General features: G+C 41.1%; 1 protein-coding gene across 1 annotated transcript; it reads left to right on the plus strand.

Moving 5' to 3' along the window:
• The first annotated feature begins 5,642 nt into the window (after positions 1 to 5,642).
• ELOVL4 (ELOVL fatty acid elongase 4) lies at positions 5,643 to 43,037 on the plus strand. Its single transcript, XM_066547389.1, has 6 exons — positions 5,643 to 5,970; positions 25,286 to 25,473; positions 28,610 to 28,690; positions 35,243 to 35,414; positions 37,610 to 37,737; positions 38,242 to 43,037. Exons 1-6 carry the CDS (start codon positions 5,871 to 5,873, stop codon positions 38,515 to 38,517), a joined length of 945 nt encoding a protein of 314 aa, XP_066403486.1. The 5' UTR covers positions 5,643 to 5,870; the 3' UTR covers positions 38,518 to 43,037.
• The last annotated feature ends 29,052 nt before the right edge of the window (positions 43,038 to 72,089 follow it).

Genomic DNA, 72,089 nt, shown 5'->3' on the forward strand with positions numbered 1-72,089 from the left:
TTAAAATGAAATTAATCATCCCAGATTACCTCAGTAGGGCTATATGGCTGACCTATTGTTTATAAAATGTGTAAGCCTGTGGCAAATACTTTCACATGATTTTCTGAGGATAAGACAACACACCTATAATGAGAACTGGCACTCAGGCTTGTCCATCCAGAGCGTGCAGATACACAGCGTATCCCCCTGGCAGGACGAAAGGTGGAGCAGGAGCCAGGCCACACCAGTTCAGGAGCCCAGAGGCTGACACAGCCTTTATATATAAACTCCTTTGCCACAGTTTTGTCCTCCACACAGCACACAGATAAAGGGTATGGGCAGCACCGTGGTTACCACCCATGCTCACACAGCTACAGCTGGAGACAGCACGATGGCACCCAGCTTGCATAACCAACGCCCTTCCACCTGCCTGCATTGCTATAAGCAGCTTCTGCAGGGGACTATGCCCTACATTTCAGGCCATTACTAGCGCAGAAGCAAAGGTGCAAGATCATCCCTACAAACAGCTCCACGCCTTCACGAGGCTGACACACCCAGTGAAGTGGGTGCAGTAGCAGTGACACACACCTATGGAAAAGGCTGGATTTGGGAGTTAGTGACTTGCTGCAGATCTGACTATACATGTTGCTGTCATTTCAACACAGTGCCCTCAAAACATCAGCCCATAGTTTAGCATCGTCCTTCTCCAGCATGTACACATATGAAGCCCTCATTGCAAAAGCGTGCTTGCCACACCTCACAAATGATAGATGCTGTGACAGATATCACTGCAGATAAAAATCTTAGCTGTGTAAAAGTATGAGAAACCATGTAAGAAAAGTATCGTCAAAGCACAGGGAGACAGTATATATACAGGTTTCTGTCATCCTTATGTCTGTTGAACACTCAGTTTTGAAAAGAAGCTGAAACACAGGTAAAGCTATGAATGTATGTGTACCTGCTGGGTACACAACACATCTCCTATGCTGGATATCCACATTAGCTTCATGGTTAGTGACATTTCCCACACAGGAATCAATTACAAATGAATCGCTCAGAATGGTGCTGGGAAACACTGGACTAAAGACTCCTCTTCTGAACAAGTACCAAAGAGCAGCAGTTTAAGCTAAATGCAGCCCAGCACTGCAGGCCAACACTTCTAGTCTCTGCCTAGACTGCAGTAAATGAGGTTTGTTCTACAGTTTAGAAAAAAACCCTAAATATAATGATCCTGAGTCAAATCACAGATATTTTTACTTGAGAGTCAAGCCTGTTATGGCTTGGGAGAAAGCTGCCCACTACTTCCCTCATCTTCTTCTCGGCACCAATTTTTTATGCAGAAAGATGAAGAAGAAATGTCAATATGTATAGAGAGCCCTTTGGAAGCAGAACTTGCATTGACTTCACTGGGAATGTTCAGTCTGACCCTTGACTATTTAAACCAGGATATTAAACATACTTTAATTCTCATATTGCTGTTAGAGCCACAGTAAAAATAGTTGATGTTCAAAACATGAAGTTGACACATATGAGAGATCCAATCCAGTGCTGGTGACAACAGCAAGGTGGAACCTTGTGGGAACTTACATCAAGGGTAAGTTTTGGCCAAAGCCTGCACTGAGCATTAGCATCTCTGGACACTTTCTGATGCATCATTCCAATATATTTGGTTTGGAAAAAATTCTTTTGATGCAGTTAAATGTATGAAAGGACAGATGGCATCTAGCAGATGGTTTAGAAAACAAAAAGCCAGATCTGTTTCAGATCCCATGGAAGACTCTCTGTGGTGTGGAATACCTGTGTGCAGAGTTACCCCACCTCAAATTATGGAATTAACAGTATGTTACGTAATAAACAAATTAATTAGTGCTGAAAGACACATAGTTGGTTTTAATGTTATTATTTTAAAATATTATGGTTGTATGAAAGCAGCTTCTTTTAAGCTTTTAAAGTATGCATAGGAATACACTTGAGCCTGTACTTGTTGATTCAAAGATCAAATGAGCTTTTTTGGCTCAGCTAGCAGTCTTTATAAGGCATATCAACTTGAAAGCTTTAATGCAAGGAGCATATCAATTGGATAAGCTGTGCAAGAAAATCCCATTCACTGCAAATTAATGTGCTAATTTATTTAATCATTTTCCCTCCCAAGACACTGATGGAATCAAATGAAAAGACATCAGAATTCGATAATTCAAGTAATTAAAACACATTTCTAAAGTTAAATGTGTTTTCAACACTTAAATTTGGTCATGCTTCAACATATACAATATTTTATGTGCCTTCTTTACTGATAAGTGAATAGGCTGTCCCTTACCACATCATGTAACATTTTGATCTGTCAAATGTGTTGATTCAAGCAATTTTATGCTTTCCCACCAAGTAAGTTCCTGGTTGTGGTCATTCTCTTTGTAGCAAGGCAGAGTTCTTTTACTGCTATTTTTGTCTTTCATTGAGCTGCCTGGAGGGATCACTGGTGGCAACATACAAAGCTCTGACTGCTTTCTTCCTACTACACTTCATAAGTATTACCAAATATACCTGCATTACATTTTCCCCTCACAGCAATTTCATTGCTAAGCTGAAGCAAAACCTGAGTGGGAATACTTTCAACTAGTGCAGAAGCATCTGCTGATTCATCAATCATTATGATAGCATATGCTTCACTGAAATTAATGAATAAATGCATTTTTACAGGCACAACTAAAGGCACTGATCATCAGGAGCTTGTAACATTTCTATCACTATTTGTTTGTTTCATTAAAAAGCAGAAAATGGCTTGAAACAGCTCTGAAATATCATTGGGGGTTTTTTACACAAGTATCTGGAAGAAATACACACAGCTTGTATCTGGAATGGGAACTGGGAGGAGAGCTTCCTAGAGCCACCTATCCCACGACTTCCTGTTACCTTCTGCACCCTTCCCAAAGCACACAGTTGCCTGCTGCCAGCACAAGCACCCTGCAGCACTGGGCAAATGGCCGGAGCACAGCTGGGAATTCATGTGTGTATTCCTCTGGAATCAGCTGCCACAGACCTGCCTTTTCCTAGCAGAAATTTGCCCATCTGAAAGGTCCAGGTTGTAGGAACGAGTTGATTATCAAGTAGAAAATGACAACACTGGCCAACTAATGATATTGAAAAATCATAATTTTCTGACAACCATGCTGGAGATTACTTTGGAGGATATCTTGATACTATGCCTTTGGATGCCTTCTTCCTTCTGCTCTCTTTGAGTAGAAGACATGGTCTCAGCATTCTTAAAGTAGTAGACCCTGGGTGCACAAATGTAGAAAACTAGCTGGGATGTGTTTGGAAGCCCAGACACAGACCTAATCTTAAAAGCACGTCCACATAATTGCAGGCTGAAAGTTAAACTAATGAAAATAGTTAGCCATAAATTTCAGCATGTTTTTTAGGGCAATCTTAAAGCACAGAGGAAGTTACTCTGGTTAGATAGTTCATCTTCTCCCTGTTGTCCAAACTCTGCAACTCAGTTGTGGCTCCTCTCCAGCCTTAATGGCTCTGTGAAATTATCTATGAATAACCTTATTGCTAATATAAAGGATTTAATCGCCATCAAGAAAAGTTACCTAATTGGAAATAGATTAAACAGTAAATTGGATGATATAAACATTTTATAAACAATAACTATTGGTGTTAGTTGTGCAAAAAAGACTTCCACAGAATAAACAGGCATTCTAATAAATAAATATATGTAAGCTATAATATAAATAATTATTAACAGAAATATGTATTCATATTCCTAATATGTCTTGTTCTTTGGTAGACTGTGGATCTTCACTCCTTGTGCTGGTGGCACTCTCCTAAGTCCACATCTTGCTCAAGAGGGCAGGGAAGTGCAAACCTCTGTCACATTGATTCACTCAGTAGCCGTTCTGTATCAAGCATGCGGCCAACACAAGTGGCCACATACCAATTTGAGGATTATGACTCAATCTCCTGGTTTCCTTTTGATTGAAATGACAATGTTACAAAAAGTTCTGAAGCTGTGCTTTAGACAATGCTAACCACATATCAAGATACTAAATGTCCAAGAATACACTCCAGTGGTTTCTCCTATTGGGAGGCACAGGAAGCACAGCTAACACTACACTGTCTGCCTGCAACTTGAGAAGCAGGTTGGTGTTCACCTTGCCCTACCCAGTGACAGATCCATTTCAGAGCTCTCACCAGACCTTCTGCCACTATCAGCACCATCAAAATAAGGCATAATTCAAGTCACTGTAATTCATGAAGAATTTTGATTGACTGTTCTCATGTGAGAGAAGTAGCACCTGTCCATCCATCCGCATGTGACATCCTTGATTCGCTCCAGCTTTCAGCCAGCATTGGGGTAAGTTGGACTTCCCTGTCCATCGAGGCTTCCAGGTGTTGACATGGTTCCTTTTCCTTTTCCCAGTGTAGGTGATCCCTACTGCCAGCCCCTTGGTTTTGGTGCAGTGACTCTGCTTGCAGTGGAGTAACTAGTGATGGCCGTGTGTCTCTCCTGTCCATAGGGCTGGGATCACAGCACCAGAGCAGTGCAGGAGCTAAGCCGGGGGTGACTCACCCAGGAGGAGGAGTGTGAGCTGTGCTCACCAAGACCAGGTGACACCCACCAAGTGACAGAGATGCCGCTGAACTGGAGGAGGGAGAGGCAGACACCATCTGATCTGCTGCCTGCTAGGAGGAAAGCTTGCAGCTTGGGTGGAGCAGGTCCCCTCCTGCCCCTCACTCCCGAGGGTGTCATGCAGCCATCTGCACTAAGCAAGATCATGGCACAGACATGCTGCCAAGAAGGAGATAAGGAGCAAAGGGTGTGAGGAGCAGGTGGTGCCTTTACACCAGACAGAGGGTTTGCTGGGACTGAAACACAGGGTGCAGAATGGATGCTTCTCCTGCAGCACCCAGCAACACTCCAGGCAGCTGAATCTCTCTGCTCCATGAAGCGACCACAGGGGCCTTGGTCCAGGAGATAAGGGGGGGTGTGCGAAGGGCAGCTGGGTGGCACCTGGAGAAGGCTGGTCAGGGAAGTGCCACCAGGTGGTGGGGCAGGGAGGTAGCGAGGTCCCGTTGCGGTTGCTGGTGTTATCCGTACTGGGAGGAGAAGGGATCCTAGCGAAGGCTCCTGGAAGCAGCAGAAGAGCCTTGATACGCACAGACGGAGGTAAAACCAGCATCGCTCACGGAGGACCCTCGGCGTGTCTGTCAAGGGGTAGCAAGAGGGGAAGAGAGAAGAAAAATCCAAACTTATACAAGGAGAAAAGAAAGAAAGGGAATGGGAGTTGGCTGAAAGACTCATTCCCCCCCTTTCTGGTAAAATAAAAATTCAAACCCCCTATTTGAACATAAAAAGCCAGGCTGAGATAACCAAGCGCCTCCTCGCCACCCCGCACGCCCTCCGCGGGAGGAGGAGCGGTCCCCGCCGCCCGCACCTGCTCCGGGGGGGCCGCCGGGCGCCTGCGCGGCCGGGCCGGGCCGGGCCGTGGGGCCGCGCTCCGCGGGCGCCGCCGGGGGCAGCGGGACGGCGGCCACGTGACGCCCCCGCCCGCACCGCGCCGGGCGCTGCGCACCGAGCCGGGAGCGCCGAGCCGGGAGCGCCGAGCCGGGAGCGCCGAGCCGGGAGCGCCGGGCCGGGAGCACCGAGCTGCGGAGCCGCGGCCGCCGCCGCGCCGCCCCCCGCCTCCGCGCCCTCCGCCCTGCCCGCGGGGCACGGGAGCCGGTGACGGGAGCGAGGCGGAGTCTGGAGGGAAGATACGGAGAGATAGAGATTTAAATCACATCCCCGGCTGTAGAAGGGGCAGCAGCAGCAGCAGCCCCGGCGCAGAGGCACGGACGCACGCGCCGAGACAGGTCTGCCGGCTCCGCCGCTGCTGCTGCTGCTCACCATGGGTGCCGCCGCCGCCGAGCCCCCCAGCGCCATGGGCCTGGTGTCCAGCGTGGTGAACGACACCCTCGAGTTCTACCGCTGGACCTGGAGCATCCGAGGTAACGCGCCAGGGCGGCCGCGGCCCCGCCATCGCCGTGCCCGGCGCCCCCCGCCCGCCGCCACTGATGCGCAGCGGCTCAAAATGGCTCCATCTCCCGGGAGACGCGGAGCGCGCTCCGGCTCCCCGGGATGGGGCCGCGGCGGGGGCAGACCCCCCCACCCCCGCCTGCCCTCCTCGCCCCTCCGGGTGCGCTCGGTGCGGTGTTTGTTTATCTGCCGTAATCCCGCGTAGCGGCCCGGGCTGCGCGGGGCATCGATCCGCGGCAAGGTGAGCGCGTCCCCCGGGCGCCCGCGGGTGGACGTAGCGAAATCCGCTTCCCAGGGCCGTGGTTCCTCCGGTTCTCTGCCGCCGCGGCGTGCCTTGGGCTTGTCATACGGGGATCTGATGTCGGAGGTAAGCGAGGCCCTCCGGTAAGTGGTGCCGGAGCTCAGGCGGTCTTTGGCATCTGCGGCAGGTGGGACCCCCGCGTCGGCATCGCGTGGAGTTCAGCAAAAGAAATGAGGAAATGGTTGTTACCGCCGCTGCAGCAGCTTGTCATTTTATATTAAGTGTGTTTGGGTCAGTCCTGCTGTTTTCCGTTTTCAATGTGCTCCACTCCTGTGTTGGCACTCCACGACTGCAATGTGGCAGATGCTGAAGGAAGAGCAAATGTCTTGGAATACGGAGAAATGTGCAAAAGCAGCTTGCAGTGCTGGGACAGCAAATGAGGTGGTGCCTTGCTGCAGTGACCGGTAGCTCTGGGAGTGTTATTGGTCAGCGTGAATGGTTCTGTCTCGTGTGTCAAATGAAAGGAGTCGCTTTCACAGCTGCTATTGTGAGTAGCCACAGGCAGCTGGCAGAAGGATCATTTACTCCTCTGGATGTTTTCTTCATTTTTTCGTTGTCCACGCAGCAATGAGGTTTAGCTATTTTGAAACCCAGGGCAAAACTGGTGTGCATGTAAGTGTGGATGTATTTGGTGGCAGTGTGATAGGTGGGAATGTGGGGCCTTCGTTACAGACGGGAAGCTCACTGCATCAGCAGTCTTTGCTTTTCCACCCCCCTTCCCTTCTGCCATCTGTCAGATAATAAATTAATCTTATGTTATAGATGGAAAGAGCTCACTTTTTTCACAATTTGCCTTTCCATACCTTCTGTATTTTGCTATATTTTAAAAATTGAGCCTGCATGCGTATTTTTCTCGTCTGTTTTTAAAAACTGCCAGAATATGAGAGCAAATAAAAATGCTTGCAGCAGCACTGCATTGTAATCTACCAGTGTTTGCTCTCTGACTCTTGCAACATACAATTGTTCATAGGCTGCCAGGTAAAGAATGAAAGAGATGCTATTCTGGTCAATCAATAGCATTTTCAGATGGATATAAAAATAGATGTGGGTACAAAATTGATAACCTTATAGATTACTTGATTTATTTGAAAAAATACTTCAAATTCTGATATATTTCCTGAACTTCAAAAATGTTATTTAAGTCTGTCAATAGACCATGTCTATTGTAAGCAAAAATGATCAGAGGGGAAAAAAAAGAAGAAGAAAAAGCAAGTAAATGTAAAGAATGTAACAATAAGTAACTAACTATGATACTATACGTAGAGCAAACTTTTTTCTTCTGCTTCTTTGGAGGATGTTAAGCAGTACTAGGATGACATTGTTATTGCCCCTAAAACATATGTAAGTCTTACTGATTTACTAAAGTAAAATTTTTAATTTTTGCTTTAAGTTTGGTAGCACTGCTGTTAAAGCAGGATTCCATTGTAATGAAGTAATCAGTCCTATCTCGTGGAAAGTTTCTTGTTCCGATTTTGGATAACAGCAGATCCCTGCAAGGCTAGTTTTGAGTAGAGCCTAAGTCACATGAAAAACACAGTACAGTTCTGATTTATACCCAGTAGTATGTGGAACAAGATTCTCCTGTAGTTTTTACAGTCAGGTAGGGATAGGTGTCACATTGTAGTTACAAGGTAGCTCAGGATAAGAAAGTGTTACTCATGAGGCAATGCTGTGTGGCTGTTCAGTGAAATAATCTTTAATGCCCTAAATTCTGCAAAAATACCTGCTCAGTTTGCTGCTTTTCTGCATGTTTCTTTGTTCTGACAAAAATAATTGTCTCCATTTGCCATCTCTGAGTGAACACACAGCATCCTTCCAGTACCTAAGAGGGATGCAGGAGGGCATGTAGGGGTAGGACAAGGTAATGGCTTCAGACTGAAAGAGAGTAGGTTTAGATAATAGGAAAATAACTCTCCTGCAAGGGTGGTGAGGCACAGGAACAGGTTGCCCAGAGAATCTGTGAGTGCCCCATCCCTGGTATTGTTCAAGGCCAGGTTGGATGAGGCTCTGAAATTGTAGTGAAAGGTGTGTCTGCCCACGGAAGGGTGGCTGGAAGTAGATGATCTTTAAGGTCCCTTCCAACCCAAGCCATTCTATGATATGTTAAAATTGTGAATTCAGCACTGTTCTGAATTCATGCAATTCACCTTTGTGTTAAGAGCTATGACAGTAATGTTGCTCAACAGAAAACACAAATTATGGCATGCAAGACCATTGCCTAATGTTCAATATCATTAAATAAAAAACTATACCACGCAGCAAAGTTGCTCAACAAATGATGCTATGCAATAGCATTACACAATAAATCATACTGAAACACTACTACACAGCAAAATTACACAACAAAATGTGAAGAAATTTTATTCCCACTACTACTCCTACACTTATTCTCTCAATTTCCCACTTCCATTTTTTTTATTGAACACCTGTGTGTCTTTAGCCCTGTTCTCTGTATTCAGCAAGATTGTCTTGCCAGCAGGTGTTTCCTCCTGCTGCCTCAGACCCCTGTGATGACACTTCTGTAGAACTGTGCCAGAACATCCCACTGAGTCTTGTGCTGCTTTATTTTTGCACATTAAAGATTTGATCATTTTCCTTCCCCTGCTTTGTGCTATTTAAAAAGCAACTGACCTTTTCTGAGACCAAAAAAAACCCCAAAAGACCAAGTATATAATGAGCCTAAATGGTTTTGAGTTGATGTTACAATTTCTTTTAGCATTAAGCATGCTGTCTAAATCTGATTTGTTTGTGGTTTTGGTTTTTTAAGTCTTGCATTTGGGAATAATAGCAGTGTTCTGTGACTTTTTCCCCAAGTATATTATCAAACACATTTTCAGCATTAGCTTGATGCTTTTGCTTGTTCATTTGTTGAAAAGCTACTTTGTTTCTCTCCACCCGTGACTACTTTTCAGACCCCTTCCATGAAAGCCCAAAGTCCATTGTAACTATATATTCACCTAGGAGGCTGAAGGACATAATTTAGGAAGCCATAATCTTCAAAAAGAGATAGAAGGGTCAAAAACATGTTCTTAGCGGTCATCAACAGCAAAAAAAAGGTGGTCAGAGGAACAGTTACTATCAGGAAATATGATCTAGGAATTCCATGCCCTTATTTCTGTAAGGGCATGGGACCAGCTCCATGTAATTGCTAGGGCAGGGCTTCCTTCTTTCTCTCAGCTCGAGTAGCTGGTTGGGGTTGGATTTGCCAGGAAGGATTAAGGGTATGATTAGATGACTGAGCAAGTGACTTAAAGGGAGGTTCCAGGCTGAGTCCAGGGGAACTATTAAGATTAATAACTCAGGACACAATCAGAAAAGAAGAGTGTGGAAATCTCAAAATGTGGGCAAAGAGACCATTGTCAGTTGGGGAGGGGGAGTAGGGGATTGTGGCTTGAAAAGAAGACTCATGAAACACTGGACAAAAATATTTATTTAGAAGAGCTACTTAATTTGAATGTACTGAGCTAAGGAACAGAAGGCTTTACTGACTTTGGGTGAGAATGATTGTTCTTGGAGCTCAAGAGTTTAAAGGAGGCAGGGCCATCCCAGGCCACGTGGGACTGCTTTGGAACAGCAACTATTTACAGCTGTTGCAGTTAATAAGATTACAGACTTTTTCCATCAGTAGGAAAGGAGAGAGATGCAAACTTTCACTTTAGTGGTAGGGTAGTGTTCTACCTAGCATCTTGTTCAGGAGCAACATTAATTGTAGGTTTTATCAGTTGGGTCAGAAGTGTAAGGCAGTGAGGGTGGAGAAGATGGGAAACTTACAGCTGCTTGCCTAAAAGGTGAAGCAGTGGAGCAGCTTCCTTGAGAACACTGATTGCCATGACCACTTTTGCTAGGGGATCTTGGGACTAATTTAAAAATTGCCCAGGAAGTTCAGGTTAATTTTCTTTTTCAGGCCAGGGAACAGAAACAGAGTAAAACATGTTTCTTCTTCCCTTGTACCTTCCCCCATGGAGAACCCAAGTATGACCAAAGGATCCTGAGTGTTTATGCTTGAGAAGTCCACTGGGTGCTTAGCAGAACGCTCTGAGTGCAAGTAGTCCCTTGTAGCTGAGGATTTGTGCTAAAGCTGGAGGCAAGTAGAATCCCAGTGAAAGTGCTTCAGAGGGAGAGGATGGGGAAAGAGAATGAAGGGTGAGATTAAGGTTCATGAAGTCTGTTTCACAGAAACAAAGCAGAATGTGTTCCTGAACTTTCAGAGGGCTGGCTGAGCATCAGATTTGGTGATTTGGCATGATATTTGTCTTGCAGATACGATATTCTTCTCAAGGGAACAGCTTTTTCAGTCTGTGGCCATGGCTGGGTAAAACACAAGGATTAGACAGGGAGAAACATACTGGAAATGGAAAAGCTGTCTAACTGGGCTGGCTGTCTTGTGGCAGAAACACAAAGAAAAAACCTGTGGCAGAAGCAGCACTTGGAGAAATTGATTGTGGAAGCAAAGAATGCTAATGCCTAGATCATATGAAACTGCTGTCAACTAAACTGAGCAATAGGAGCATCCAGTTTATTTGATTCATTTGACATTTAATTGCCAGTTAGTGAAGGGAGGGAATTTATTAGTGAAGAAAAAATATAATGCTTGGTATTGAAGGCAATTTGCTGATTGTTTGAGGGAAATTCTACCCCCCATTTCATCATCAGGAGATTTTATCAGATTGTACTACTCAAAAGACATAGTCAGAACTAAACAGATGCCAAGCATTTTTGGAAATGGAAACATCATTCAGAAAAGTACCTTAGTGAAGGGGAAATGTCTACTTAGACACCTTGGGTCATCAAGCTTCAAGACCTTGGTCATGAGAGAGTAGGATCAAGCAAAATAAACTCTATGGATGAGAAGCTGAGTTATGAGTGGAAGACTTCTCTTTCCTAAAATGAAAGAGGAGAAGTTGTAGGGATGATATCCAAATCTCAGCTCCAGTAAAGAAATGAAACAGAAAAAACCTTCAAAGAGCACCAGCAAGAATGCAATACAAACTTCTGTTTGAACACTCATCAGCATATTCCAGAAGGAAAAGGAAATGTGTAGACAAAATGACAAGAACATAACTGAATATTTGAAAATTCATTCTAAAACTGTGTAGGTAGCATGTCTTGAAATCTTTGAAGGAAATAAGTTGTTATGAATACTCTTAAAGGAGAATCCATGGGAAAAGATCTGGAAATGGCTGTTTACAGAATTTAACCAAGCTGATTGCATGACCTTAGTACCTACTGCAGAAGGTCAAATGGCTAGATGTTAAGAATTCAGCACATGGCAAATTGCTGTTGCAGAGTTCTAAGCAAATCATGTTTCTCAGCTGAGGCATCATAAGGTATAAATCAGTGTGTGGTCCTGGAGCCCCATACTGCAACCAGAGGTGAAGAATTCTTGGCAAGTTGAAATATCCTTGCCATGAAGCAGATGCAGTCATCCTGGAGGCTCCACTGGTTACACAGATTGATCAGGGATAGTGGCTGAACTCTAGCTCATAGGTGGCTGTCTCTGGTTGGAGTGCCTTGACAGGAGTGTTTGTAGTTGTCACCCTGCACTCATGCTGTGCTCAGGGTGAGGAGGGCTGTGGCAGGGCTGTGGTTATAGATGTGAACCACCAGAGGAGGTTGTATTCAAGGCAGCTGTGCTGCTGTCCTTGTGCAGCCAGGGAAGAGTGTCAAAGGCTGCACAAGGACAGGGAGTAGAAGAAGCTTAGGGAACATAGGATGTAGTTCCTTTTAAGGTCCTGTAGATCAGGAGTCATGAAGAGTGGGTGAGGCAAGACTCCACTTTTTCCTCTGCCGGTCCAGACAGGTTTTTGGAATTACTTGATTGATTAGGGGATTTAGATAAAAGGTGAATGAATGAAAATACTCCAAACAGATATGGAGAAGACTTTGAGAGGAAGAATTTGCTAGGATGCAGGGCTAAGTGGGGAGAAGAGGCTGTTGTGTGTACTGAAGAGTTTTTTCAGGTAAGGCAAGTGGGGTTGAATGAATGCCAGAATGGCCTGAAAAAACAGAGCTAAAGGAGAGCTCATTTACCTAAAAAGAATTGACCATTAAAAGAATGACAGCTTTGGCTTTTAAAGAGTGTTGATGTGACTGGGGTGTTTCCAGAGCACAGAAGTTTGACAGTGTGTTTTTAAGGACACATCTCATCCATAAGGTAGGACTTCTCTGACTAGTAAATATATGACAAGGCTTCGCTTTCTCAAGCTCTATTTGGAAACCAAGTTGGAGCTACCACTGCACTTCATAAGGAACACTTTGAGTGGGTCTGTCTGACTGACACTTCACTTAGGAGGATGTAGATGCTGAATACAGTTCCTGGATCTAGTGTGGTGACAAGTGGGTACAACTATGCTCAGTGTTGTCAAACTGAGTGTATGAACAGAAGCAGTGTATGAACTGCTTCTGAGTGTATGAACTTCAAAGTCTTGTGGAATTTTAAGGATGCAAATGAAGGCAGCTCTGAAATTCAGGCTTGGCAATGCTTAGGTGTTAGCCCTGTTGGGGTTTTGAGTACTGCACCCTAGCTAGTAGGCAAAGCAATAAGTAGCTGCAAGGCAAGCCTGGAGATAAATGGAGTGCAATGTGGTTTGTATTAACTCATTTTGTGTGTGCTTGGATCTCTAGATAAGCATGAACTAGATTACCTTTCTCTCATGGAAGGTGAGGGAGAGTAAGCTACCTCAGTTTGGCTTGCTTTTGATGCAAGATAGTGATGCCTGTGGGCATCAGTAGCTCTTGGTTTTGTGTTGCTTGTGTGCCTGCAACTCAACTTCTTTCTTTAGGTACTTGAATAATTTCAGTGGTTTGATCCTTAACTCCTGTCCTGGAGTGTTCACTCTCTCTGTGGCATTGTGTCTGCTTTTACCATGAGATTTTTCCCTTGTATTGTGTTTGCATGGGAAGGTTTTGGTACTGGGAGGGCTATGCTAGAAGCTTCCCCCATGTCCAACAGAGCCAATGCCAGCCCATTCCAAGATGGGCCCGCTGCTGGCCAAGGCTGAGCCAGTCAGTGATGGTAATAAAATCTCTGTGACAACAATCACACCATCAAAAGCAGCATGGCCAGCAGATTGAGGCAGTTGAGTCTGTCCCTCTACTCCACTCTTGTCTCTCTACTCCACTCTTCCACCTCTGGGGTCCCCAGCACAAAAAGGACAATGACCTAAGGGAGAAAATCTAAAGCAGGGCCACCAAGTTGTTCAGAGGGATGGAGCACCTCTCCTATGAGGAAAGACTAGGAGAATTGGAATTGTTCAGCCTGGAAAAGAGAAGGCTTTGGGGTGACCTAATTGTGTCCTTCCAGTATCTGAAAGGAGCCCACAAGAAAAATGGAAAGAAACTTTTTACAAAGGAATCTAGTGAAAAGATAAGGGGGAATGGCTTCCAACTGAAAGAGTGGAGGTTTGGGTTAGAAATGTTAGGAAAAAATTCTTTATTCTGAGGATGGTGAGATGCTGGAACAGGATGTCCAGAAAAGCTGTGGAAGCCCCATCTCTGGGAATGTTTAAAGCCATTTTGGATGGGGCTCTAAACAAACCAGTCTAGTGGAAGATGTCCCTGTTCATGATAAAGTTGTTTGAAGTGGCTGATCTTTAATATCCCTTCCAAACCAGGCCATTCTATGATTCTACAATAATATATTTAAGAAGAGAGGAAAAAAATAGCACAGAAGTAATTGCAGTCAGAGAAAGGAGTGAGAATATGTGATACAAACCACTCTGCAGACATGGAGGTCAGGGAAGGAAGGCAAGGGAAGAGGTGCTCCAGGCGCTGGAGCAGAGATTCCCCTGCAGCCCATGGGAAAGACCCTGGTGAGGTACCTGTGCCCCTGATGCCTGTGGAGGTCCATAGGGCTGCAGAGATCCATCTGCAGCCTGTGGAGGAGCCTCACACCAGAGCAGGTGGATGCTGTAGGAAGGCTGTGACCCTATGGGAAGCCTGTGCTGGAGCAGGCTCCTGGCAGGAGGGATGCCACACTGGATCAGTTTGTGAAGAGCTGCACCCTGTGAGAAGGACTCAGGCTGGAGAATTTCATGGAGGACTGTCTCCTGTGGGAGCAATCTGATGCTGGAGCAGGGGAAAGACTCCTCCTCCTAAGGAAGAAGCAGAATCAGAAACAGTATGTGATGAACTGACTGTAATCCCTATTCCCTGTCTCCCATTGCCACTGGCAGAGCAATGACAGGTAGAGAATCAGGAGTGAAGTTAAGCCTGGGAAGGAGGGAGGGTTTGGGAGAAAGGTGCTTTTTGGGTTTGTTCTACTTCTCATTATAGAACTCAGATTGTGATTGGTAATAAATTCAAGTAATTTCCCCAAGTCACATATGTTTTGTCTGTGACAGTAATCAGTTTGTGACCTCCTTATTGCTCTCTACAACTCCCTGAAAGGTGGCTCTAGTCAGGTAGGGGTCTCTTTCTCCAGGCAACCACTGACAGAACAAGAGGACACAGTCTCAAGCAGCACCAAGGGAAATATAGGTTGGATATTAGGAAAAAGTTTTTTATGGAAGGAGTGATAAAGTACTGGAATGGTCTGCCCAGGGAGGTGGTGGAGTCACCATCCCTGGATGGGTTTAAAAAAAGATTGGATGTGGGACTCGGTGCCATGATTTAGTTGAGGTGTTAGGGCATGGGTTGGACTCAATGATCTTGAAGGTCTCTTGCAACCTAGTGATTCTGTGATTCTGATTAACTCATGAGCCTTTTCTTTGATCTTCTGTAACCTATCCAGCTGAGAGGGGAATGACAGAGCAGCTTTGGTGGGTACCTAGCCTCCAGACAGGGTCAAACCAGTGCATCCCTGGTTTCACTTTCTGTCTCAGCATAATCAGGAACTCTTGACTGTTTGGTTTGTTTGCATCATATTTTCCTATTCCTCTTATCTATTTCTGCTATATCTAAAAAGTGTCTTCTTTCAGCTCTTGCATATGTTGTGCTTAGTTTACATGCTTGACTACGGTGTTCTATTTTCTTTTTTTATCTGCTTATAGATATTATCTCCTTGATTGTTTCTCCCAGTTATGACCAATAAGAAAAATTGTTTTATTGCTTTCTAAATGTTCTTAGAATATTGCTGAAAGAAGTGAATTTATAACCCATGTCTTTCACTTTTTCTGTTGAGCCAGCAAATCTCTCTGACTTGATTTTATGTCCTTTTCTTAGAACATCATTGTAACACCTTGGTTTTAAATGGTTTGAGTTAACATTATAAAAAAAAAAAAGTAGTTAGTAGTTAAATTGACTAGTTGGGCTGTAAATAGGAGACTTCATAATCATATTTTCTACACAGTTTAATATTTAGTGGTTTACCAGGAATAGATGAGCCCAGTGGAAAGACTCACAGAGTACTCTCAAATGCTTTGATAATTAGGTCAGGTTTTTTTCTACTCTGTCCAATCTCCATTTCAGTGATCCCTGAATTTTTTACCATGAGGAAGAAACTTTATTGCTGAAACCATTAGAGAAGCTTGGGGCCCATGTGTTAGCATGGAAGGCAGCGCAACTGTGGAAGTGAAAAGACTCAGTTGTAACAGTTGTTTGGACATGGACATTATGTAGCTTCCAAACTGATGATTTTGCTACTGTGTACTTAGTGAATGACAGATTCAGACACTCATAATTCTTTTCATCACTTTTGGGTCAAAATCATTTTGTCATTCAGTTCCTATTTTGAAAATCCGCATTTCAAAATTAGTCTTTTTTTTTTTTGGTGCTTTGTTCCTCACTCCTCCAATTCATCATTTTTGCTGATGTTAAAGGGATGTTGAGGAATTAAGTTCTAAATGTTTTAGAGTTTTGTTTTTCCTTGGAGGCTTTGACTGATGTATTTGTGTTAAGCTAACAGAAAACCTAACGCATCTCACAACTGTAAATTTACTTCTGCCTCTGAACTTTGAAGCGCTAATGCATTTCAGTAAGTCTTTTTGTAGTTTTTAATCAAAACAAAATTCTCATCTCATTCATCCTTCTGTAAAACCATAGTGATGAGGAGCATCCTTGTGATAATGCAAACAGGAAAAACAGGTAGTTTATCAGAGAGCTTCCTGTGCTGCTTCTTGCAAATTTTCTCCAGTGGCTTTCTGGTATTATTCTTAGTTAGATTTCACTTGCCACTGCTGGTTTTCCTACATGCTCAAACACTGCATTTAAAAGTCTCTAAATGTTTATCTACAACCCCAAACTCTGCGTTGCAAGAGCATCAACATAAGTTGTTTGTATTTGCTGTGTAGTTCAACATCACTATGCTTCCGGGGTGTTAGCACATTAGACATGTGTCAGTGCTGAATTTACTGTCAGGGCTGAATTTACTGTCCCGTGTATGCTGAGTATGTAACACTTGACTCCACAGTGGATAAGACCTTGCAGAGTTATTATTGAACTGATTTTAATAATCTTTCACATTTTTCAATGAACTTATGTTTAAACTGAAGGAATCCAGTATCTATCTTTGGAGAAGATCATCATACCCTATGCTCATTCCCTTCAGCATTATAAAGCTCTGGGTGGGCCAATAGACTAATCTGTTATTGCAACATTGAATGTGCATAAATCCTGTGTTTGCATTACTGCTTACTGATACTTCTATAACTATTTTCATAGTGCCAAACCCCAGTGCTTTTGTATGAAGCAGTGACGTGAGAAATAGTTTTGGCAAAAAGTGCAAAGTTTGAATAAAAGTTTCAGTAGAAGAAAAGCTTTATGAAGTGTGTTTTGTGCAGTACTTCTATTGCTTTAGAAATACAGAGACATATGCTGGATCATAAAGTCTGCAAGTAGTTTAAAAAATTACATTGTATGGTAGGGTAGGGGGTTTTGTGTGCTTTTGTCTGTTTACTCCATAACTTATAGTATTTAAGAAAAAGCACGCAGGCATCACTGCACTGGGAATGCATCTTGCATTTGTGATGTCTGGAAAAGAAGATTTGGCAACCTGAAGAGTACTTCATGCCTCAAGGGCTTGTATCTTGCATATCTTGTGTAAGCTTCAATGAGGATTATATTTTTATTATTACTTGAAGCAGAGCATTTGTACTGTCCCCACAAGTAATCATAATCAATGGAGGAGATAAATATAATGTGAGCAAGATAATCTCTTTGGACTTGAAAATCCTGAGACTTGATGGTAAATTGTCACGTGTCCTGAACTTCATAGTACTTCCATAACTATCCTTGTCTTGAAACACGTGTATAATGTAATTGCTGTATATAGGCACAAAGACAATATGGTATTAATGACTGAGTGATAGGAGTCCTGAGAAGATTACAATGATGGGAAGGCTAGTTAAAATACACCTGGCCTTTTAACAGCAAACTGGGATTTGGCCTTCCTGTTACTTTAATGGGAGTTTACGAAACACATGCACATTACACAAGTGTTCATTAGCTGCAGGAGATGTTGCTCTTAGCTGTGTGGTATTTTGATTTTATGTTGCTGTTTACAGCTTTAAAGAAGACTAAGCAGTCAATTACAAAGCCCTGAAATTCAAAACAAAGCCACAACTGGTTATGGGTGGTACCTGTTAGTCTTGCCTCATAGTCCTCTTGGTTTTGCGGCAGGCATCTCTCATTTCTGACCACAACAGGTTTTTGTACAGCAAACTTAGAATATGTGGGTTTCATTGTTTTGATTTTTGGGGTATGTGCTCTCATTATTCATTGTGCTTGAGGCTGAATACTCTTATTCTTGCACCTTAGTTTTATGTTTTATGGCTTGTTAAAATGACAAGCTTTGCCAAAACATTTTGATGTCCCTTGTTCTTGACCTGAACTAATTAGTTTGTTCCTGACTAGTTAAATCTTAAGGATAGACAAAGTAGTTAGATTTTTAGACTTATTATCAAAGATTAAGAAAAACTTGCTTTCTCTCTACTGATCTACTAAATAATTTTTAAAAAAATATTACTTAGGTCAGCTGTTATGCTTTTTCCCCCGGTTTTGGGAACCTTTGTCCCTATAGCATCCTGTGCATGTCATCCTTAGCTTTACCAATACCATACATGGGAAGAAATTCTTAACTGTGTGGATGGTGAGGTACTGGAACAGGTTGCCCAGAGAAGCTGTGGATGCTCCATCCCTGAAAGTGTTCAAGATCAGGTTGGATGGGACTCTGAGCAAACTCTAGTGGGAGGTGTCCCTGCTCATGACAGGGTGGTTTGAAATGGATGACCTTTGAGGTCCCTTCCAGCCCAAGCCATTCTATGATTCTCTGATACTCACATATTTGTTTTCTTGCCAGTTATTACCACCACTGATACTGTGACATTATGACAATACAGAAGTTTCTGTGACATAAAGCAGCAGGGACTTGACTGATTCCTGAGAAACCAGTGCAAGGCCAATTTAAATGTTTGTTGAGCATACAGAGACGAGCCATGAAGATGATTCTATGATAGGAAAATATGCCTGCAAGTGAATGAAATGAAGTGTTTCTTTAAGGAAAATTAAAAAAAAAAGGCAAGTAGTGACTGACCTGATAATTGTTCAGAACTACCCAAATGAAGAAGGAAAAAAAATGATAGGTCTAAGAAAGAAAATTATAGTGAACTAGTTAAAGTTTAATCCTAATTTCTTTGGCTGTAGAGAGCAACTTTATGCTAGTTAACATTTTACAGCAAGCTGCTATATGTTCTACCGGGCTTGCTGCCTCTGAAAAGACATATCCTGTACTAAAATGGGAAATTCTTCTAAGAAAGATCTCTTGGCTTATACATGTGTTAATGGAAGTTTCATTGTAGATGATATTAGATTCTTTCTGAGTTAGGTACAGGTCCTGTCAAACTCCTTAGAAATACCTATAGTGCCAGAAGACTGCAGACATTGCCAAGTATGATAGATAAGAAAGAAGCATAAACTGGCCATTCTTTTTGTCCCAGTCATTTTGCTTTCCTGCAGCAATATGTCTGCACAATCTCTCCTAAGAAGAGATGGACTTTTCTTTTGCCTGAAACATGGATGAGACTATGGGGATATAGTTTTAATTCATGCAGTAGATTCAATCTGCTATTACAGGATTTCTCCTGTAAAGTTTAAAGAAACTTTATAAACTGAGATTATTAGCAACAGGACAAGAGGAAATGGCCTGAAGCTGTGCGGGGGTGGGGGGGGATCAGGTTGGACATCAGGAAAAATTTCTTCACTGGGCAGGGTGGTTAGACGTTGGAATGGGCTGCCCCAGGAAGTGTGGAGTCACCCTCCCTGGAGATGTTCAAGAAATGACTGAACATGGCATTTAGGTGCTATGGTTTAATTCACATGGTGGTGTTCAGTCATAGGATGGACTAGATGATCCTGGAGGTCTTTTCCAACTGTAATGATTCTGTAATTCCACTAATTGAGGAATAGAGTGCAATCTGTGCAATGAATAATCAATAGCAAAGCAGGTAAGTTAGTTCAAGCAATGACAACCTAAGAAAAAAAATTAATTTGGGGCCATATGAACAGCTCTATTAAAATAATAGTAAGTGAATAGAAAATTTTTAATTCTATAGATTTTCCATCCAAAAATATATGGCCTCTCAATTTTCACTCTGCAATGCTACTTCATTATCAGTCTTCAGTCTCAAACTGTGCAGCCCACGTAGTCATGTACTGTTTTAAAGGCTAATTTTATAGCTTTAGCTGTTGTTTTTCTGAGGTGTTAGTTAGTCAGAGACTGAGCTTTTTCCTTGGAATTTCTACAAACTGCTAACAGTAAATCTACTTTCAAATTATTCTGATGTATTACGTGGTTTAGTTTAAAAGCATAGGGTCTAATCAGGTAGATGCTTATTCAAGTTTACTTTCAACAGATCCAGTCTGCAGTGGTTGTGTAGCCAGAGTGAATCTTGTATTCACTTGTAAATATTAACATGACTGAATCAGTGAGGGAAGGGGGTCACTAAAGCACTAAAATCACTGAAGGGATCTAGTGTGAAAACTTGGTAAACATTTTAAGGTGTGTGAAGTTATATTTCTCATCTTTTTTTAATGATATGCACTCTTGTTTTGTAATTATTTCAATTATAGAGGTAGTGGAACAAGATATGGGAAATCCTTAGATAATTAAAACACTGTGGTTCATGGAACAGTACTCCAATTAGGTAATACTGCTGTGCCTTCCTTCTATTGTGGAGTCAAAATTTGACTTGTTTAAGAAAATCTTTCCTAAACCTGAGGTTGGCTTTGAGAGTACTTTTGTTAAAATAGAGGTCATCTGCAGAGGGCTCTCCCAGAACCACTTTTAAATGCTCACTGTCATTTCTGCAGTGTCTTTAGAAATGTAATCGGCCAGATGGATGTGCTGGATTGGCACTGTAAGTGTCTTTGCGCTGAGAATAGTATCAATAGCTATTAATAACTTTGAAAGTCTCTCCAGATAAATTAGTGAGCACCAACCTGATAGCTAAGGAATGCATCTGTTGTTAAACTGAAGGTTTTTTTAAGTATTTCTTTTGAACCTAACATGAACACAGGGAATTGCAATAATCATGTATTTTAGTGATGTAATATTTTCTCTAAAACTGATTTTAAAAGCAAAGATAATCGCCATTGTACTGTTTCAGTATTTCTCTAGGTGAATGTCAAAGTGACTGTGCTATGGATTTGTTTGCTTATTTTTCAAGGGGAAAGCAAAAATTTTATTATAGGCTAAGAAAAATGCAGGAAATTTAACCATCTAAAATCTTTTCTATCAGAAAGGAAATGCTGAACCATGTTTAACAGAAATGCTTACATATTAAAACAATTACGGTACGTTTCTCAAAAATTTATTGTGATTTTTAATGCTAGAATACCATCACTGCAACCTTACTTACTGAAATTCATCTTCACTTTCCACCTATATTTCAGTATAGGTTAATTATGTCCTCTTTGGACATTGCCAGGCAGGATATTCAGTTCTTTTCACTGGTCCTGCTCTTCTTGCTTTGAATGAAGAAATTGAAGGGGCTTATTTGTGTGTTTCTTGTTAATTTCCCCACAAAAAGAATTACATCCTGCAAAAGTAGGTACCTAAGGGCAATTTCAATTATTTTTATATATATATAAATAATAATAAATATACTTACATATAAATATATAAATGTAGGTTCTTCTGGTATTGTCTTTGCAAGGTGTAACTTCAGAACGTATATACACAAAATGACAGGAAAGCCTTGTGTATATGCATATTTCCTTACATAACAGTTATTTTCTACCAAGAACATGTTAGTAGATGCCTTAGTCTAGGCTGGATTTATTTTTGCTAGAAAGTGCAACCCTAAGTATTTGTTGTAAAACTTTTCCCACCCTACCAGAAGAGCACTGTACTACAGGCTGTGCCACCACAGCAGACATTTTATTTGTGATCAAATTAGAATCTGGGTCTTGGGATTTGAAAGACAAACGCATTAATCCCCTGAAAGATTCAGTCAATCTCTGTCAATTCTAATCAGGTAAAGGCATTGGTCTTTTTGCTTCACAGCAGTCGGAGGGATTTTTTTTTAATTCAGGGAGCTGGCCTTTTTATTTCAAGCATATTTCATCTTTGAGGTAAAAATGTCCCTATTCCATGTGAAATACTGCAGGATTTAATGCACTTGTATATCTCCTTAAGCTATCACAGTTCTCTGTAATTTGCAGAAATCTTTGTGGTCATCAGCAGCAGCTAGTAAGTAGGACACAAAATTATGCTGGTTTTGCTAAAACAGATTGGGGGCTGGGAAGGAGGAAGGTGTTGGAGTAGCTTGGAATGACTAAAGATAGTGAATTTATCTTTGAAAGAGAAGTATGGAGCAAGGGTCTGAATTTTTCTGAGTTTTTTGTGTAGAACATGAATGAGCAGGCCTGCCAGGTAAACTGAAATGAAATTGGTTTTGTATAACCTTCTGTGCAATAAGAATGGAGTTGACTTATGAGGCAAGTTACTTTGCATTATCCGGAGGAGATGCTGTGATGAAAAAGTTCAGGGAGTAATAGCATCATGTTTCCTGATGCCACAGTACTAGTTAAAAATAATCATATGCAGAAGCTCCTAGATGCCCTCAAAATAAACATAAGGTGGTGTTTGTAGTTAGCCCAGTAGAATAGACTGCTCTGCTGTTTTGGCCAGGATGCACTCCAGAACTGAATTGCCTGCCGTGTTCCCTCTCATAGAAGCATTTTGTCTTTGTAATTACTTGTCCTAGGAGAGGTCAGGCCCCCAAAATGGCAATGTTGGATACCCTGGGCAGTGTGTTACAAGATTTGTATCAATAATAATATATGTTTTTCCTGTAAATACTTCAATACTTCTCTGAGATGTGTGGCTCACTGTCCAAAAACTCTTTGGAGAGGGAAAGTAACGTGCTGAGACCATGGCATGGAAGAGTAATGGCAACTTCTCAGGTGCTCTTATGTAGTTGCCAGAGTTAATGAAATATATCTCTTGGTTTTCTCCAGTGAAGTTCTTCAATTTATAGTATTTGTGGAAAGGAGGTGGAAGAATTGTTTACTGTATTGATGAGGTGTAAGGCAAAGCCTGCTTGCAGCTGGGTTTTAGTACAAGTTGTCCCTTTGTCTTTCCTTTCACCCTCTGGTGAATCCTCATTCTTCCATCCAGAAATCCAGAAATCTTTGTCTCCTCACACAAAAAGAAATCTGGAACAGTCATAGTTTCCTGTTTTCAGCAGTGGGTGATAGCATTCACATCCTGGCTAAAATTCAAATCCTCCTCTTTCACATTTCTTTGCATTGCCACTTTAGTGTGTAAGATTACCATGAAACACTGTGTTAGAAAACAGAAGACAGATTCTCTAATATATCTTTTTCTCTTTATCCTCTTTATATTCCTTATTGCAAGAAACCTGGGAAAGCACCTGTGTCTCTTGCCTCACCTGTTCTTAACTCATTGTACACTACAGTGAAGGGAGATCTGGATTTGATAAAGCATGGCACTCATTGGCTATTCCCAGAGCTGTCTCTTAACTGACACCTTTCTTCTTGTTTCATGATGAATCCTTGCCTATTACTTGGTACCAGGTAGATGATGAGGTGTTTTTGTAGTTTTTGGGGGGGGGGCTTTTTTGGGGGGGTTGGTTTGGGGTTTTTTTGGGTTTTTTGAGAGTTTTTGTGTGTGTGTATGTGTGTGTGTGTTATCTTTGGGTTTTAAATTCAGATTAGTAGAACAATCACTAAAGAAGGAATGAAATTGTAAAGGATATAAGAGTGTAATAATTGCAATGCAGTAGTGCTTTCAGCTTTGGTAGGTGATACTCTCTGTGGTTTCAGGAGCTTGATGAAAAGTTGAGTGGTAACTGACTTCTCTCACTCGGTTCAGGTCTTCTTTCATTGCCTGTGTTTCTACAGCTGATTTATCTGATTTTTTGACACTCCTCCCTGTAGTCCTTGCCCTATCTTGCCCTTGACTTCTTTTGGTGGCTGTGGCTACACAGCTGAATCCCATCATTCTAGCAGCAGCAGTGTCCTTTCTTGAAGTTTCCATGCATTAGGATGAATTTTCTCTTCTGGTATTAACAGCCAGAATGAAAGCAGTTAGGCTTCTCTTTCTGCTTTTCCATTTCTTTTTAGGCCTCCTAGCATCTTGGAATATGCAGCTTAATTATTATTAAATCATCTGGAAGTAAGAATAATCTGTGTTCTGCATGCCCTCTTTCCCTAGATCACAGTACTTGTTGTTTATTAGAAATAGAGGGCCTCATGAAATTTGCTCCTAAAATTAGGTTCTAATTTATGGCCTTAAGTACAACAAAGGAAACAAGAAAGAAGTGTAGGAGAAGTAATGACAGCAGTGTTCTGTACTTTCCTCATTTTCTTGATAAGATGGGTTTTCTAACTTGCTGGTTGTATGCCTGGGATCAGGAATTAATTTATGGTATAGGGATTTTTCATGGTCTTTGACTTACAGTCCTCTAAAAGAAACTTGTCCTCTAGGTAAATCTCTGGCAGCTGCATTTGTGAGTTTGCCCACACTTGACTGAAGGCAGGTGTTTCAGATGTTTGAGCTTCCTAAGGAGCCCTGTGATGTGATTTCCATGGGAACTGTAACTGGCCTTAAGCATCTGGAAAAAATCCAGTTAGTATAATAGAGCTGTGCAGTATCTGAAGTTCTGATTGTTATGAAGCAGTTACCTTTTATCCCTTGCTACAGCTTGATGTTAGCCTTCAGGGCAGGGGGAGACATGTGACACATGGGGCAACACAGGCACTAAGTAAGGAGGTGTCACTGCAGTCTTGCTTCCCTCCTCTAGCAGAGCTATCTTCTAATCCTAGGTGTCACTGGTTCATCAAGCTAACACTGCTTTTTTCATACTGATCTAGAACTTAATATAGCATATTCTCAGCTCTGAAATATGTGTAATGTGACTGGATCCTGTGAGTGACTGAAGGAGACTGTAAATAAAACCTTTGTTTCTGTGCTCCCATATGGCAGCAGAGATTGACTAGAACCATCCCTTTAGAACTCTTTTATTTGGTTGTTTTCTGGTAACACTGTTAGTATTCTGTCTGAAACTGAGACTGACCTACATCAAGTAGCAAAAGTTATCATCATACAACCTGTATAAACTCTATAGGAGACTTTTTAGTGCCTAATTTTAAACTAATAAAAGCTACTGGTTTTATCAGTATTTTGCCAAATCTGTGTATCTTTCATTTGCCGTGGTGATGAAAGTTTGATTATTTTGCCACTGCCGCCAGTATCCATCATAAGCAAAATTTGTTTGGGGGATTAGTGGGTTGATTTGTGTTTGGGTTCATGTGATTCTGTTTGCTTTATTGTTTTGGATTGTAGAACTGGACAAGAGAGCTTGAATGACATAATGAATCTCTCTGTGAGGTAATGTGATATAGAGGGTTTTTTTCTAAAAAACTATTTTCTTTAACCTTCCTAGAAAGAATGAGTGCATTGTGTTTCCACTATCTGATGCAGCTATTCCAGGAGAAAATAATACTTAACAAATTCAATGCTTAAAGTGATGATGGAATATATTTTACTCAGACCTTGCTGACTCCTGTTTGCTTGGCTCCCCCAGACAAACGTGTTGATGACTGGCCCTTGATGCAGTCTCCATTCCCAACACTGACTATCAGCACTATTTATCTCCTCACTGTCTGGCTGGGCCCCAAGTGGATGAAGACGAGAGAGCCCTTCCAGCTACGCTTCCTGTTGGTTGTTTACAACTTTGGGATGGTCCTGCTCAACTTCTTCATTTTCAAAGAGGTGTGTATGCCCTCTTGCAAGAGGGAATTCTTACTGAGGTTTCAGGCTGTCAAAATGAAAATGATGTTGCATATTCTTGATGTCTATTAAGAGTCAATGTTTTGCACAGACTTTTAAAGATGAGTTTGCCTTTGAGGTGAGTATTTCTATAAATAGGTAGTTTCTGTTTGAGAATAAGTACACTAAATGAATCTATAGAGAGAATTTGTGTTTGAGGTATTCCAAGTTCTTCTTAGATTTTTGTTAGTCTGAATACTGGACAGACTAAAATCTGTAAATTTAACACCTGTAACCGATACATTTTTTTTCATCTTAATAATCCTAAAGGGTATCAGAATGTATCTTGTTAGAAATTGAGCTGTTTACTCTTTCAATGTGTTTATAATATTTAGAAATTCAGATATCCATTGTCTGTATCTTGTCTAGAAATTATTATTAAGAATAAAAATTAAGTGAACTATACCTTTAAATAAAAAGGATACAGACTTCTAATATTTGGTTTGCAATATTCTGAGTGTGTTACATGTAATAAATTTCAGTGTTGCTGCATTTTTCCTTTGTTGGATTTTCTGGACAGAGGGAATGAATAGTAGCACTGCAGTGGAACAGCTGTGTAGCAGTAGCTAGCTGGGATTACTTAACAATTTGATAATAATAATGTTCAAGGATCGCTGTACAGAATAAGGCTGATGCTGAGTTTATGCTGCTGTGGCTGCTCATGTGGATCAGGAGTTGTCTTCCTGGAACACCTCTGATCGCAGATTTTCAAAATCTGTTTCCAGAAGTAAGCAAATGAACAGAGCAGTTAAAATTACAGCATTGCAGAACTGTCTGGTCTGTTCCATACTTTTGCCAGGAAAAAATGGCATATCTGATGATGATCTGCATTTTCACCCTTTCCCAGAGCTCCTAGCATAAAATCATTAATCATGAAATTATTTCAGCCTCTCTTTAAGACATGGTTTAGTAAAATTTAACCATCACACCTTAATCATCATTTTGTCTAAACTATTTTCTTGGATTATTCAACTAAGTAGTGTGACAGGTACAAAAGAATTTAATGCTGACATGAAAGCATAGTTGAAGGAAGAGATTAAATCCAATCATCTTGGCAGGTTAAAACTGAAACTGCTGAAACTAGTTCTGCAGTGTTACTGCAATGCCTTTTTCACATATTCTTTTAAACTTGTTGTTTCATCCATAAGCTGAATGATCCCAAACTTGCAGTCAAATAATTTTCAGACCTATGTTTCTTAGAGGATATGTGTTTGTAGCATTTCCATGTCACTGAATTAATATAAAACTGAGTGGGACTGCAAATACATATTTGTTGTTGATATGCTGAAAGCTCATAACTTTATACACAGAGGTTCTAGTTTCCTCTTCTGTTCTAGTGGTAGGTTGTTATTCAATGGATGTTAAGACAATGGATACAGCCCTTCCAGCAAGAGTCTTTTCTTGATTGTAGAGACTGATAGCAGGAAGGTGTTCAAGTTTCAGTGGTTCCCTGTAACAAGGCAATTTCTGCTTCCAAAGTTTACAATACCACTGTGCCACTATTGTAATTCACACGAGTTTTAATGTAATTGTTATGAGTAAAATGATTCTGCTTGTATTTTGTGAGTGATTGTAAAATTTCCAGACATTGCTAAGAACAGAATTTGAATGTGAAACGCCTTTAAAAGTTATTTAAAGAACCATCCTGATGGCAAGCTCTTTTGTTCATCTGTGGGAGCTTATGTTAAATAGTAAAGTCATAAAGCACTCAGCACATGAGTCTAGTGCAAGACTCATACTCTGAATTTAAATTTAGGTCCAAATTTGGAGCAAATTTTGCTTAGAACATGCAGAAGTCACAATGGAATAGACCCTATTTTGCCACAGAGTCATGAATTTCTTATTCTACTTCAGGGCAGTCTGGTGAAGTCAATTTACTGCCTTTTGCTGAGGGAACCTTGGTTGAGTTATCCAGTAGGTCACAGTAGAGATGGGTTGGTTTCTGTAACAGTGCAAATTAAACTTTCCCTGCTCCTCTCTATTAGTACTGGATGTGCTTGTGCCCAAGTGGAATCACACTGGAGTTCCAGTTAGTAACAGTAGTTTTTAGATGGAATTAGATGATGCAGAAGTAGTTCAGTTTCTTTTCTAGGATAATTTCTGTGGACAGTTCTTTCCTTTCCCTCCTTTAACACACGTGCAGCAAGCAAGTCCAGAGGTTCACAAGGTTTTGTATGTTGTAAATAAGATGGAAGTCAGGTTAGTGGTAAGAGCAGTCAGTGCCTGTCCATGACAGGTTTTTTGAAATCTTTTTCTATCATCCCAATTTATGTCTGCTCCACTTCTGTCTCTCTTGGATCCTTAATAGAGGGATTACTTGCCTTTAAAATGATTGGATCATAACATTTATGAATGTCAAGATCAGTGTTACTTGAACTTTGTACAACTCTAGACAAGTGTACTTCTTTCCAATGGGGACTTGTTCAAATGTCAATTTTGTCTTCTCCTGTCCAGGTTTTTGCAATGTGCTTAACTAAGCACGGAGAGGCTCTACAGAAGCACTTCAATTGCTTTTTTGTCGGCCAAAATGCTGAACGTTTCTCCATCATTTTTCCCTCACTGTGTTTAGTGGGTATTCAGCTTTGGCTGTTCAAAGTGAGGGGGGAGATTCTGGATTTTGGTTGTTTTACTGTGCTAAGAATTGTAGATCCAAATTATCCAATTCCTGTCTCTTGAATAGTGTTCTCTTGAATCCATACTGGGAAGAGCATTTCTGTCAATTGTGATGAAAGCAATTAGGTATTTTCTGTTTCTGAAGCTAGAGCCATCAGAAAGAATATTAGTGTCCAAATAGCTTAAGGTCATACTGGAATTTGTTGTAGAAGGCTCTCATTATCTGGGCAGATACATGCAGGGAAAAATTAGTACTTTCTTTTTAATTTACAAGAAAAAAATAAATAATCTGTAACAATAGGTTGTTAGTACTAAATATTGGCTTTCTTCAATAATTTTCTTAGGACTAATAATATTTTAAGTGTTTCTGTTCTGGTAAGTTTGATGTAGCAAGAAATTTGCTGATAATTGTTATAAATGTGCTTTATGTATTATATTTCCCCTCATCTATGACTTTAATTTTCAGTTGTTCTTGTCATCAAGAGCTCGAGGGTACAGCTATGTCTGCCAGAGTGTGGATTATTCAGATAATGTTTATGAAGTTAGGGTGAGTATTTCTTTTTTGTGTTTGTATATGAATGTGTGTAATATATAGCATTACATGATGGTTTAAGCCTTTTCTGAAAACAGTGTTTCCACAGCTGCTGTCAGCAATGGCTGTGTCCCGTTACATCCTCCCAGGCCACTTCAGGTTTGACTGCATCCTACGTGGCAGGTTTAGTCAAAATGCATCAGCATATTTGTGCTAACTTGCATCTGACTGCTGCAAGTAAGGGGAGTCTTAAAGATACCATCCTTGGCTTCATCCACAGTTGTACCATCCAGAGTAAACTTTGTGCACATCCTTTGCTTCCCAGATTTGCTGAAGTTTGGATACCAGGGTAACCACAGTAAAGGAGGTGTGTCCTAGCTAGATCAAAGCAAGAGAGATTTGTCATCTTATCTTGTGGTTGCACTTCACCCATACTGGTGTGGCAACTCTTTGTCTCCTTTACCCATGTTTGGCTTTATGAGGCCTTGCTGGCATTTGGCAAATGTATTATCAGTAGATTTCATTGTATAATCTTAGATTTCGAATATCTGGGTTTTGGAAAACACCCAAATTAAAAGCAAAGTGCAGTTCCTTGTTCATTTTCGTAATGCTGTTGATTAGCTCACGTACTAAACTTTATCTTCCAGCAGAGCTGACACCTGAGAATCTCTCAGCTGTTCTTGCAAGTTCCATGTACAGATTAGGACATGTTCCTGAAAATGCAGTGAAAATGTGTTGTGTTTATGGTACTTTGAAAAATGTTTGTCTGTGAGTGGCTGTTCATGGACAGTGTTAGTAAAAGCTTGTGCACATGGCAGGGGTGATAGTGAGAGCAAAAGGTTTGAGTCTTACACCTTGTTTATAATGGCTGATACTGCAGAACAGCTCTGTGTGTAGATTTTTATTGGCCTTATTGCAGCTGCCAATCTTTCACCTTTGTCAATACAGTGCTGTCACTGTGGCAGTCACTAGAATGATTCTGTCAAAAATTTTGTGGGAAAACAAGATCTAGCTGAGTATAGCAAGTGCTTGACATGTTTGGAGCTTTTAACAGATTAGCAAAATAGATTGCCCTTGCACTTAGCTGAATGACATTGAGGACTGGTGCGGTATATATTGAAAGAATTTTTATACTAGCTAAATACGAGCATTAGTCTGTTTCACAGCCTTACTTTTAGGTGCACTTATTTGTGGGAGGCAGTGGAGAGGTCAGACCTGCTCAGAAGAATTATCATCCATTTTGTTTGTTATGACAAACACAGCATTATTATACAATGAATTAAAGGCAAAATGACCTGAAGAATGTATTTATGCTATATAATATGTCCAGATAGGAAGGATTGCTCTAGCAATATTTACGCTTTTGACTTCCTGACTTTTTTCTTTTTTTTTTTTAATTTTATAAAATTATTTGCCATTTTTGTGGATTTGCATAAACTTTATCCCTGAAGTTTTAAGTTGTAGCATGTTCAGTTTGCACCTGAGGGAGTTGAGGAAGGAGGGAAAATGGAGTTGTCTCAGGTTGCTGCAGCAAGTGTATAGTATGCTATCAGTCAAGACTCTTTATCTTGATCATTCTCTGGTAGTTCTTTTGAATGAATTCTCAGTTTAGGTAAATAAGTTGCAAGTAGAAAGTGATACTTTCCACAAGTGTGCTTTGTTGAACTGAGGATTCTGGGATACATTTCTGTCCTGCTTTACACTATGTCATGCTCTGGATTTAGAAAGTATGCTGGTTTTTGACACTGTCAGACCAGAAAAAAAAAAAAAAAAAAAAAACCAAAAAAACCAAAAACCAACCCAATCCAAACCTCCTCAAGATTTCATTCACCATCGTCTTTCATAATACAAACCTGCAAAAGCAATTTTAAAATGTTTTTGCAGTTTTGAGTATAGAATTGATAAGTATTTTAGCACATCTCTCATGTCCTTTTAATAGCTCTAGATACTAAATGTCTAGCATTTACTGGTACCAGGTTTGCTCTGCAGAGAAATGCTGCACTGCAACAGTAGAATCAATTACAAATGCAATGACCATATTTGCAAGGGAATGAGTAAACAAATCCTGTGTTGCTCAGATAAAGAAGACTGGGACTAGCTCACATGGAAACAGCACTGAGCCCAGAAGGCATTATGGAACATGCTCTGAAAAGCAGAGCTTCACATATGACTTTATTTGGGGCTTCGAAATTTGGAACAAATGTTGAGAAACATGAAACTAATTGTATATAGTAGTCTAAATGGCAGCATAGGAGCCTTGGTAGGGGCCCTGTTTCTGGCTTTTTGGAAATGTGTCACTGTGATATTGCCATCACATTGAGTGGCCTCCTCTGTGTAAAGCTCCTGATCAAAATAAGGGATCAAGAAACCATCCTTTGTCCTTCAAGAGACTACAGAGAGCTCCCAGAAAACAAGTTTGGCTATCCTGGATACCAGAGAATGTCCTTTTCTGCCTCTCCAACCCACATTATGTATCAAGACAGTAAGCCAGTAATTTTAAGGTAGCAAAGGAAAGGCAGGTGGTGGCACTTCCCCTGTACAGTTTAGCAAGTCAGCAACTTGGGGCTCAGAGACCTCTTAAGTCAGACAAAGCTTTTTTGGTTTTGCCAGTTTTTAGGGGAATATTTTTCCATGTATTTGTCTGTATGTTTTCTTCAACTTTATATCCAGCTTCTGGCTTTCACTGATGGTTAATTGTCTAGGTAGTTTACACAAAATGTGAAGAAGCTGGTCCTCCTGCTTACTGTTTTGCACCTACCTACACATGTTAATCTCATTCAGGCTCCCCTGACTGTTCTACAAGAAACAATGGACAACTGGAGCAAGCAGGCATGAAAATTAAATTCCCCAGTTGCCGAAATATTTGCTGAAATAAACTCCTCTGTGAATGACTTATCTGCTGAATGTAGTAGGCAGCCACTGTACTGACTGATGGCAGGAAGTTGAGTGGTTTTGTTATGGAAAAAAAAATATTCATAGTAGACAGGAAAGAAAAGGGGGTAGAAAACCTCTAAGAAAGTATTTAGAGGGATCTACAGATGTAACTTGCAAAAACTTTTTTGGTTATAGATTAAGAGTCAAAATAATAAGTGCAAAGGGCTGAGATGTTAAATCCATGCTTTGTAGTACTCCTTTGGGAGCTTCAGTATTTGAAGTGAATGATTTTGTAACACTGTCTAACTTAATGTATGCTGGTGCCTGTCAGTAGTCATTTCCCACCTCTGCTTATGTTTGTGTGTCCTTGTTTACCAGGTCAAAGTTCATTTATTTTGTATTTGCATTTCTGAAGAATTGGGAACATGGGCCTGTGTGAATTGGTTCTTATTTTAAGTGTGCTGATTGCAATCATGAAGCCAAGCAATGGTTGTTTTCTGTATTGGAATTGTAATCTGCATTGTTAGCATTTATGTCTAGAGCTTGAGTGGTTTCCTCTTATGAAAAAGACATAATATGCTTTAAAATTCAGTAAACTTGACTTCACAAGTTCTGTAAACAAAATTCTATAACTGAAAATTCACTATAAAAGTGATTTTAATTTTTCACATTGCTGTGACCTTCCAAGAAGTACCTGTCCCTTCACACCCCTTAATGGATAAATGTCTCCAACCCAAAAGGAGGATAAATGCTGCAGAAACAGAGTCTTGTAATAAAACAGCCCTCCAGTCAAAAACCCTGCAGCAGGCAGAGGACATGGGATTGGACCTCTTGTTGACCCTCTTAATCCTAGGCTGTAATGTAATCTTTCTGTGCCATCTGGTGTTTTAACAGACTTAGATTGGTATATATGAAAATTACCAGAAAATATATAGTTGTGACTAGTATTGTTCATTACAAGGATGTGCCTTTTTAATGCATGTTTCCTTTTCTTTTCAACTAAATCTTTCTTGCATGCAGTGTCTGAAGGCTAAAGGTTAGGTCATGATTTTTGATGCTTTGAAAAAAAAATTTAATAGTAGCCATCTGCTCCCAACATAGCTTACATATCAGTGTATTGTTCTCTGTCTCTGCCCTTTTTCACTGACTTTATGCATGGCCTCAGGCAAATGACTTGACATTTGTTTCATTTTTTTCTATAAGCTAATGATGAAAACATCTGTAGAAGTCACTGGAAGTACTGAAATAGATCATCAGTACACAAAACCTATCAGGTTTGAGAGTAAATAGTAGAAAATTTGATGATAGTAACAGAGCAAAGAAGCTGACAGGCAAAAAAATCTACAGGAACATAAAATCATCAGGTATAATCCTTCAAAGAGTCCTCTTGTTTTTCTTAAGTGATGGGAAGAATTTTTGTCAAAAGTTCAGATTATTTTTACCCATGGAGTGCAATTGCTTTCTCTGCTAGGTGCAATTCAAAAGAAGAGCAATGAGATGTGTTATGTGACTTGTCCAAGAACATATACTGAACTTGTGGCACTTTGGGTATAAGACAGAAGTATTTTTGTAGGATTTTCATATTTTACTCTGTGTCACAGTAAATTGGCTATTCACTTATGGGCTATTTAGCTTATTGTTCCCTTATTTCATTAACAAAAATGTCCATTTACTTTATAAAAGATTTTATGGCAGTTTGCTTCTGACTGACCTCCTGGTTCTCTAAAAGTTTCTTTGAAGAGAGGACCTCCAAAGAGCTTAAGTATTGCAGTGCTGGATTGTCATTTTATGGCTATAAAGTCCAAAGTGTTTATTGTCAACTTATGAAATGAAAAGATGCTTATCTTAATTTATGTAAGAGATACAACTTTAGCAAAGACCTGTAAGAGATGCTGGACTGTTATGCTAACCCATTGGGTGTGAGACAAACCTTGATGTGGGTGTTATTAAATACCTGACTACTTGTCCCAGAGGCAGTACTGGATATTGAGCAATATATACATATATATATATATATATATATATAAACGATTCTTGCAGCTTGCCTGTGTGTCTGGGAACTCCAAGATCTGTGGGAGTCACTTTTCTGTCATTAAGCCTCTCTCCAGCTTTAGATATTAATATCTCTTCATATAAAAGTGAAAAAATCTGCCTCCTCTTCCCAAGATGTGAAGTGGGCTAAATCACATCCAGAGAGAGAAGGGTGTTCATTAATGGATACATAGAAGGCTGCAGTTTGGCATCAGTAAGATGTGCAGTCCCTCTGGGAAACTGCAGAGCCTGCAATGCAGATATGCAGCACTCCTCTCCTGTGCTGCATTTTTACTTCTGCTGTAATTTCTCCTAAACTGTTCACCAGACCAGTTATGGCTATGACAAACTTAGTCTGTGGAGAGATGTTGTCCTTTCCCACTGCTTTGGAGAGGCAGAGGAAAACACCATGCAAGGCTATAGCATTGCTCTCTACAGATCTTTATGGTTCCCCTTATCTCACAAGAAGTATGTGTGGCATTGGGAAGGGAAGCTGCTCTGTGTTAATTCTTTTTTCTTCTGCCTTCCCTGCGGACTGAGGGGGTGGTAGGGCTATTTCACACCATATTAAGTTAAGAAAGTCTCATTTACCATCAACTGAGTCCTGAAAGACAAGGCCAACATCTTACAAATAGTGTGTTGTGACATGGCCTGCTCTCCTTGCTGGTGGTACCAATTCCAACTCTTTTTTTTTTTTTTTTCCAGCTCTCTGTGTGAGTCACCATCTGGTCCCACCCTTGCATAACAAGCTGGATGACTTACAATGCCAAAACGAGACTTGTTGCTATGTTTTGGGATCTGGGAGGGAGTCCCTACCACCACCATACTCCCATATCATAGCATTAGCATATTGCTACACAGGGCTTCTGGGCTTTACTTGCTTTGACAGTATCCTAATTTCAGCAGGAAGCCCTGTTTGTGTTGCATCCTGGGCAGGATGTGCTGTGATGGGTGGATGAGAAAAAGAATTTTGGGTGTGTAGCACTTCCCTGTTGGGTAGATGGATAATACCTGTTCAGTTTGAATGGCTCCTGTGGTCTCTTTTTTTCTACTCCCTGAATAGCAGAGAGCCACTGGGGGAATGCTGCTTTACAGAGGGAGTTGCTAAGCAGGTCAGAAGAAGCTGAGGGAATATTGCTGTAAGGAATGTGAAATCTGTGCTGCATCTAACTTTTTTTGATATCTTTCCACCCATATGCCTATGGTACTGGAGGTTTCACCTTTGCAACTTCATTTTATCATCATATTTCTGCCTCATTGTTCTGACCACATCAAAGTGTTGCCTCATTAGAGGGGGGAGCCCTGTGGCAGACTTCTGCAAAGCTTAGAAGAGAATAAGGACACAAACTTCCCATGCTTAACTGGTAAACTGTTCAGATATGGCAGAGCTTTTAACTATATCCGTTGTTTTTTACAGATGTGATTTGTGAGCAACAGGCTCAGAATAATGTTCTTCCATAATCTTCTTCCATGTCCAGAACAGATGAAAGGAATATTTTTTTGTTGTTCTCATACTGTCAGATATTTGATTCCACCTCAACATTTAACCAAGATTTAGGGAAGGAAGCAGTATCCTTCTCTTACAGTAGCCAGGTGGTGAGAACTTTATTCCATTCAGCTTGGAATCACTCAAACTTACATAGTCTCTGTTTTTCATTGCAGATAGCTGCTGCTCTATGGTGGTATTATGTCTCTAAAGGAATTGAGTATTTGGATACAGTATTCTTCATCCTGAGGAAGAAATTTAACCAAATTAGTTTCCTTCATGTCTATCACCATTTCACCATGTTCACCTTGTGGTGGATTGGTATTAAGTGGGTTGCAGGTGGACAAGGTGAGTTCCCTTCCTCTCATATGCTTTTGACTGGACAGAAGGGAGAATTATTATTGTTTGGGAGCAATAGAAGAAAATATTATAGACTTGACTTAATAATATACAAAACTGTTTATTAATGCATACGATCTCCTTCTGTGGGAATTATGGGGGAGGAAAAGATAACAGGGCAATAGTCTAATGAATTGCAAAACTTCTTTTCTTTTCCTCATGGGCATCAATTGCAAGCCTGAAGTTCTGCCTTCGAAAGTATCTGTATCTGTGGGAAACAGAAAGATGTATGCATCTTGCTTAACTTTCATTTTTGCAGATACAGAGAGCTGCAAAATCTAATTATGGGCCACATTCTGTGTGCAAATTTAATGAAGACAATGGAGATGTTATTTTGGCATTGTATATGCATTTGAGGTTTGCTTTTATTTTTATTAAGAGGCAAATATAAAATTCTAAAACCTTCCCTTGGAGGTGAGCCAATAAATCTGTCAATTCATTTTTAAAACCTATTCATAATGACACAAGTCTAAATTCATTATCAGCCTTTTTTCCCCTTGCTTCTTTTCTAAAGCCTCCATCAAATAATTTTATTTTTGTTTATTTTACTTGCCACACCCTTCATTGCCAACATTGTACTCGTGTTCCTGTTGTTTAGCCTTATCTCAAATTGAAAGCTCTGCAGAACTGAGGGTACAGGGAAAATGCCCTCTTTCCTTTGATGTGTGCTATATTAGTAAACACAAAATATCATATTATGAACACCAAACTAATATTTTGGGTTTGGTGTTTTGTTTTTCGTTTTTTTTGAACCACACTAACACTTAATGCATGGGTGGTTTATGCTCCCATTTACTATAGGTATTTAGTACTGAGTGGCCACTTCCATTGCAAGGAAGAAATATGTAAATTCAGTGTCTCTTTTAATTTCCTTCACGTAATATGCAGGAAGCAGGTCATTCAACCAGATGTTTAATGACCATTAATGGCAACTGCACCTATCAAATAAGATAATTGGAGACTGGATGGTTACTTGTAGTCTTGCTTAGAAATTCCCTGGATATCTCAAAAGGCCCACTCCCTTGTTGCCTTTTCAGAATTTTCATGCTAAATATCTACAGTTTTTAATGCAACAGTTACAACTATTTCCAAATTTCTTTCAAGTTTTGTGTTCTAGCACTGCCTCTTAATTCCTAGAGCCTGCAAAAGGAAAAGCAGCAGTTGCTTTTCTGCATTTATGTACCAGCACTGCATAAATGTGGATAGATCTGTGTTCTTCTATTTTCTAGTTGATAGCACATTGCTTACATAGACAGGTCTATTATAAACTAGACCCTATTACAACAACTGGGTCCAGACCACACGGGCATCTGAGCTGTTTGATGTCAGCAGCTATTGTCTGTATTGCCCTAATCTTATACATTAGAGCATTTTTGAGCCTCTCTGTCAGTGTAAGAACACTTTAACAAAATATAATGTGTTTCTGTTAAATGGCTGCTAATCTTGACAAAGCAAAGAGATCTTAATGCAAATGAAACTGTCAACATGCTTCTAACATGGATCATTCTAGAAAATGTTATACTATACACTGGCATATTTAAGAATGTTGGATATTTTAAATCATAAATAAAGAAACTAAAGATTATTAATTTAGACAAACTCATCTGGCAATGCCTTGAAGTTCTTATAAACATGAGCCAAGTCATGCTTTGTATAGGCTTTTTTTGGCCTGTTTAATCAGACTTCCATGTGAGTTTCTTGACTTCTTACTGAGAAGTGAACCTTTTGCATTTAAATACAGTTTAAAAGCTTCAAATTCAGAGCCTGGTACTTTATACTTTACATTGTCAAATAAAGCTTTTAATAATCCTTCAGAAAAACAGTTGCAGTTACACTGCAACAATATGGAATATTAATAATGTGGAATAGATGTCATTTATGTTTGTTCAACAAAAATCTTATAAAAAGCTTTGGCATAAGTAGTTACACTGAAAGTGTGACATACTACTTGCATTAACATCTGTTTGTGTCAGCACATGTTGACAGCCAGGTCTGTATTATACTATTCAATATTTTGGAGGTGGAATCCTGACATGTCCTGTGCTTTGTAATTTTTTCTATTAAAAATAATTATACAAGTAATACTAGAAAAGAATCCTCTTTTCCAAAATGACATGATGATCTTCCCTTCTGTTCCTGGGCAGCTTTTTTCGGAGCTCAAATGAATGCATTTATTCATGTCATTATGTACATGTATTATGGATTGGCAGCTTGTGGCCCTAAATTTCAGAAATACCTGTGGTGGAAACGATATTTGACCATATTGCAATTGGTAAGTAATTCCCCTCCTTTTGGGATAAAAGATGTTGCCTCTGTGTGGATTTGCATTTGCAGAGCTTTGGATCAGATGCTGCTCCTTCCAAAAGTTCTCTGCCTGACACTCCTCAATTAGAGTACTTCCTGGAGATGGAAGCATTTATTCAGCTTTGAAAAAACATATGCAGCATATATAAGGGTTGTGTGAGCTAAAGTCTAATGCTTCCTTGCTGGTTGTTTCAACTGAATAACAAAAGCACGTTCAAAAGGTAGAGAAAATTCAGATTGTTTATTATCTTCTCATCGTCCTGTTTCTGAAAACTGATGCCAGATATTACAACAAATATGATGCTCCTGGTCAAGCATAAATGTGCCTGCATGAATGTGACAGGCAAATACTGCTTCCCTATCACCTCCCAGTTCAGCTGTTTCCATTACTTAATGAATTGATATAAATTTATGGGCTCAGACCTACAGAATATATCCAGACGTTTTTGATTCTATATTTTCTGTCTTTCAGGTGCAGTTCCATGTGACTATTGGCCACACAGCCTTGTCTATTTATATTGATTGTCCTTTCCCTAAATGGATGCACTGGGGTGTCATTTTCTATGCTATCACCTTCATTTTCCTCTTTGGTAACTTCTACTATCGGACATATAAGCTGCCCAAGGAACCTGTAAAGAATGGCAAAATAGCAAATGGTGCTGTTGCAAATGGAGTAAGCAAACCAGAAAATAATGCGGTGGTGGAAAATGGAAAAAAGCAGAAAAAGGGAAAAGCAAAAGGAGAGTAACTTGATCCAGGCCTTAACCATTGTTGGCAGTGAGGAACCTCCAGTTTGGTTTATAAAAGGAAGAAAGAAACACTATCTGTACCAATTAACCTTAGGTTACTGAAGAGCTAGAACACAGATATTTTCATTATTTATGAAGATTGTTTTAAGAACAACACTAAAGTTGAATTTCTATTGTAATTATGTAATTATCATGCATATGGTCTCTGTGTAAACTTGTAGACTGCTGGTGTTGGTGAATGTAAGGAAGAATTGCAGTTGATTCCATGTTTAGCAGTCCAAAAGTTAATACCATTGATACAGTTTTGTTGGCACCCACATTTCTTGGGGGGTGGGGGGGAGGGAAAGGAAGTAGCATTTGAATACTTGTGCTTTCTTTCCAGAAAATTATTAAATTTCAAATTATGACGTATTATCTAATCAGAATGTGCAACTTTTCTTCTCCTCCTTGGAGAGTACCTTCAGACAAAATATGTGCTGTCAGAACAGTGTTTGACTTTTCAGACATTACTTGATTTAATTGAGTATCTGTTACAGTTTGGTTTTTGTTTTATTATTTTTTCTTGTGTGGAAATATACCTACCTCTTCATCTGCTGAAAAGAATATTGAGCATTAAATAACTGGTTTCTGAAATATGGAGTCCTCTAATCTAAATATCCGTTAATACTAATTCAGGAGAACATGTGTTTCCCTGTGGGAGTAAAAGGGATATTTGGTGGTATCCTTTGATCAAGTCATCATTTTAGTGTAAACTGAAATTTTGGAGTGGTACTTTTAGTACAGCCAAGTCAAAAGTACATTTTAAGAATGTGTAAATATGAACAAATATATTAGTTGAAGCAAGCAGTAAAAATAGGCCTGCTGCTTGTTGTCTGTGACCTGCATTAAATCTGTGGCACTGACTCAAAATACTCAAAATGGTAAGATAATTCTATGATGGAGAGAAAACAGCATGTAATTCTGTTTAGAAATGCTGTGTGCATGAGTAGTCATGCTAACTACAAGACCAACCATCACTTTATTGGGAGTGAGAATTGGGTTTAAAAGTACTAAATACAGCAAACATAAAACCTTGAAAACGTTGCTATTGCTTGATACCTGTCAAAACTCTATTTGTTAGACACTTGCAGGCAAAGTATTGCTGACAGACAGGCCACCATTGTAAGTCAAAACTGCAAAAATAAGTAGAAACTTTTAGATGGATTTTCATTTACATGTTACATAAAGGACTTTTTACCAATCCTTTTGTGAAGAAAATAGGGAAAGATTTATACACCTTCTGAATAATGTGATTACTAAGTGATACATTTTGAGCTGCTTAGCACGCAATGAGTAGAAGATGGGTGGAATTAGAAACTATATTCTGAATTATTACTGGTGTTCCTTGGCCATCATTGCAAGAGCTGCATTGTTACTGTCCAAATGCATTCCCCCCCCAGCTCTGGTCAAAAATATAACCAGAGGTAGCAACAAACATAGATCTGGCAAGTGGCACCATTGGTGCAGAAAGAGTAGACGGAACTGTGAGTATAAAGTGAGTGACACGTTAATAGATTTTTGTATCTCAATCATCTATTGACTGTTTATAATATGCAAGCAGGTCACATATTCTGGTTCTCAGGTTTGTCTTGTTTCTATTTAAAAAAAAAATCTAAACCCAGAAAACAGATTCTAGGAAAGACAGTTTTGGGTATAGTCTGTGTATTAAAAAATAATTCCTAATGCTGGAGTTGGTTCAGCTGGGAGGTGGTTCATCCCTAATCACCACCACTTTGGATTTTTGGGCAGAATGTAGAATTGTGAAAAACTATCTCTGCTGAACTCAAATGCATGTGACCATTAAGTTTCTTATCTGCTGTGTCTTCTGATTCTTCCAGCCTTTGTAATGATGCTTTTGGAATTTGCATAATTTGCGTAGTGTGGCATGGGAAAGAGGGATGGGGATCTACCCTTCCTTCTTGGACAGATGCCACCACCCTTAACCAAGCCAAAATGCTGGCTTTGTAACTTTGGCTCAGTAACTTTGGAGTAGCTAAAGGAATAAATAACTACAGAAGAGATTTACAGCACACCTGCTACTCTGAGGTAGTGACTGGTGTGAATGCAGTTATCCTGCTGTAATTTCAAGGTCATTTACCCCACTTTGATTAAAGGGTTGCTTCTTTCTATTTGCCATGGGATGTGGGCAGCTAACTTCTAAGTCTGTATCATTCCTTGAATTGTGTTAGATTGGTTGTTTGCTCTGTCATTCATTCAGTAAGCCAGATCACCTAAACTGATACCCTTAATGTGATCTAGCTCTGAAACAGCATACTGAGGAGTATTCCAGTATAGGTTCAATTGTGTCTTTGCTACACTTTCTGACTAATTCTTAAGAATTATGTCTTGCATGATGGTAAATATTTAAATAACTGAAAGTCAAAAATTTTTCCCCCTCATCATGCATGGAAGTGAATTTAAGCTGATTGGAACTTGAACATTGTTGACAGAACTTGAGTAGAAATCTACTATCCAATTCTGGGGTAATTGTTAAATTCTAAAAAAAACATGAAAAACTCATTGTGAGAATGCATGTGTACATACACATCATGTTGTCTGGTCCTGTGCATAAAACCAGTTTGAGAGATTGCCATTTGATGGAGGAAAACCCCCCCAATTATTAAATTACTGGATCACTGCTGTTTTGAGTATATCTTTTGCAGTATGACTTTCCTAGGTCTATTTATGATATATTTTGATTATTCATGTAATTCAAGTCCCATTACAATCTTGAATATAATGGCCTTATTAAATGTGCATTTTTGTAGGCATGATTTCGTGTGCAATATTTCTGTTTCTGACTATGCAGCCAGACTAACAGAATACAGGGCTCAACTTGTACAGCTTTTTGTTTTCCAAAATATAGGCAATAATGCACATGTGAAATACTGACAGATTCATTAGAGTCATCTTTGAATCTAAGGAAGCTTAAAATTTTGCCACGAAAGTATGTATAAATGTGTATTTTCTATACACAGTACTGAAATTCAAATTATACAATCTTTTGCAGTAGAATTATTCTTTACAGGGTTATTGGGGTTTTGTTCTTCTAAATCTTTCAATTTATTGAAAAATTAAATTCAAACAATTTGAAACTTTTCTTTTTTTGCCAACGAATGATAATTTTTTGCTAAGAGTTCTGAAGCTCTTGGACCAGAGTCTCTAAATATTTGATGCCATATAAGTAATACCATTTCATTTAGCCTCATCTCTAGCAGTGACAGTTGTTGGATTATTTTAGCACTTTTTCAGTGTAAAATTAAATACAAATTATCTATACATGTGTGTATATATGTGTACACATACATAGTGTATGTGTGTGTATATATGTATGAGTTCTTAGCAGGTTCTTTCAAGATGTGAAGTAAATTATATTGCTTGAATGTGAATTTGGCAGGAGCTAATAGAATGATTCCTAGCTCCAGCAGGAAAATGAAGCAGTTTTCTTTCCACAGATCCAATATCAGTCTTGCAAACATAAATAGTATTTGTCAGTTATTTTAGATATAGGATGGCAGACAAGACAGAGCCATTTCTACCAATGTAATAAATATTTTGAGGCATCAGTTGTAGATTCTGAGGGGAGAGATCTCAACTCAGGGTAGCTGGGGAATTATGCTGTATTAGGGTAGGGATCATTTTAGTATGAGTAACTTGCTCCAGGTGAGTCTTTGAAATCATTGCAATCATATTTTCTGTTTGACAGAAAACTTCTAAAAATAAATCAGAGTCATAAAACCATTTAGGTTGGAGAAGACCATTAAGATGACTGAGTCCACCTATTAAACAAATGTTTCCCTGTAAGTTCAAAAGCATGGCCTATTTGATTACAGGAGCATCAATTACTTCCAGCTCCACATCAGGAAAAAAAGGTGAAGGCAAAATGAAAATGCTGCACATTTTTTCAGGTTAACCTAAGGGCACATTTCTTCAGAGTAAACACTTGAACTGCATGTGCTGGGAAGGGAGGTAAGAAAGGACAAACAGCTTTTGTGATGCAAGATCTCAGTCCTAAAATAGCTTACAAGCACTAGCTATCTCTTAAAAACTTGAATAAAACTGTTCATGGTGCATAAAGTTAAACCTTGCATGAAGCTAATGTGGGCTGAGATGTATTTCAGTCAAAATTGAAGAGAATGGGGAGCTAATTAACTATCTGGATAGTGTATTTATCTTGGTTAGAAACACAGACTAATCTAATTTGATACCTAAAGCAAGACACCCATATGACATCTCATTGCACTGCAGTCTGATGCACCAGCCCCTTTGCTAATGCAAGCAGAGGGAGCTCCATGGAAATGAGTGGGTTTGTTCCCATTTACCTCAGCAGAGTATGTTGAGCACTAAAGAGCAGAGAAAATACTTGCCTTCTGCCAATATCCCAGGAAGATTGAGGGAAATGTATGGTTCAGGGTGCTGCTTTTGCATAAGGTGTTCATGCTTTTGTAAACCTTAAAAATAAACATTACTTTTTTCATGCTGTTTGAGTTTGGTTTTATACATTCTGTAGTATGTTCTTCTGTGTCCCATCTTGCCTCAAGATTCCTGCTAATTCTAGTGTTGTGCAGATTGTGTGATGTAATCTGTTTTGTTGCCCAGGAGTTTGAGAAAACCATTTTTTGTGACACATCCTCCTATTTTAAGGTTACATCCTCCTATTTTTTTAATATTGTCCCCAAATAATAGTGGAGTGACTTTGAAATCACTCTTAGGGAACTGACTGAAAATAGGATGCCCACTTAAAACAAACAAAAAAATCCCCTAGGTTTCCTTATTTGGTCTTGGAATTGTTAACAATTAGGAATACAATTACCTGTGGTGTTAATGAAGTCTCTCATCCCAGAGAATCTGGAGCACTTTTGGCATTAGGTGCAATTCGTGGTTACATGTGCTGGGTACAGTAAGTTCCTTCATTGTCTGCCAAGTATGATCTCTGTAATCAACCTTATAATATCAAGTTGCACCCATGTTTCTCTCCTAGAACCTCAGTGCAAATAGCTACTCCAGATGTCAAGTAGTAGAGAATCAAGCCTGCCATCATAGCAAAATATGGTGTGGTCAATTATGTCTTGCACAATTCTCAGCTATTGCTTCAATCCACTGCTTGCATCCTCCCTGGAATCAGAAAATACACCAAGTGTTCAGAACAAGATTTGTCCTTTAGATGATTAACTCGTGCTGGGGTAGGCTCTCTCTGCAGGCATCCTTCTCACAACTCTATTCCCCACCAGTAATTGAAAATAAGAACATGGTCAAATCAGATTTATTGGCTGATTGGATAGAATGGACTGGATCCTCTGATGTTCAATGTTCTTTTTTGTATCACTTGCTTCTTAACATCTGGGAAGTTGGGGTTTGCTGGGGGAAGAGTTTTATCACCTGTTCTCTTGCTCAGCTCAAAGCGCTGAAGGTGGGTGAACGTGGGCTACTCAGACACACACATGAAGCATGTACTCAAGGACAGCTGTGAAGGCAGCACCTCTATGGGCTAGAGCCTTTCAGTGTCTTCTTTTATGCTTGGGACTTCTAGGTCACCTCAGGAATGCAGGCACACTTTTCTGTTGGCTGCCTGAGGTGCCAGTGACATCACATTTGACTGAATTACAAAGATACTGATTGATGGGTAAGTTTATGTCTCTTGATCATCCAGGCCCTGATTAGAGCACCCTATAAAACAGTGCTGGCAGTTCCTGCCAGAGCACCACACAGTCAGTGCTGCTTTGGGGGAAAAAGTTATTTGCATTTTGATTCAGTAGGTAGGAATTGATACAAGCTCGTATGGCATCACTGCTATCTGTCAAATCAATCAGGTAGGTTTTAGTCTGCTAAACAAAAAGAAATCTTTGATTTTTGAAATTATTCAAAGTGTTTTCTGTCCTCCTTATTTTTAGCTAGAGAGTGATTGTTCTTACAGTGGTATAACCTTAATTTGTTTGACGAGAAAACCACTGTTATGCTGGTATTTTTTGGAGTTTATGAGAGAAAACTAGAGAAATACAAGAAACAACTTGGGCCAAAAGCTGGAGAACACGAGGTAATTGCTCCCCTAGTTTTTGCTGTTGCCCCTAGATGTTGCAGGAGTTAAATGACCATAGCTGTTACTGTTGTGTATTCATTACAGATGCTGTAAGTACATTCTGAAGTACATGAAAGTTTGGTTTGTCTTAAATGACAGTCAAGAAAGTGATTTATCTAACTACAAATGCTTGGAGTGAAAGTAATTACAAACATCATACTCCTGGAGTAGCAGGACTCTGTATTTTCTCATTAATAATCTTCAGAGCTTCTGAGTAGCTTCTTGCAGTAACACAAAGCCCTAAAAAGCTGAATATTGCTGTATAACTGCTAAAAACCTGGTTTTGTGGAGCTTCTGTTACTGCTTTCTTTCTTTTTTGTACATGTATCTTCAGGTCAGGTGCTTGCTTACTAAATTATTCCAGAGTGGGATGTATGTCATAGGAAGATCTTGTAGCAGCTGCAAGGGAGTAAAATGTTAAAATAAACCTTGGGGTGTTTTACAGTCAAGGGTTTCAAGTGCTTGGTGTACTGGGTGCACCTTAAATGCTGCTCTTGGGCACAGGGTACAGCAGTCTGGGTCTACCCAGCCTGATAGGAATTTTCCTTACTGAACAACAGATTCTTACCTGCGCTGGTGTCTGACCTGGTTTCCACACAATTGGCAGATGGCACAGAAGAAGTCCCTGGACCAATGAGGAATGGTTTTGGTTTTTTTTTTGTTGTTCTACCTATTCTCAAAACATCAAATTTGGCAGGGGGTGTTGGAACATTTTCTGCTGACAGCGTAAGGTACAGAGTTTGCAGAAAATGTGTCCCTGGATGCTGTACTTGTAAAGAGCCTAGAATACTTTTCAGCTCTTAGTTGCTTGACATAAACCAAACACGCTGGAAATGCTCCAATTAAATAGGAAAAAACCCACCACATTGTTAGGATTTACTCAGAAAATTAGATTTTAAGTAACAGGTATTTCCTTACTGAAAATTTTCCCTTTTTCCCTCTTTTCCCACTTCAATCACTTCATCTGTGCATGCCTTTCTGCTGTGCTAGAGTGGCTCCTTGGATGAAGACTGTGATGTGTTCTGAGAATATTTACTGCTGTGATTTGTCACTGGGGCGTGTGAAGTGGCTTTTCTTGCAGTCTGAAATGCCAAATAGCAGCTGCACATTCTGAGCAGGTTGAGTAGTAACAATATCTTTCATTTAATGATCCCAAAACTGAGTGTTCTGGATACAATAAACTAATAGAAGTTTTTATTAAATTTTGTCTTCCTGTTTAGCAAATATGGGGCTACAAGGAGAAACTCCAGTTTTGTATTCTATGATATGGAGGCACACTGTACATTCATAACCAGAGCTTTGGCTGTGAGAGAGAGTTTGCTGGGCTATAAAATCACCTTGTTAGAGATTTTATATGGAGCTCTTCTGTGATGGCAATTTAATAAATATCAGATTTTTCTATAAATCTGATATTTGGGGATTTTTATTTTAAATTCAGGTAAGTTTTCTTGTACAGGTAAAATCTCTCATTGTAAGTTTTGATGCTTTTTGGTATTCTTTAGGTGGAGTTTCACTTATTTTCAGTGAGAATTTCACTAAGGACAGTCCATGATGCTAACAGAATTTATAAAATTGATTTACCGTCTAGACCTCACATTGCACACTAGGAAAGTTGGAGTATAATACAAAAACAAGGACCAAAACCTTTAAATTTTTTTCCACTTCATTTTTTTTTGGTAATTGTTGTTTTGGTTTGGTTGGTTTTGGTTTTGGGGTTGTTTTGTTTTGTTTTGTTTTTTGTTGTTGGGGGTTTTTTTTGTTTTTTTTTTAATACTTTACAATATAGGTGTAATTACTTTAGTAAAATACTAGAAGTGGCAACATATTTTGAACCTACACAGTGTTGCCTGTGGCAGAATTCTTACAGAGAAAACTCCCCTTTGTGCTGCAGACCAGGGCATGGGTGACTTTTTTCTGGCTTTATGGCACTTTATTAAATCTGTCTTTGATAAGAGATGAGATATGAGATTTGTATGTGCAATGCTTGTAACTCAAACTCTCTTTAATGCCTCTAGTTGCACCAGCACTGTGGAATACCCCTGTAGTACCATCTTGATAAGCACTTGGCATAAGTTGCCTGTCTCACAAGTCTATAAAATCTCCTGGATCCAGAAGGTGTTATCTGAAGCCCATTGAAATCTACAGAGGGATTGATTTACTAAAATCCTTGAGCTGAACTGTTAGAACAATTTCAATTTCAAATTAAGAATTTGTAATTTTGTAATTTTTGAAATTATAATTTTTTTCATACTCAAACTCACAGGATGCCTTTCAAAATACATTTTAGCACATTTTTGGCAGTGAGACAATTTCTCATTCTTTCAACACCTTGAGTCTGACTTTGCCAGCCTCTGGTCCAGCCACTGGCTACCAGGGAGCAGCACTGGACTCTCTGCAATTCAGGGCAAGTAGTAGAAGATGGCTGCTCAGCTCAGTAGGAGATGCACTAAGTAGAAGGAATCCATTTACTTTGTAATGTGTTTTGTTAGGAATTTTAGCTGACTGGGGAATAAGTGGATATTTTCATCTGACAAAAATATTCTTGATACTTTCTTCACATTACCTCTTGATGCATGTTTTCATGGGGAGTAGAAACATGTGCTGTAGGAACAAAGAGATGCACAAAGCATTAGTGGTCTGCTTGCTTTTGCATTGCAAAGATGCTGAAAACAATATGATGATTTAGCCAGACAAAGGATTTGAGACTCTGTTCTCAATTTAATTTTTGGTGCAGCAATTCTGGCAGCATGACATCTTGAGGGAATGTAATTCTTTGTTTGTTAAAACAGCAGCAGAATGCAGTGCAGTGCCTCCTTCACTGAGCAAATTTCCCATTATAAGCAAAATGCCAGACACCAAGTTCTCAGCATCATTGTGACCTGGTGAGCAGTCCATTCAGGATCTAAATTAGAAATTTAAAAGGATTCCATAATCTGCCACAAAGTCAATATAGTTAACAGCTTTTTTTCAGCACAGTGACTAGGCCAGGATATAGAAATTATTAGCTGCCAAAGCTATGTTTAGGAACTAGGAATTCAGAAAAATAAATGAAAAAAATCAACAGATTGTTTGTGTTCTATTTCCTGATTTAAGTAAGTTTTAAAAGTCTTTTCATTCAATACAACTTTGTCATGTCTTTCTTCAGCATTGAGGAATAAGTTAAAGAAAAATCCCTGAACTCTGCTCATTGAGGGTATTACTTACTATTCTTTTTGTGCCCTCTTCTCTTTCAGTAGCTAAAGCAACTGAATTAAGAAATGTCCTCATTTTTGCTTATTAATGCTATTTATATTAAGAAAATAAGTATCAGGTTCTAAATTCCCAGCTGGAGCTTGTTTCTCTTTGATGCTTAGATAAAGCAGCCATTACAATTGTGAAGAATGCTTTAGAGAAGAGATTGATGATACACTTAATCAGAGGTGAGGGTGGGCTAATTAACTATATTTCTTAATTAATTTTTTTCAGCTGTTATAATGCAATCTGAATGTTTATGCAAGAATTTTAGGTCTTGAAACTGGAAATTCCATAGCAAAAGGAGCATTTTGTGTTGGCAAGGAGGATTCATTTACTCCCAGTGGGATGGCCCTGCTGTCCTATGAAAGTTGAAAGAATAAGAAATCATAAATCATAGCAATATTTGGCCCTGACCCACTTTTAAAATTTCAGTATTATCATCACTGGTCAATCCTATTTCTTGGGACTGGTGTACCTTTGAGGACTTATGGGATTGACTGAGGAGCAATTTAAATATGTAAATAAATAAAAATAGCAGATGTTGAATATCTGTTCCAGATGATTTCGTGGGGAAAGTGAAGATTTCCATAGCTGGAAACTGTATCCACTTGCAAAATATTTTTTGGGTGGCACTCGAATTCAGCAGGTTTGCACAACCTGCGAGCTGTCACCAGATTGCAGGATGAAGGGATGAATACAGGTGAGTGGTGGTGAAGGCACAGACAGCTGGATGATGCATTTCATTACAGTGTTTCCTTGGGAAAACTTGGAGCCCTTCCTAACTGCTGATGTTTTCTAAGGAAGAGCTAAATAATGTTCTGGCACCAATAGGAAGGGCATTTCTGCAGCTCCACCTCCACGGCTTTAGAGCTTTAACTGATGGGCAATCTTAAAATGGCTTTCCTGGCAGGTACCTACCACAAAAGCAAAAGCTGATCTTTCCAGAGCTCCTCAACATTGGTAAAAGGCCACTCTCAGTTGTTTAGCTCTGGGGTATGCCTTACCTTAACAGGGAAAGGAGACCATAAGATGACTTACAGTTTACTTTGAATGGCCACTGTGCAAACTGTGAGAGGTTTTGTATGTTTTCCAGTGATTTACAGGCAAGGATGAGAGGACTAAACAAGTTTTGAGCAGACACCCTTTCTGCAATGTGGTGTCATGCCTTAACAACAGCGTTATCCCTCCTGGCAGGGCTATAAAGTAAGGAGATTATTAATTCAACAGTAAAAAGCACAGTAGGTAATTTGTGTTAGCCCTAGCTCTTTGTTAATTTTTTTCCAAGGGAAAAAAAAAAAAGAGACATTTACAAAGTGGTTGGAATACCTGGTAAACAACCAGAAACAAGACTTGCAAGGACTTGGGTAAGGATGACTCTCTCCTTTGATCCTGCTCTTTCTGCAGTGTGGCAGGCTAATACAGGGTTAGTGCTGCAACTGCAAGCTCAGTGCAGGGCTTGTCACACTGCGGGGCTGGAAATGAGATCCTGCAGCCACTGCTGCCTCTTGGGACATGGTGGTGTGGAGAAACACCGAGAACTGGCAGAGCTTTTGCTCTCCTGCCCATGCCCAGAGCACCCTGAAGCTTCTCGTGCAGTGAATGTGCTGCAACGCGTGATTTGTACCATCACGGCTTTTGCAGTTTCTGGTCTGGGATAAGAGACTGAATTAGTTTGCACAGCATTAAACAGGAATTGTGCTGAATGCTGAAATCAAATGCCAAATCCCTATATCTTATTCATTAATAAGGTCTTTTTAAATTTGGGATGTAATTAGCTAACATCATAAAAAAACTCTAGGTAAGCATTTTCTTACGAACAGCTGAAAAGCAGTCACATGGAAATATTCATAATTCCTGGAAATGGACCTAAAACCATTTTGCTTAAAAAGCTTCTAGCACAGCAGCAGTTGTGTTAGCCAGAAAACCAGAAAGTGTTTATTTTTGCTATGTATGTCTAGATGTACACACACAGACACCCACCTTCCCAATCATGGTGCTGCACTTTTTACTTTTTCCACAGTTCTTGCAAAGTAAATTGTAAAATGTGCAGCGTCTTTCTGGTGTTATTCACGAGCATTCCCAGATACACCAGTTTAGCTGCCTGTGTTCAAGCCCAAAAGCCTTTTTCAGCTGCACAATAGCTCTTCCTTAGCTTTGACTGTCTCTGAGCCACAGGAGGAGATTTTTATAGTGTCACAAAACTCCTCTGTCCTGAAACTCCAGAGTACTTGGAGTAGCACAATGCCAGTTATCAGCTGGTTTTATGAGGTGTTTTATGTAAGTATTTTATCACCCTCTAATGAAGATTAATAATGTGATATTACCACAGCCAGCAACAAAAAAAAAACTACATATGGAAGTGTTTTGAAAAGCCAGCAACAGCTCAGGGATAAGACTGGTGGCTCATCAGCACATGGGGTCCAACCGCTTTACCTTGTCCAGAGGATGTGTCCCCACAGGGCTGGCAGTCACCTCTTCACTTCACCCATTCTCTGTGCTTCCTCATTCCCAGACTAACCCTCAGCTCATGCCCACCTCTTATGGAAAGGACCGACCAGTCTGGCTCCTGCTGCAGCAGCACTGGCTCAGGCAGGAAAACATGCCAAGGCCTCACCAAGCAACAGGGAAACATGAGCAGGCTTGGTCTTGATGTCGCCCAGGCTGCCTCTGAAGAGCACTGGCAGTGCAAGGCAGGCCTGCCCCTCGCCTGCTGACAGCCCTGTGTTATCTCCCCTGCCATCCTTCCCATCAGCTCTTTCTGCTTGGCTCTACCAGTGACTCAGTCTATTAAATGGGCGTCATATTTTATTACAAACCTGAGCTGATTAATTACATGCTGTTAGGCAAAAAAAATGCAGGGCAGCTGTAGAGGGGAGTGGTGATGCAATGGAGGTGCAAACAGAAAAGCTGTCACTTCTGGAAAGGGAGAGAAAAGGATTAAAGAGTTAACATAACCAGAAGAGCTGCTTTTCTAAGCGGATCAGTCACTGGAGGCATTGGGAAAGCTTGGCTTCACAGGCTGCTGCCATGGGAAGCACTGCCACCCACCATGCCAGTGCCCTGCAGCTTCACTTGCAGGCCTGGAGAGATGGGGAGCTCCTTGTGCCTCTTCAAAAGTAGTCATTGCCATCAGTGCTAATGGAAACCAAAAATGGTGATGCATTTTAGAAAAGATTTTGAAAGTTCTTTAAATGGGGAGCATCTGAGGTAGTATGGGGGGATCCAGAAGAAGGAGAGTTTAGAAACATGGTGCCTCCCTCCTCTGGCCAGTAGTAAAGCAGGAGGAGGAAGTGCCTGCTCATCCTGACTTTCTGTTTGGGTCAGCATCATAAGTCTAATCAGGAAAGGGCAAGGCACCTCTTCCCAGGAAGAGATGGAGAGTTCCTGGCAGCTCTGTGTCTCAACTGGTGCCTGTGGGTAGGGAGGACACACTCCATCCCTTCAAGGTGAAAAGCAAGCATGAGGGAGATGAGTAAGGCCAGGGAGGATGGTGACTTTCCACTGCCAGATCTGTCTCTTGGGGCACAGGCTGGGATTGCCTGTCTTTCAAACACACACACACACACATACATGCACCCTTTAAAAGCAATTTGAAAATTTTGGGTCCAAGGCCAAAATTTGGGTTAGTGGTGTGCTTTAAGAAGCCAGGAACATCAGTAGATGAGAGCATGACTCATTGAAAAGACCTTTTGCAAAGGGGAAGTCGGCAGGAATCACTCTGAAATTACCATGGGTGGCAGCTCACACCCTTTGCAGCGCTGGCTAAGCCAATTTATTTTTTGCTATACGTGTTTGTTGCTCATGCTTGAAATCACACAGGAAAAACCCCACTTCTGTTTGCTCTGTAAAATAGCCTGTGTGCTTGAGCTGGCGCATCCCTGGTGGTGGGTTCACCCTGGCTGGATGCACAGTGCCCACCAAAGCCACTCTATCACTCTCCTCCTTTGCTGGGGCAGAGGAGAGAAAATGCAATGAACAGCTCATGGGTCAAGATAAGAGCAGAGATAGATCACTCATCAATTCCTGTCCTGGGCAAAACAGACTCAACTTGGGGAAATTAGTTTAATTTATTGCCAGTTAACACCAGAGTAGGGAAATGCAAAATAAAAACAAATTTGAAAATCCTTCTCCCCACCCCTCCCTTCTTCCCAGGCTAAACTTCACTCCTGATTCCTCTACCTCCTTCCTCCCAGTGGCACAGGGGCACAGGGAATGAGGGCTGCAGTCAATTTATCACATGGTTTCTACCTCTCCTTCCTCCTCAAAATGGGGCTCCTTACACTCTTCCCTTGCTCCAGTGTGGGATCTTCCAGGGGCTGCAGGTGGATCTTTGCTCCAGCCATGGACCTCCATGAGCAGCAGGGGCACAGCCACCTCACCACAGTCTGCAGGGGAATCTGCTCTGGCACCTGGAGCACCTTCTCCCCCACTTCTTCATGGATCTTGATGTCTGCAGAGTTGTTCCTCTGCCATATTCTCACTCCTCTCTGGCCAAAGTTTGCTCCTGGGCAGTAAATTTTCCACCTCCTTAAATGTGTTCTTGCAGCAGAGCTACCGTGGTCACCAATGGTCTCAGTTTGGCCAGCAGCAGGTCCCTCTTGGAGCTGTCTGCCATTGGCTCTGTTGGGCATGGGGAAGGCCTCTAGCAACTTCTCACAGAAGCCACTGGTGTAGGTCCCTGTCGCTATAGCACAGAGGGGCCTACACAAGATAAAACGACGAGGATACGCAGCTCTGCAAGGCAAAAAAGAGGGAAGCCTAATTTCTGACTCCAACATTTATAGATTTCCAAAAGTGACAGTGGGTTGGAAGGTGACAGTGCCCCCTCTCCAATGACCCTGGACAAACCAACAGTCCATCAAATTTCTACTCCTCCATAAAAGAATGCAAAACAATAAGTTATTTACATAAAGTGCGTGAGAAAGTTTGTAACAAGAAAGTAAACATCAGTAGGCTTAGAAAAACTTAAAAAAACAGGGCAACAGACCCCTGCTACCAAAACCTCGCTATGCAAACACCATACACCCTGTTTTCCAATGCCACAAGAAAGTGGAGTAAGTGAAAGGGAAAAGAAATCCTCCCATATTGACCACTACACTCTCAAAGCCAAACCCACGGACTCGGTAACTCTGGAGAGGCAGCACAAGTGGGAGATGTGCACTTGCAAAGCTCTCTGACAAGCCAAGGCTATGAGCGTTTTGGGGCCTGCTCCATAGAAAAGCACCTTTATCATTTGCTGGTGCTGGACAACTTCCTCCTGAGGCCCCACAGTGTCTGGTAGGTGTCTCAGAGCCCTGGCTAAAACCCAGCTGGAAATGGCACAGATTTCTGAATGTGTTCTTAGCAAATGCAAGCGAGTCACTGCTTCCAAAACAGCAGTGTTATCAGTGTCTCACTTACCAGAGAGGACAGGTTCTGTGCAACACAGGAGCCCACAAAGAAATGTACATCATCATGTGCTGGGTGCATCCCTGGGCACCAGCTCTGCAGACTGTCATCAACTGAAAACCTTCAAAGCAACTGAAATTATCATTGGATTAGGGAATAGAACATTTTTAGAGAATGGTTACACACTTCCTGTAGAGTTTTTACTTCAGGAAATAAAATTTAAAAGAATAAAGTTTTTTCAACAATGTAATTATGTCATGTGTTTCATCCTGTACCCTGTCTTTGCGTCTTTAATACTTTCAGCCAGCTTACTAAGTCATATACCATATTTTTGCATGGAATTATAGAACAATATAGCCCAGGAGGTCTCTTTGGTGACCTTCTGACCCAATTTCCTGCTCAGTCAGGACCAATTTTTAATGAAGCTCCAAGAAGCTCCTCAGATAACCCCTTCTCATTACTGAAAATGTGCCTTTCCAAACTTTCACTCCTTGGACACCTTGACTAACCCAGGGACTGGGCAGAAGGGGGTTGGAGGTGTCTCAGCTGTTAGTGGAGGGGGTGAACCACAGAGGATCTGAAATAAGAGGTTAGGGAAAGGGTTTGAGGCTCAACTGGCCCATCTGTTGCCTATCTGCACATAGAGACAGTCTGGTTTTCTTTAAAACATGACAAACTGAGAGCCAGCTACTTTCTGGAAAAATGGGGATTCCCAAAAAAAAAAAAAAAAACCCAACAAAAAAACAAAAACAAAAACAAAACCTCACCCACCAGGATGGTTCAGAAATTGAAACTTCAGAATTTGGCATAAGAACAGGGCATACAAGGCCCAACTCCAGGAGCCATGGCCAAAAGCTCCACAAGAAAAGATATTAAAAAGGGAGGTGAACTTAGAACATGCCACCAGGAGAGCCCCAAAACCTATTAAGCTGTGCATACAGAGGTCTTTATGAAATATCCAACAGACCAGCACAGAACTTGTGCTCCAGAAGGGAAATGGGACCTAAAAAGAGGAAAGCCTGATAGAAACCTGAAAAACAGCAGGCAGCAGTGACATCCTAAGGGGAAGGGTAAGAAAAGGCACAGATAAACAGAGATGTCTCTTATGTATTTAGAAAGAAGCAGTATGGTATTTTCAAGCATAATGAAAGAAGTTATATTTTTTTAGCTGCTAAATTATAAGTGAGGACATTAAGAATCTGCAGGTTTAAGTCTTGCTACATACTCAGGAGGCCTGGCACATCTGCCAGCGATGTAATTGACCTACTCATCTGGATTTTGAGAACATCCTGGTGTACCAGGGAAATTCCTGAAGTCTTACAGAGCTTAGCATTAAGCCACTGATAAAAGGCATAAAGATGAGCATGCTAATGGCACAACATTTAGTCTGACATCAGCTCAAGACAAACTGACAAGACTGCTGACTGACAAGACTGGACTGACAGATGATGGAAACAGAAACTGATGCTGCTCAACACTTCAGTGAAAATGTTACTGGTAAGCTGTATCAGAAAAAGCAGATAACTGTGGATGGGCAGGGGAGGAGGAAAAAATGAGAAACAGCAGAGGGGACACCAAGGGCAGAGGAGGAGAAGGAAGGAGCTGGGGAAGGAGGTGCTCCAGGAGCAGAAGCACATATCCACTGCACACCAGAGAAGAGTGGTGCAGAAGCCCAGGGAGGATTCCATGCTGGAGCAGGGGAAAAGCATGAGAAGGAAAGAGCAGCCACTATGAACTGACCCCAACTTCCCTTCCCACATCTCCTCACGCAACCTGAGGGTAAAAGGAAGTAGAAGAGTTGGGGATGAAGCTGAGCCTGTGAGAAGTGTGAGCAGAAAGGTATTATTTTATTGTTTATCTTTGTTTTTCACTACCTGAATCTATTTTACTTGGCAATAACTTAAAATATTTCCGGCCACCTCCACAATTGTAGGCTGCCTGTGATGCTAACTGGCAAGTTACCAAGCTCCTGTCCTTCCTGTGACCCAAGACCTTTCTCACACATTTTCTGAGGACGGGGGTGTGAGTGAGTGAGCAGCCAGGAGGGATTTAGGCTGTTTGGGAAGTTTAACCCACCACATACTGATCATGGGAAGCAAAAAGCAAATGCACTAACTAATTTAGGAAAAAAACCCCAGATGATTAATAAAGCTAATAAATAAAGGGTAATGAAGCCAATTTAGGGATATATTCTTGCTCCTCCCAAGAGCCTGTCCTTGGATGCCATAGGTCAGGGACCCATTGCCATCTCAGGCTAATCCAAAAACTGAAATTGAATGCTATGGGCAGATTGATTTTCCTTACAGGTATTTTAGGCCTTGTACACATCTACTAGATTTAAAAAAAAAATCAAGCAGTTTGTCTGGAAGTATTGATTTTTAATCTTGTTTGCCCTTCATGATTGATTTAACTAAAGAGAAGGAGCTCTTGTAAGGGTTTGCAACTGTTTGCGTGTGCTGTGCTTTCTGTAATCCATCCCCTGTGTACCTTAACTATAAACATAAGGTTTTCCAGAGGGCTGCTGCCAAGGCTCCAGGGGCCAATAAAGAGCTGAGATATGTTTTCCAAAATATCCACTAGAGGGTACTCAATGACCTCCTAGTGGAGACAGCTCGCGGTCTAGCGGCTGGGAAAGGGAAGGCAAAAGAAAATGTCCCTGATGGTTGCATTAACAATAGCACAGGGCAGCACCGGAAAGCACACTAAGTGGGGCTTTAGAGGAACGAAGTGCTGCACGAGCTTAAATCCATCAGGATCATATCTGTACCTCAGCTCCAGTGGCCCCAAACTGCCAGATGGAAATGGGGCAATGGGAAATGGGGGTTTGTTGAGCTTTCCGGGGAAGTGTGAGCCCATATCCAGCCCCACTCTGCTGGATGTGGGGCTGGCTGGAGTCCAATTCACATACCTGTGACAGAACATTGCTGGGATTTCCTCCTTTCTTTCCTTCTTTTGCTGTCTGACCTGCATTTGGGGTGACCCCTGTGCAAGTTGGTTTGGCATAGATGAGGTTTCCTGGAAAAAAAAGTGCATTTTTTCATACTGCTGGCATTGAGAGAGTTGAAGTGGGATACCGTGGTATAACCACCCATCTCATAAAACAGCAGTGATGATTATTTCATAGAGATCTATTTTTTTTTTTTTTGTTAATCAGTCATTATCAGCTTAAATGGGTAGTCAATGGCTGTTCTTTTTTGCTAGAAAATGAGATAATTTTACCATGCAAATAAGACACAAACAGAGGCTTTATAAACCCACCAAATCCCCTGGTCACAAATTTCTGCTTGTTTTATTCCAGGCTTTTATTTCCCTATTAAATGCTAAAAAGGACACGTAAAATGCCAGACATGGCCTCAGAATGCTGGCCCTGCAAGGATATGCCATTCATCTTTTGCTTTCTGCTTCCAACAAATCAATAATAAGCATCTTATTTCAGTGTTGAAAGAGAAGATTTTTACTATCCAGCAGGACATCTGAGTTATTGACCTTGACTGCTAATCAGTATGTTTGAATGCTCTCACCAGGTTTAGAGCCGAGGCTAAAAAAAACTAATTAAATCAGCAGGGGGCACAATTTCTTCAAAATATCACAGGATTATCCAGCCATGTGCTGGGTATTCTTTCTGTTTCACAAAGCAGAGCTGCTCACCAATTCTATTTCTAAAGATCTAATGTTTTTTCTGAGTTAACCTGTTCAGGCCCTGAACTTTCCCATAGGAAACCTCAGGTCTCACCAACATAGTTCATGCTCCTGCAATTGGATCCTCTGTCCTAGCAATGGGTCAGTCCTCCAGGGCATTGCTTAAATCACCCTGGCATCCTTTTTTCCTTCTTTTCCCAAAAGTCCAAGTTTCCTGGGGGCAGCCCAAGCCTTTGCTGCTTTAACATTAGTCTGCAAAATGCTGAAGAAATTCTGATTCACTGCCATGGGTCAAGAGGACCAAGCCCAAAGGTCCTGGGGGGATACAGGAGGCTTGCCTGCACCCCTGAAATCCTCCTTAGCAATAAGCAAACAGGAAATCTTCTCCCCTCCACCAGTATTTTGCTTGTTCTCCATTTTGTCCCATTGCAAATACTCTATTGAAATACACCTTCAGATCAGATTCAAAACTCAGGGATAAAGCAAAGGTATGGTCAAGCGTAATTGTGGGTGAATAGGTTTTATCTACTTTTAGTTCAGGATAATGAAATTTCCCCAATTCTCTAGCACACTGGCTGTTTGCACTTGTCATTTCTTTACCAGTTACACCCCTGGATGATTTTCACCTGCAGAACAGGCAGGGCAAGACCAGTGAACATGCAGAAGGTGGCCAGTGGCATGGTGCTCTAAGGTGGAACACAGCCAGGTCTGATGCCCACAGCAGTATGGACAGATTGCACAAGAAGCTGTCTAGTAAGTACCTATCCTTATTTTCTGTATGTCACCTTGGATACTTGATCCAAAGGCTCATGCCACTTTCACTGGAAATTCTCATTCAGACTGTCTCAAGTTCTTGGAAATTCAAGTTCACCTTCATTCTATGATCAATAGGGAAGAAGATTCTCTCCTTGGCATCAATGATTGTACGTAGATTTGGAGGCTCAGATTGACTGAATTTGCTTTGTCTTGCTAAAAAATTGGCAATAAAAACACAATTATGTGAGTCAATCAAAGTTCAGAATACAAAATAACCCTAAATGTGTGGCTCGTCATGGTTTATAAAGAAACATATTAGTTATTTTAGTAATTACATAGTGTCTTATTGTTTCATGAAGATTCCCTGCCTTCACTATGATTAGGTCCCCCTGCTCCAGCATTAATCACCTTTCATGTTCATCTCCCTCCTTCCTGCTTTTTGATGCCTCAGAAAACGAGATGGGCTGGTAAGGTGCCTGTCTGGACTTTGTTGCACAGGTCTGAGTGACAACTCGACATTTCCCTTTCTGCTCAGATTCTGGCAGGAGGAAATCTGCACACTCAAGAAGACTTCCCAGAAGACAACAAACTTAATCTTTGCTGCTTCTCCAGTGAATACACAGGTGTGGGTTGATGGACACCCATCCTTTTCTGATCCTAGGCATAAATGGAAGTGGACACATCTTACTGCCAGTTGCTAAAAGCCTTAGTGATGCAATTTTCAAGAGCTATTAAATGCTGAGGAAAAGTACAAAAAAGTGTTTTCCACTTGGGAAATGTTTTCCAGCCATGTTTAATGAAAAGGCAGAGGGGATAGACGGCAGGCTGTGAAAATCTCTTTTTACTTTGTCCCCAGTGCCTCCAACAATGCACATGTAACTCCCCTCCTAAAAATGTATGTGCCAAAAACTTCCTTGGGACAGGTCTCAATCTCATGACGAGTTAAGACCAGTAGATCAGGCAGAGGGATGCTTATGCCTGCCCACAGCCCCTCTGGCACTTCATTGTAGACATTTGTGCTAAATGGGCTGACAGTGCTGGATTGCTCAGTAATGTGCTGTGAGTGAACTGCAGAAGCAATGGCCACAGGAAGAGTCAATTGTCCCATTGGCCAGCACTGGTAACTTACTGTCTGGGTATTTCCAAGAGGGGAATATATGAAGACAAAAAACAAAACACAAATAAAAATATGATTTTTTTTATCTTCAGGGTTAAGGAGAAAAACAGATAGTTGATATTTGCCCACCATAAAATCCAAATATCTCAAACAATGGGTATAACATAAGGGCAGACACCAATCTCTTCTCTGTGGTGACAGTGACAGGACCCGAAGGAATGGCCTGAAGTTGTGTCAGAGGAGGTTTAGGTTGCATAAAAGAGAGTGGTTGGCCACTGGAAATGGATCCCCAGGGAAGGGGTCACAGCACCAAGCCTGACAGAGTCCAAGAAGTATTGGGACAATAATCTTGGGCACATGGTGTGAATCTTGAGGATGGTGTAGGGCCAGGAGTAAGACTCAGTGATCCTCGTGGGTCCCTTCCAACTCAGCACATTCCATGATTCTTTCAATAATTGGGTGTTCCTGGTAACTTTTGGATATTTCCTTATATCCAGCACCTTGCAGTTTCTTCTCTGAGATGGTTTCTACCAGTGCACAATCTTACCAAAGGCAGCACAAGTGTTTAAACCCCTTTTTGTCTCTGGCTGTGGCAGGCGGCTGATCTGTGTTGGTGTCCCTCTTGGGACACTGCTCAAGGGAGGACATACTTCTGCAAAGGTGGAAGAAAGGTCAGTTTGTGCTCTGCTGGGTATCCATGACATAGAACAAGTGTTGAATGCTGGACTGCTCTTTCAAGATGAATGGAAAGCCTCCAGCTACTTCTAGCTTGAGGTAGAAGTAAGAAGAGATTTCCCCTGTGTTCATTTGTTTGCTGACGCTTTTCTGAAGATCATAATTTTTAACCTTGTATTTAAAGATTAGGTGACCAAAACTGCCTAAAGCATTTGAATACGGGAGAACTACTGACTAATGAAGTGGCATTTTCTCATTTCTCCATCCCAATCCTTTCTGTGTTTTGCTGAAGATGCCTAGATCAGAGCCTGCTGTTTGATTATAGTCCCAAAGATTGCCCACATTTTTGTCCAAAAAAGGCAGATTCACAAAGAGATGAAAAAGGGGACAGACAGCTCAACATATTTCTGTGAAGGCTCATTATCTCATACTGACAACAGCCAATTTTCTCTTTTATCTTGTTTCATAAGTGCCTTTCTTTTGCTAGTTTTTCCTGGAGTTTCCATAGTTCAGGAAAGACAGATTTACCCAAAAAATACTGCCCTCTTCAAATTTTTAACTCTGCACTCTGTACTTATAAGGTCTCTAAATGTGTTTTAAAATGTCGACAGGTTTTCATTTTTCCTGTCTCTTATTTCCCTTTCTGCTTTTACTACTGCTTTTTTTTTTCTGCTTCAGTTTTGTTTTCCCCCTGTAAAAAGCTGAAGAAATCTCTTCTACGTAGCTCCTGATCCTTAGCCAAAATCATAAATGGTATGTGATTTGTGAGTGGATATACAAACTCTTGAAAGTCTCTGTAACTTATATCATATGAACCACTTCCCATTTCACTCTTTATTTAGCAAAACTTACCAACATTACTTGTTTTTCAGTGTTTCAATATGTTTCTTAGTAAATGTCATGTACAAGATGATCATCATGTAAATACTTAAGGAAGGCTAGATCTATGCTTAAAACATGTCTGGCACCAGTTTTTGGCATAAGTATATACATATATATTTACACATACACACTGTATATGCAAAAAGAGAACCACTGCCTCCCAGCTGTCCACAGGAGAAATGCCATTGGGAGTAGCAGAGATTAGCCAAGATATTTCTTGGCTGTGTCCTTGCTTTTGGGAGAGAACAAGGGTGTTGAGCTGGAGCAAATCCCAGACTTTATACCACGGTGCTCACACCTTTTTCACACCACTCTTAGGTGTCACCCACACCTGGGATTGCTACATCTTAGCCACAAGTCTGGCAGTTCAGGGCCAGAGCTCCAGGATCTGGAAACAAAAAGGAGAAGCAGCAGAGTGGAGAGGGAAGTTGGACAGGTTGAATCTCATGGGGACTCCTGTTGGTTTTGGAGCCCTGCAGCAGAACAGCATTCCCTTAGATATATTTTGTCCCAATTTTAAAACCTGAGGCTGTTAAACTGCCCCTCCTCTTATCATAGGCACCCATTGCGCTGAATTTTTGAAGCAAAATGAGCAATATTACAGCAGAGATGGGTTTCTTGCTCTACTAGATTATGTCGTCATATTGATGTATGGACACCCAGGAATGCATCTGTCTTGATTTATTCATTCCTAGTGGGCAATGCTCTCTTTGTTTTCCAACTTCTCAGCAATGCAGGCCATTAATTAAAATGTATGGCTCTCTCAAGTGCTATTTTAATTGCATTTCAAGTCCAACCTACCAGGCTGGCAAATAATAAAACTGGGTATTATGTCCATTCTGAAATGCTAAAAGATATAGGGGGAACAACAACTCCTGCAATTTATCTGCAGCCCCACACTGCTCAGTTCCTAAGAGTGCTATTTGTTTGATTAATGATGTTGGGATTTTTTCTGTAAAAATCAACAATTTTAATATTGTTTTCCATCAGAAACTATTTGTGCCTTGCTTGCGGGTTAAAGAGAAACTTCTTTATCATGTCCCCCACATGCTGGTGAAATCATCACTCAGAGCAGCCTCTCCTGACCTGGAAGGACAGGAGCTGTTCCAGGCACTTTGCATGCATGTGGCTCAGTTGCCTGCTCATTTGTGACCGTATTACTCCATTGCCTGCTCTGCACTTCCTCCTCAAGGAATCTCTCCTGGCCTTCTCATCTTCCTTCTCCCTTCCCTTCTCCTCCTCCCACCCATTTTGGTTGGATGGGAAGTGTGGAAAGCCTGCCCAGGGCAGCCTGAGGGGATGCAGGAGAGCTCAGACAGCCAGCAGGTGGCAAAGGCTCAGTGTCCCATCAGCCATGGTAAGAGGGCAGAGGTTCACACCTCAAGCTCCCAAACCTGGTAGGATCATTAATACTTCCACTTTCATATTCAAATAGCTGTGATAAAACCCCACATTTTCAATAGTCCTTCTGCCACCTCCTCCTGCCCCACCGGTGCCAGGGCTCCACTGCAGAGGGGACACCTCTACAGGAAGATTAGAAGCCCCCAGAGGTGTGTGGTGAGACCAGGATGTCACTGTCATCTCATGTGGCTCCTTCCACAGGTATCTCCAAGCAGCTTGTCTCATTCCCACTCAACACTCATCTGTAGTGCTCTAAACTTTCCCTCCTTGGTCAGTATTGTCTTACCAGGTTTTTCTCCTGATAGTGAGATCAAATAATTATGTTTTTGTTGAGCAGCTGCATCCTACTTCTGATCACTACTGACTCCATCAGAAACGCCTCCCACCCACATGCCACTTTTCTGTCTTAGCAGGAAAATCAGAGGAAAGTTGCGGGATTGAAAGCTCTTCTTAGACCCCACAGTACCTTTTCTTACTACAGGTACCAAATATTTACATATGTATTTAAAATAAAGGAAGACTTTCCAATAAGAAAGTCTAGTTCTTGCTCTTTGTACCACTCGCTTTTCCAGCCTCACCTCTTTTGGCTTGGCTGGTGGAAAGCAGCTGGAAGCCCCCCTCAGACTGAGCCCATCCTCAGAGAAAGGTTACTAGGACTGGGCCAAAGCTGTACAATCTGCTTGCAAATGCAGCACAGGAAGGTTTGTCCAGCACTTTACTGTCTGTCAAGGGGGTGTTTCGGGCTTCAGGAAGCTCCTGATTATTTCTGTACCTGGGACATGACACTGGGTGCTGCTGACAGGATCAGCAGTTGTGTTTCAGCTCCAGCCTGCCTCTATAAACTCAGAAACCAGCCCTCCTCTTACCCATTTCCAAAAGGTCACTGACAGCATTTCACAGTTTCACACAGGGATGATGATTCACAGAGTTTCAAGAGGCTAAAGATTGTAGAGGATGAAGAGGCACATCCATTTATTTTAAAGTCAGGATATTGATATGTATTTGTGAGAGATGTAGTTTCAACAGAAGTAGTTTCACTGTATTCATCCCTTCCCTGCTTACATGTCCTGAGCATAGCAGACATATCTGCCCATTGATTTCATATTCATATATATAGATATATTGGGGTTCCTAAATCACGATTGTAGAGGAACCGTTTTTCCTTATTAACTATTAGCCTGAGTGGCCCATTTGGATGCAGCTCACACTGCACCCTCATGAATTTTATAACACTCCTAGGAATAAATAGATTAGTCCTGGGTTTAAGAGTGCAGCTGGTATTGAAAATGATGAGCAGATGAAGAGAGACCATTGACTTTGTCAAGAAGAATCTGTGCGATGCACATATGAGCAGCTGAAATGGGGAGCACCTGATGCCTGCTCTGACATCCCATTACCAAGTATCTCCCATGCTTATCACTACAAAACAAGGTGGGTTCACAGGGTTTCATGTCAAACCCTGGAATTCTCATGCTGGGTCTTCCCATTCTCCATTTGAATCACAGATCTTTGGACCATTTTGACAGAAACAATTTATTTTTTTTAATCCTCTTGCAACTGATACTTCTTTGGCTTGCATTGTATAAAAGCTTTGCTGCCAATTTCATTGCTTGATTCATAATATTTGGTCTGACCTGACACCTGTTACCTGGTAAAGCTTGTCCCCTTCACTGGAGAAGAGCATTCCTGACTTAGACAGTAGCAGACTTCTGATTTATTGAGATTTCCTCACCATCTTTTATCAAGAGGAACAAGAATTAGCTAAGACAGAGAGGAGCATGCCCAGTACTTACCAGACAATTTGAATTTGTCTAGTATTCCTTTAAATATTTTAATCAGATGAGTGTGAGTTGGTCTCATTAATCGGTACACTGAAAATGTTCATGGATAAGCTCCTGAGGGAAGAATTGCAAGATGTGGGTTATTTTAAGCAGCATTTGCCTGCCTGTGAAGAACTGAAAATGCTTGTGATCCACAATACTTGACAAATAAAAATATGAGCAATTACGTGGAGACAAGAAAACCTGTGTATTCTGTGCTGAATTATAAATCACACTGCATGGACAGGTGCAAGGGAGCAATTGCACTGGCTAACAAAAGGCCAAACAAGTCCAATTACATAACAATGGCCTCAGATCCAACTTTTAATCTCCTTTCAGACTCTCATCACTATGAGGAAGGGAAAATCTTTGAATGTTTAATGCACTATCAAGCTATTAAAATGTATTAAATAAATTAAACACCCAGGAGCCTTAAGAACTAAAACCTGTGTTATTCTGGACAAAATAAAGTTGGCTCTGAATAAATGTTAGCTTCCCTTTCATAGGTTGCTTCTTAACTTGGTAACATGTAATCCCAAATCCTTTCCCAATGCAATGCACCTTGGCAGGCTTGGTTGCACCCGTCAGATGCTGAGGTACAGTCAAATTGTTTAAGCATATACTAGATAGATGTGTAGGGTTACTAAAAGTACATTTTAGGTTGGTGATTATCATAACTTATCAGCTGATTTACCTACTAACAACATCAGCTATGTTGCCTGCCAGGCTGCCATTTGACAAAAGCTCCCTTTGATGTCTCCTGCTCTGCCTTGTCTCTCAGCAATCCCAGCCTCATGTTACCTCCTCAGTGTTGCCTCCACAGCTTTTGTAGGACCATAAAATGATGCTGATATAGGCCTTCAGTGAACCTTCTGTAATGCATTCTCTTAGGCAGATGGATTCCTCGGTGTGGCTCACTGTATGGCCCCAGATGCAGAAGTACTGCTGTGATTTGCCCTCTAGCTGCATGATTTGGGCTGGCCCTCACCACTTCTTCTTTCCCCATGTTGCCTGAGTGATCCTGGACATTGGTTACAGCCCACAAGAGTCTGTGTTAGAGGTTTTTTCTCAGCTGTAATTTCCAGCCAAATTTAGAGGCACTTGGAAGAGGCTCTTTGGGATGTGCTTATGGAAAGGAGAAGCTTTGGGACAGCTTCTCCTGACCAAAACCAGGACACCCTCCAATAATGAACTGGGGAGTACCATGGGTCTCAGCTAGAACCCTGTAGCCTTCATCCCACGAGCCAATGACAGGATGGGCAGACAGACAACAGCCACTGGATCTGAGAGTCCCTGGAAAATGCTCCTAATTTCCCACAAGAGTGGTGTGGGAACATACACACCTGCTCGCTTAGCTCTGCATTTCCACAATGACAACAACAAGCTCACATCACCTTCAAAGCTAAGAGAGGGAGACTGGGAGGCCTTTTTTTAATGCTGTGGTGCTGTATTTTACCTGTTTATTTCTTTTGAACACCTCCACACCTTCACTGCAGGCTGCAGAAAGGAGTCCCTCCAGGAGCAATCCGGAATTAGTGTCAAGGAATGGCACAATTTCAAAACAGTTGGTTAGGTCTTATGACAAGAGCTAGTATTACCTATCTCTAAGAACCTTAATTTTTAAGCTTCTAAAATTTGCTGTACATGCTGGGCAGTGATAAAATGGGCAACAAAACCACAGCTGAAATGTTTGGACAGATGAGCCTCTATGATGTACAGCTTTAATGACAAATTATAGAGGTTGGCAATGTGGTTAAAATTAATGGATTTAAATAAAGTGCTAGATTTCTACTTAAATCCCAAGGATTTGTCATAAAAATATTTGAAATCTCCACTAGCCTCTTTAAAAATCTGTCATAGCCTGACTGCTTATATATAGGTATTTTCTTCATGATGATGCAGGTACCTTAGTGTTTAGATTCACAAAATTTATAAGAGACATACATACCACAGAAAAATTAATTACCAGAGATTTTGTATGAACTGTGGGTACAAAAGGGATGAAGGCAATTGTGAGACAGTGTGAAGTGGCACAAAAGTAAAAACCATGTTTTGCAGCTGCAAAAAACATTGTAATTGTTGCTTTGGAGACATCTTGATACTGCAGTTGTGACCATGAAGTCAGCTGAGGTTTAGAAGAGAATAACACAGTAGAATGATAAGAGGATTTTGTGGGCTGCAATTTATTTATTTGAACATTTCATTGCTCAGAAGTTACCCCTAGAGCAATCTAATATTGCATGGAATGATGGTTCACAGACACTCATCTCAGTTCCATTGTATTCTATGATTTAAAGAACAAAGACAACAACTTAAAGGGTATTTTGTTACTGCTGCTCTAACAGAGCTAAAAAAAAAAAATTAGAGAGGTTAGAGATGCTGCTTGATAAAATGGCTTTAGGCTCAAAAAGGGTAGATTTCAATTTGAAATAGTGAAGAAATTCTTTACTGCAAGGGTTGTGAGGCACTGGAATAGGCTGCACAAAGAAGCTGTGGATGCCCCATCCCTGAAAGTTCTCAAGGCCAGTTTGATGGGGCTTTTAACAACCCAGTCTAGTGAAAGGCATCACTGCCCACAGCAGGGAGGTAGAACTAGGTGATCTTTAAGGTTCCTTCCAACTCAAACTATTCCACGATTTTATGACAAAGTAATCCTCCAAGTTTACTCTACCTGCAGTACAAATGAGGTTAGAGATGTAATAGCAAAAGACATCAAATTTGATTCAGTGTTAGAAAAATGGCAGGTTTAATTAAGAAAAAAATAACCCTAAAAGACATTTCATCAAGGTATTAATTATGAAATGTACGGTGATTGTATATAAGCTATATTGAGGAAGAAACTCTTGAAAGGGTCCTTCAGTTAGTGGCAGCTAATGCATACCCTAAGACAAGACAGAATAAGTGAAATGGGACCCTGTGTCCTTTTTTCTCAGCATAACAAGCCAAAATGTATAAATAAGTGGCCAATCACCTTCCTCTCCTCCAAAAGAAGATAAACGTATTTCTTCCAACTAACAGAAAAATGATATGTGATAATTGTAACATCTGTAATCTCAAAATGACCAAAACCACCAATTACTATAGCAAGACACTTGAAATGCCATCTTTTGGGAAATACTGTGTTTCTAAATAGGGATGTATAATTAGAGTCTGACTGTCATTCTGCATCTGTGCACACAGAAATAAATACTAAAAGCAGAGAAGTGTCTGGAGTCCAAATGCAAGAGGACCTATAATCCAAGGATGGGTTTCTGGTAAGAACAGCATAACAGAGCAGGAGCACACCACCACACTTTTGCTGATTTTTTGCAAATGTTGTTCTCCATTTGCAGTGCCCTTCCCATTATTCCTCACATATATTCCCTTTACAGAGGGATGGTGCTTTGCACCATGTCTCTGATTGTATCATGCCATAGTCAAGCTGTCTGCTATGCCACAAAGGTAAAGTTTTCATATCTTTAACATCAGAAAGCACTGGGTGAATCAGACCTGCAAAAACCCAGGGTGGACACTCTGCAGTTCAGGGACAAAGGGAACATGTCACACAGCTACTGCCTGGATGTCTGACCCCACTTGCCCTGCTCCCTCTGTAGGGTAGGATATGGCAATAGAGAGTCTACATCATCCATTGCTATCTTCTTCTGTGGCCTGAACAGGTCTCTTTGTGACTACTGGCCGCTTCATATTTATTTCTCTACTAATTAATAAAGCAGGTTACTTGAAAACAGAAAGTTGTGGTGGTTTGACAGGAAATATGTTTTCTGGGATGCTGTGGTTAGGCCAATGGATACTCAGATTTTAATATTGGCACCTGATGTGGCCATTGGGACATTGGATCCACCTCTGAGAACACGGGGTTAAAGGAAGGCTCTGCCCTGGGAGGCTCTCTTGGGTTCTGGTCAGGGAAAGGTTCAGAGCTCCCCTGCGCGGCTGTGGGCTGGGCGGGGCAGGGGCAGCCATGCGGCCGGGTGAGGTAGGCCCAGGGGCAGCCATGGGGCCGGGTGAGGTAGGCCGGGCCCTGGACAGAAGGGAGGGGAAGGCCCCTGCAGGATGGAAGGGTGGAGGAGCCCTGAGAGGCATCAGGCAGCCACTGCCCCCCACCCCCCAGGAGAGACAGAGAGAGAACCTGTGCCTGTGCTTGCGCCACCTTGAAATTTAATAGTGGCCAGCCGAGAAGGAGAAGGGGGGGGTGCAGTGAGAAGGTGCCCGGCAGGCCAGCCGTGGGAGTTCTGGGCAGACAGAGCCTCAGATTTTTAACCCTTTTCTTGGATGGAAACCTTACAAATGCTAATCCTCCTGGAGCTGAATGAGAAGAGAGATAGAGATGAGATAAGAGGAAATGGGCCATGAGAGAAATAGAGAAGAACTCAGGTGGAAGAGATGATGGAGTAGCTTATGCTGGACTCTTTTTGTGTAGCCGTGGACAGAGCCACGTTTCCTTGTGATACAGGGACTGCATTCTAGGGGGAGGCAATGCCTCAGGACCAAGAGGGTTTGGTGTGGGTACCCCTCAGCCCCAGGGGGTGAAAAATACAGGGGGGACAGATGTCCCAAAGTTGAGACTGTGCCTTTTTGGAGTGGGACAAAGCATCCTTAAAAGTCGACCCTACAAGCAGCTCTGGTCCGTGTTCAGTGGTGAGAGCACTGGACATGAAAGGAAGAGGTCACCATTGGCACAAGAAGGACTCCTTCTCCTCTTGATGAACTGAGGATTGAGTATTCTGAAGGGTGGCACCAGACTGAGAGTCGATGATTTGGGGGATGTATTGTATTGGGAATTTGGTGGGGAAGAGGAGGAGATGTATTTGTGAAGTTTTCATTTTCCTTGTGTGTTTCTTTTTTTTTTCCGTTTCCCTTGTAGTTTAGTTAATTTTTTTTTTTTCCTAAGTGGGAGCCTGCTTTGCTTATTCCTGGTCACATCTCACAGCAGAAACCAGGGAGAGGTTATTCTCATGGAGGCACTGGCATTGTGCCAGTGTCAAACCATGACAGATCTCATCTCTCTGTAGTTTTACTTTTGCTGTGTTCTTTGGGGTCTCATTCCAGGCAATGGAGAAGCCATCTTCTGCCACCATAAATCTAGTTCACTGTGCTCATGCTTCTGAGCAGGCTGCAGGATTTACAAGGAGGATGGGGATGTCCCCTTTTGTTTCACAGGGATACTGAACCCAAAGGACCAGAAGCAGAATCTGTGGTCCCAGTCCAGTGCCTTGGATGTCAGAAAGGACAGGGAATGATACCCAGTTAGAGCATCTCCTTCTGACTTCAGGCAGGGCAGGACTTTGTCACGACCTGAGGGGTTATGGGGGGCTCCTTAGATGCATACACACTCCAGCAAGATTCCTCCTCTCTCCTGCCTTTGCAGCAAGCTTGCCTCAGGCCAGCCCTCAGTAGGATGCTGGAACACTCAGTGCCTCAGAAGGGCTGGAAGCAAGGCCATCCGTGCCTCTCTGCTGCTGCAGGCACGTTGTGAAGATAAGTTAATTAATGTTTGTGAAGGAGGCACATTATGAGGTAATGCATGCCACAGGAAAAAAAGAATTAGGAAATTAGCATTTGAGAACAGGGCTTGGCTGGAGAGCAGTAAATAGAGCCTGGAGCCACAGGTTCAACAGCAAGGAAAAACAAAGCACTGAGCACCTTGGTCCGAAAGCTGGGCTGGTTCTTTCTCAGTTCAGAACCAAACAGCAGCCCATTGGCAAAACCAAGCAGGAGCATTGAGGGCCTGGCACAGGCAGCAGCTCTGCCCAAGAGGGGCCACAGCATCTCCTTGGAGTGCTTTTAATGCATGGGGCTCTGTGGGAGTGTGTGTGTAATGGAATTACCCAAGGAGAAGTAAAGCAAAGCTGCTGAGATGATGCTGCAACTTCCATCTCCCCACAAGCCAGGGGACAGTGCCAGATGGTGCTGGAGGTCCACAGCAAGATCTGGCACTGGGATTCTCTGTATTCCCATTCACATCAGGGCTGTCACATGGCCTTAAGCACTGCTGGAAACTCATACAAGAGAGGGTAATTTCAGCCTTCATCCTGTAAGTAGTGTTTTGTTTGCTGAAGGGACTGAGTGGGGAAATGAATTCCAGCATAGAAATGTATTTTTGTAATGATGAGAGCTCATGGTGAGTTAATCATACCAGCAGCATACTTTGCACTATTACCCAGCAGCCTTTGTCTCACTACCACAGCATTTTATTAGACTTGGAGCTCTCCCTTGGAAATACTGTTTGTATGAAGGGGGGAAAAAAAACTCTTGTGACTGCAGTGAGCCAGATGACCTGATTTACCTCACACAGAAATTTGGATGTCTAAAATGATCGAGGAAATATCATACAGGTGTCTCTGAGATTTATTTAGATTTTAATGTGAAAACCACATTTCAAATCAGAGAGGGGAGGAAGGCAGAAATACTCTTAAGTCATGAAAAATGCTGATCTGTTTCTATGTGAATCTCACATGTAGGGGGATACAGCTTCCCTCACTGCCAGCATGGAGTGGATATTAAAGGCACATAAATACCTTCTCGACAAAAGTACTGGCTGGATTTAAATCCAATGAAGCCAGCTTTCAGGAGGAGTGCTGAGAGGGCAATAACAAATGATTCTATTAGCATTAATGCAGTCAGCTTGTACTATTTATAATGTAAATATCATCTGAGTATAAGAATTGCCTCATTGGCAAAACAGAGGTAAAATTGCCATTCATCACGTTTTAAAATAGCCTAATCACACAATATGTACTCGGTAACTATAAATGAACAATGTTCTTTACATAAAGATGATTAATATTGGGCAGATATCTGTTATGTGTTTTTCTGCTGATGGAAAACATAAATATTTTGGCCCAAACATAAAAACTCTGAGTGTATAAAGAAGTGTTTACATTAATCCACCAAATAATTTCTTTTATTCCTTCAGGGATTAGGACCTTTAAAAGCATATAAAAGAAATATGATTATATCTTATTTATTTGATGTTTGAAATATATTACAAAAGCCATACATACACTTATGTTTTCACACTGTTGCAGCAAACTCCAGGGGCTTAAACTACGCACCAGTCCAAGGATAAAACCTGACCACTATCTCCAGTCCTCAAATACTGATATTATTTTGCTTTGGGATACTGAGATGCTTCTGTTATTCAGATGATGCTCTTCCAATGTTGTCAGCAGAAGAGCAGCCAGAAGGTGAAGGAAAGATCTTTTTCTGGAGCAATTATGTGAAATAATAAAAATAGCTCCTTCCAAAGGTTGCTTGAATTCAGGATTATGCAGCAGATGTAACCCCCAAAGCAGAGGTGCCCAACCTCCTGTCCCCACCACATTTGTCACAGGCAGTCTCCACCACTATCCCACCTTTCCCATGGTGAATTGAGAATGTGTTTCCTCTAGGGACCTCATGCACAGCTAGAAAGAGCCTGATGCCACTATGCTGCTCAGAGCTTTATGTCCCATCTCACCAATGGGAAGATTTCAAACCAGCTATTTCTCCACCTGCCTTGTCTTCAAGATCCTATACAGCCAAGAAACTGTCTCAGAACCTCTCTGCTGAGCCAAGCAGAAGACACAGGTGCTCACCCAACATACAGAAGCGTGGTTTTAAAACCCTGGCTTCCCCAGTTCAACCTAAAACACTAATCCTTAAAAAATACCTTATTCCCTGGTCATTGATGAGGGTAAAGCTCCCCACCAGAGCACATGCTGCTCTGCTTTGGGGATTGCTGACACAGAACATGTGTGATGTGTTCTTTACATCATGACTCACACTATTGCATGAAAAACCTATTCCAACACACTATGTCATTGCAAGCAGGGCAGCTGATATACCTACTTACCTTCTCTCATCCCACCCCTACACTTTTAAAATTCCTCTTTGAAAGCAGATGGCTTTCTGCATTAAGCTGGAGGCTATGCCAGAATTTATATCACATGTGGTTAGAAAGCAGTGTAAGTTTATTCATGGCCAGTTTGCATCACTTATTCTTGTGCCCATGTCGTGTGTGCTTGAATAACTCCATTCAGGAAGTCCCAGGAGAGATGAGAGCCCCATCAAGAATTCTTTCTCTCCCATTGTAACTCATTATTCTCCTAAGTAGGGAACAAAGTTTGACAGATACCATGGCTATCACACAAAACCATTTCGCTCACACAAATCACTTGGAATTATTTAGATTTCAAATAATAATCAGGAACAATGGAACATTGTTCTGAAATTCATGGCAGAATAAAACAGCCCTTAACACCCCTTTCCTGCTCTAGACAGTGACACTTAGAGGCACTTGCTCTACAAACTACCAGGCCTTGTAATTCTGCCTTCTGTGCCACTGAATCTCTCACTAATTCAAAGGACTCAGCACAACTCAGCAGGATAAGCAAGGCAGGCTGGTAATGATGTAAGTAAAAATAGCAGTGGTGATACCTCCTCTCCATTTTGAGCACCCTTGGTCCGCTGCTCAGTTCTCAGAAGAGGCTGAAAACTATCCACTACCAGGCACCACACCTGCTTTTTAAAAATGCAGCATGCTACATTCCCCTTGAACCAAGGGGG

This window comes from Molothrus aeneus, chromosome 3, assembly GCF_037042795.1.
Source record: "Molothrus aeneus isolate 106 chromosome 3, BPBGC_Maene_1.0, whole genome shotgun sequence".
In the NCBI taxonomy this organism is placed as follows: Eukaryota; Metazoa; Chordata; class Aves; order Passeriformes; family Icteridae; genus Molothrus; species Molothrus aeneus.

Excerpts from the sequence above, each read along its gene's own strand:
- ELOVL4 (XM_066547389.1), top strand. The coding sequence starts at position 5,871 with ATGGGTGCCGCCGCCGCCGAGCCCCCCAGCGCCATGGGCCTGGTGTCC. Across the intron at positions 25,474-28,609 it reads ACTTCTTCATTTTCAAAGAG|TTGTTCTTGTCATCAAGAGC; the intron begins GTGTGTATGCCC and ends TTTAATTTTCAG. Across the intron at positions 37,738-38,241 it reads ATTTGACCATATTGCAATTG|GTGCAGTTCCATGTGACTAT; the intron begins GTAAGTAATTCC and ends TCTGTCTTTCAG.